This window comes from Sinohyriopsis cumingii, chromosome 1 (genome assembly GCF_028554795.1).
Source record: "Sinohyriopsis cumingii isolate HCF-2022 chromosome 1, ASM2855479v2, whole genome shotgun sequence".
NCBI classification, from domain to species: Eukaryota; Metazoa; Mollusca; class Bivalvia; order Unionida; family Unionidae; genus Sinohyriopsis; species Sinohyriopsis cumingii.
Genome location: NC_142961.1, coordinates 4,460,137 through 4,521,084, shown reverse-complemented (window position 1 = coordinate 4,521,084; position 60,948 = coordinate 4,460,137). Strand labels below are relative to the sequence as shown.

The 60,948-nt window shown below is 37.2% G+C and overlaps 1 protein-coding gene across 1 annotated transcript; it reads right to left on the bottom strand.

Moving 5' to 3' along the window:
* Positions 1-244: 244 nt before the first annotated feature.
* LOC149806336 (uncharacterized) lies at positions 245-37,756 on the bottom strand. Its single transcript, XM_089951735.1, has 4 exons — positions 37,116-37,756; positions 35,956-36,073; positions 11,700-11,864; positions 245-4,457 (listed from the first exon to the last, which is right to left on the bottom strand). Exons 1-4 carry the CDS (start codon positions 37,194-37,196, stop codon positions 4,294-4,296), a joined length of 528 nt encoding a protein of 175 aa, XP_089807861.1. The 5' UTR covers positions 37,197-37,756; the 3' UTR covers positions 245-4,293.
* Between the last annotated feature and the right edge of the window lie 23,192 nt (positions 37,757-60,948).

Here is a 60,948-nt window from a genome sequence, read left to right as displayed (position 1 = left end):
TTGTGTTTACCCAGAAACCTTCAATTTGTACATAAAAGATAACCAAAAAAAATTGTTTAAATTCATTATTATCCCTACAAAATTATGCGCACATGCATTAAAAGAAGCTGTTTTAATCGATGGCTGGATTAGAGAGAGAGAGAGAGTCAGCCTCCAAATTCTGCTAGAATGGTACCAATATACGATAAATATCTACACGTTGGTCAGATACAAAAAAATGTAGCCGTTAATATGTAAATCATCGTAAGATTTTCAGTTCTTTTTATTAAAATTTTCTTGCGTAAAGGCAACTCAATATTCTAACATGGAAAAACGTTTACAAATGAGCCCATTCTGTGATTTGAATGTACATAACCGATGAAATTGCTTACAAGTATAACATATAGCAAACGCCGATTTACCCTTTTAAATTTAATTATTCAACACGAAAAACGGCAAATAAGAGCATCCTTTTAAAGACCAATACTCCATTATATATGTTGTTTAAATATGACTATTGAGAAAATACAATGCGTATGGATCCGGCTACTCAGGACGCTGACTGTGTAATACATTGTTTACTTGCGGTAAATCGCCATTTGGCAGCATCGTGAAAAAAAAAGAATTGCCATATCCGACGCTAGAGTAAGATCAGAAAATATATTAGTCGATGTACTGTTTTGTTGGATTTAAAAGGTTACATGTTAAAGAGGGTAGAAATTCTGAAAATACAACAGCATAGTACAGTTAAAATGCAAACAGTTTTGTTCGTACATGTATGAGCAAGCAGTATATATTACTGTTATCGTCAGATAATTAATGAAAAGCATTCACACAAACTCAACAATTTAAATATCAATAAATAAACATCCCAAACAAAACAAAACACAAGAGATCCTATGGACACAATGTTATTCACCTGGCTTACCTAACAGTTGTTGTTAATTTGGGGTTTAAGGTAATTTCTAAGCGCAAAATAGGCTTTACATAGCGGACGGTATAATTGGTTAAGGCAGAACCCGGAAAAAACCCTGATAAGAACTATCCAACCCACGGGAAGCTACTGGCAACTTTCTCACAAACCCACATTATCCGAGCCCAAGATTCGAACCCACGTGGACAGAGGTGACAATGGTAGTGATCGGCAAAGACGAGCGCTTACATAACAGTCTTGGGTTGTATTGTAAGAACACAATCTACGTAAACTATCTCCAAAACTTTACATTACGTCAATTTTGCCTATTTCATTATATCCTGATAGAAATTCTTTCCAAAGATAAGGCACAATTAATATGAACAATCGTTTGCCCATAATCGAAATCATCCAAGATATTTAGGTGTTAATTTTACAAAGTATTATTTTAATTCTTGCAGTCAAACGTCTTGCACACGACATAAAATTACAATTTAATGATTGTTGCTTTTTTAGGGTCGTGTGGCCCCTTATCATTTGTAATTACATTTGAACGTGTTTCATGTGAAAATCAAAGTATAGTATTGTTTTGAACAACAAAAAGCTAGAAACAAAAACTATATAATTCGTGTGTGAAATGTCATAAAACAATGCATAATACATGTGATAACATATGTGACGATCGTTTCAAGCATTTTAACTTAACAATACTAGTAACTCCTATCAAACTCAAGTTTACCAAACTTGCTTTCAGACATTTAAGATTTCAAATATAAGCGTTTAGAAATAGTTGTCTGCAAGAAATGTATATATATATATATATATATATATATATATATATATATATATATATATATATATATATATATATATATATATATATATATATATATATATATATACACACGTGTTCGTATAAAGCACTTTGATATATCAACAGTATTGGTATATCAAATTGTGATCCGCCTATGGCGCATTAATACGCATATATAAACATGGTTTCAACAATATGCTGTCGAGTTCATAGATCAAAGATGAATTTCCACTGATTAATAATTAGGTACGTAAGAAAATAGCGATCAAAATTAATAATCCCCGGTTCTAAATGAATTTAACATGGTACACGATTTCATTGCAAACGTTGCTACTTTTCTTCCCCCCCCCCCCCCGCCATGTATAAGGGACAAAATACACAGCTATATGTAGTGAATGAGAAAAAAGAAATTGGGCTTGATGAAACCCTTGAAACTGAACTTACACGAAAAAACCTACAAGAAACTAGTTTGTACTAACGGTAAGTATACACTTTCCTTGCGATTTACATGCAGTGTTCATAATTCATAATATCAGTGAGTCCCAGTAACCTATCGACACTATACGGGAAATTTCTAGGTTACGAGGCACATGAATACTTTAAGTTATTTAATGCTTTGTTTGTTGTTGTTTTTTTTATTTCTTCAAACCTATAATAAGGTTCTAAAACCCGATTATTACTTAAATATGAAAATATTGGTTTCACTGCGTTGGGTAGTAAGGTAGCACACTAATCGACCAACAGCGAAATATAGAGATTGACAATAACAAAAATTCCCAAATGGTAATTCTCCCTTAACCCCCAAACAGCTCTCTCTCTCTCTCTCTCTCTCTCTCTCTCTCGATCCATGGATCGACCATCGAAGCAAGTAACTGTAAATATATTGAAATGTTTGAATTTCTTGTTGATTCGTCATTTCGCTTAGTTTATATTTCAAACTCATTTCCATGCATTAGATGGTACGCGACTGGCTGAGCGTTCAGTGTTCAAGTAGCTAACCATGCGTTTGTAGTGTTCTACTTTCCTCATCAAAATCATCTTTTATGTTTAAATCATATGTGTGCCTTATATTTATTTAATCAATGTGAATGAAAATAGAAGTTCAGTAAATAAGAACATGCAATTTATCAATTTGCAAAGAGGATTGTGAATAGCCACAAAAGGCACAAAACTAGATTTTGTAGCGGACACACTCGGCAGGAAAGTGAGGAGTTCATTCCCTCGGTCAATACACAGTTGCCTCTTGTCATTCTCAACTCCGCTCAAAGGCAAGTGTATGAATTTGTATGTGATAAAATAAAGTCTATGTCTAGTATGTACGCTGTATCTTTGATATACCACTCGTATACAATTTTCAATAAAACGAAGCTCGGCAAACTTCGTTTCCTTTTAATGAAAAATGTATACATCTCCTGGCATACCAATGATACAGAGTCTGTCACGTTCAAGATAGTCAGATCGCACAAAGCATGTACATCGATTAAACTGAATTGTTTCTAAATGCCATTTAAGAACATTACTGCATATGATATTTGTGAAAATTTAACTGTAAAGTTTTTTGCGTCTTGATGTTAATTAAATTGAGAGGGACACGAATGCAGCTGTGTTTCATCAACCATTTTTGCAGAGACTTTAATGTAATTTTATGTCGGGACAAAGTTACATTTATTAGAAAGACCATACGACTCGTACACCATGATAATTAAGGCCAATATCTCTCTTGGGCTATCGATACTGAATTTTCATTTAGCATTGCTTGTTTTCAGTTGTGCAACTATTGGCTTTAAACTAACTGTTAATACGGTGGGATTTGACGCTTGAGTAAATAATATATTTCTATGAAGTTTCCAACTAATGGATTTAAACTGACTGACAATGCATTCGGATTTGACCTTTGATTAAATAATGCATTCAAATACATTTTTCAGTTTTAATAAATGTAATTTCTTCAATGTCTTATCCTAGTGTTATATTACCTATATGAATTTCTGTCATGGTTGATATTGTTCTATATTTGTCCTTGTACTTTATTATTGTGTTTTTGACTGTAATAGTAACTGCATTGGTAAATGATACTAACGTTTTCATCTAACGTGTTGCGTTGACACATAACTGAGACAATGGGTGGGTTCCCTTTGACCAGGAAATGACCAGGCAATGGCTAGTATGAGGCAATGACCTGGCTCCGTATTCTGGAAACATTTTCAATACGATGATCAAACTTAAAAAAAGCCAACAGATTCATAAGAATTAATGTTTAAAATGACTCTTTCAGACTTAAATGTGCATGCTATAAGATGAGACAATATTTTGAAGATGTTCAAAGTTCGATAACTCTGCTTAAGTTCTAATTAAAGTTATTGACTGCTAGATTTCGGGGCCTTCGAGTTTGAGTTTTGTTGTTGTTGTTTAATTTTTATTTTTTTGGTTTTGTTGTTGTTGTTGTTTATATCAAAAGCAGTTTTCGGCAATGTGGGACCAGGTGTTTCCTATAAATCTATTTTTCTTCAATATATGATTGATATATCAATAAGAACAATGATGCGGGAGGTGGCGGGGAATGGTAGGGATTAGCAACAAAACTGTTTTAACTGTATTTCACCCCACAACATATTATGCATATACATAATGCAAGGACGGTCAGGATGATACAAATCAAAGCTGCGCCAGGTAGGGAGAACACAATCGAGGACCATCCAACAGATGTATAGTTGCCAACAGTAACGAAGAATCCAATCCCGGCCAAAAGTTCTGAAAAATAATTAGAAAAAAAAAGAAATATAAAAGTTTAAAGACCGAGTTTGTCAGTATAATATAAACGAGCAAAAATATTGAACATAAAAATCCTGCTTGGTTGATCTTCGACATAAGATTCAGATTTTATAACAAATTTATAAATCAGAGAATCTTTTAGTAGCAATAAATTCACACACAAACACATACATGTACAGACAAGCTTTTATACATACCATTTTATATATTTCTATATCAATTATTTTATGAAAATTTTGATGCAAATTTTTACAATCCTTAGTATTAAGACCATTTTGGATAAAAAGTATGTAACCGATAAATCTAGTAATTTTTTTTAATCGGTTTTTTCATGTCTCCATGCACAGTATCGACTGGCATGAACGAAAAAGTAAAGAGTGATTATTTGTATGAATATACTGAAACAATTTAATGAACTCCCCAAGCCTCTGTTAAACACTCTAATTTTGACTTTAACTGAACGAAAACATTTTGTGCATTATTTCTAGGAAAAGGTTTTAAATTTTCAGGATCATTGCTGTAGACCTGAACATTTATAATGAGATTCAAATGAATAAAACCAACACGAATTTGCACAATTTTTTAGAGAAAAAATGTGCATTTAAACCTTTTGAGAAAACTATGTATTTATACTTTTTCGACAAATATATATGCCATACCTTGTGACAACTAAAAGCATAATTGAAAGGGAAAAAAAACATAATAATAATTAAGGAAAATAAAGCAAACAATGCAAATTTAAATATACATACAGAGAATAAAATGTACAAAATATGTCTATATTTTGTAACCCCAAAAGGGAAAAAGATCATAATAATATTCATGAAGGCAATCAAAATAACTGATATAAAACGATATATTTTATATGTGATTATTTTCCTTTAACACTGAAATAATTTAACTACAGCATGAAAACAACCACATATTTTATTTTTGTGAAACATTTCAACATAGCATAATTCAGCGTCCTATTGAGTCTTTCTGTGGAAAAGTCCCAGGATCATATACCACACCTGCCAAGGTGTACAAAACTGGGTGCTCTGTATTGCTACAGAAGTTCCCAGACCTCTTCCAAATAATATGGTATTAAGGAGTCGTCCCACATGAATTTAATAAAGAACCCAATGTCCACCTATACAAACGAAAAGGGCAACCTTCAATAATGCGACAACCACAGAGAAACCATCCTCCTGTCAATCGCTGGCAAGATATTTTCGCGTGTCCTGTTCAATCGACTCATTCACACCATGAGCAGTGTCTGCTCCTAAAAGGCCGGTGTGGTTTTCGCGCAGGGCGAGAAAGAGTCGACATGATATTCGCTGCATAACAACTCTACAAATGTCCGAAACAACATAACTCTTCACAAACATTATTTACCTGACAAAGTCATTTAACAGAGTCCGAAAAGATAGATTTTTGAACATCATGGCAAAGTTCGACTGCCCGAATAAGTTCATCGTAGTCGTTCGCTAATTCCACGACGACATGATGGCCAACGTAATGGATGACGGTGAACCCTCGGATGCCTTCCCTGTCACAAATGGCATCAAACATGGCTGCATTCTGGCGCGCACACTCTTCAGCATGACTTTCACTGCCACTCTCACATATGCGTTACAAAACAGTGATGAGGGAAACCATGTCAGATACCGGACTAAAGGGAAGCTGTTCAACTCCAGACGACCGCAGGCAGTCAGAAAAGTGAAGAACATTCATTAGGGGCTTCCTTTTTGCTGACGACTGCACCCTAAATGCCAGCTCAGAAGAAAACTTGCAAACCAGCATGGACAGGTTTGCTAAGGCATGCGAAAACCACGGCCTCACGAGCAGCAGCAGAAACACCGAAGTCATGCATCAACATGCGAATGAGAAGCCATACTGCGAACCGAGCATCACAGGACAGGGTCAGAAATCCAGACTGTCGACAACTTCACGTGTCTGGCCATCAACCTCTCAAAAAAAACAGTCACCATTTACGTTGAAGTCAACAGCAGAATTGCCATAGCAAGCTAAGCCTTCGGGAGACTACCTAGGAATGTGTGGAATCGCAGAGGAATCAGCCTTACCACCAAGCTGAAAGTGCACCGTGCTGCAGTGATTACCGCCCTCCTGTATGTCAGCTAGACGTGGAATAGCAGACATCCCAGGCAATTCATTCAATTTCACATAAGCTGTCTCCGCTGGGTATGCGGATACGGTGGCAAGACGAAATTAGTGACATCCCATTCGTCTTCACGTTGCTGCAGAGAGTCCAAGTGAAATGGATAGGACACATCGTCGATCTGTCCGAGGAACGGATTCCAAAACAGCCTCTATGGCGAACTCTGCGAGGTAATGCGAACTGTTGGATGACAAAAGAAGCGTTTCATTGACTCACCAAAGGTGTCCTTGAAAAATCTGCATATCAACTATGCCTAACTGGAGACCCTTGCACAAAGCCGTCCCTGCTGGCGTAGCAAGATCACATCTGGCACCCGAACAGAACAGCAGAGAATTGCTGAGGTATAGCGAAAACGTGCCACTCGTTAGGCCAGAGCTACTAGCATCGTTACTCCCATACCAACTCTTGTGTTCTCCACATGCGGGAGAGAATTCCGTACCCTGATTGGCCTTATAAGTCATCTCCGGACGCACCAGTTGACAACAGAGCTATAGTAATATTCACCACCGATGGACGAATACTATTAAATCTGTTAAAAGTATAGTACATTTTTATTCTGTTTTCCTCAAGCCACGTTTCATCTGTATTGTTATTACATTTGCCGCTTTGATCGACACAGAGCTTTGCTGATCAACATATGAAATATGCTAAGACATCTAGGATGGTGATGTCTGTTTAATATTTTAGTGGCAATCTTCACGCATACTTACCGAAGACGTCAATAATATTTAACAAGTATTTGACACATTTAGTCTCTCTGGAATATTTTTTCATGGCGATCAAATCTGCAATCTAAATATCATCAACACCATTATGATCAACTATACGCCTAGGTAAATGGCGTCTTGCTGCCACATGTAGATTTTTTTGCAAGCATGTCACTTATTTTTGTCTGGCCGACAGAATGGAAGGCATTTTTTAATTATTTCCTAGCCTTTAGTTTTCTTGGCTTTAGTTTTATCGGTTTTACTTTTCCTAAGCCAACCTTATATTTAAGTTCGACAGAGCCTCAGAAAAAATTTTGTTCTTGGCGCCCTCTCATTCCAGTTGTGACTTTATTTCAGCTAGTTTATTAGGTATAGTTTTATCCTTTTGTTTCTTTTTTAATTTAGGCGTATCAGTAAGTCTTGTTACAGCTTTGTTCATTTGATGCAAGTCAATGTCGAAGTGCTCCTGGTATTCGTATTCTATAGTCGACAACAGACATCAATAGGAGACTCCAAAGAGCTTAAAATATTTGAGGTATAAATCTAGACAGCGTGATTATACTCCTTTATTACACAACAACTCTGTTCAGACCAGGCCCAGGAATTTGACGCGGATGATATATGCCTTAGTATTCGCGCGTACAGCTCGTTCATAATTTATTGGCCACGCTTAGATAATATTTATTTGTTGTGGTTGTCATCACGCGTTAGGCTTCTTCCGTCAGTGCATTGTTTTTAGAGCTTGTTTGACTTCTGTTAGCGTTGGAGAAATTTTCTCTACGAACTCTTGACATGCTGCACTTCTTGTTGCTGATGCAGAGCCCTTTTTAAAATTTGAAACAGAAGGACCACTTTGTCTTTGCTATACCAGGCAACAAAGCACATATCCTACCAAAATAGCGACCGTAAAATCATCCTATAATCTATTTGTGCTTAATTCATGTTGGTTTTATTATACATGACAATTACATTGTTACATCTTCTTGTCGCAAATACAAGTAAAATGCTACGCGCTCGTTATTTAAGGGCACGCTGTTTCCTGATTGGTCTGTGAGTGACATTGCAACTTCTGGTATTCTGTAGACATTATTTACTGGATAATAAATTAGCGCTGAAGGCTTGACTGTCGTAAGTGATCCTGGTGGCGCATTATGAAGACTTGACTGTCGTACGTGATCCTGGTGGCGCATTATGAAGGCTTGACCGTCGTAAGTGATCCTGCTGGTGCATTATGACTGAAACTATAAATAGCGTGGCTAAGGCATATGATCCTTCGGCTGCATAACAATAGGACAACAACCTCTTTTTTTCTCGCTAATGTTGGCTGGAAAATCACCATTGGGCACACCGTACCCTTGCAGAATGTGTGAGCTAAATCAAAGCAGATGTCGCAGACTGGTTTTGAAAGGAAAATGAATTCTTGAGCGTTATTCTTGTCTTGAGTGTAAACATAATTTGGTTTGATAAGTATGTTGTCACCAAGGTGACCCTGTTCTCTTTTGATTTCTTTTCTCGATGTCGAAAACATTTGACGCGCCTGGAATGCTAGACAACAATGTTCCTGCATCTTGTGAATGAATAAGATTCCTGAATTTGTTGTCGCTTTGTTGTTGCTCTCTGGAACATTGTGACACGACTATCAAATTTTACTAGAAATTATAAACTGGTGCAATTTCATAGCGCGTGTCCTCTATGGGCGTGCGGTATCGGATAGAAAAATTGTTACTGCTGTTTAGTCCATCAAGCTACGAGTCGAAGAGAAGAGTGTTCGACATGGCTATATTAAAGCATTGCACACAACTTTGTATTCGATATTACTAAGAAAGATTTGCCGAAGTATTTACCATGCAACTAGTATTTCAGTGATTTCGTTGTCAACTTCTACGCCTACGTTCCTAGCTTGTTTACCTGCTGCCTGCAAGCTTAGTCAAGCGATACATTCATATGGACCGCTGTAGGAAATTATGTTCACAGTACGTATCTTAGGTCTAACTTTCAGTTTGGTACATGGCTTTTGGTCCAGGTTTATCTAGGATATTTTAGAGGTTAGTCCTAACATTCTTGCCTTCATCAACGAGCTTTCTTAAAGCCAGGAGACCTTTTCCCGCTTTTCTGCTAATGTGTGTTTTTGCGTCTGCATGGTCTTGCCTTAAAGATAACACACCTTCGTACTCCTTTTCTAGTAATGATCTCTTGTCTTTATCTTTATTTGTATCAGACACTGGCACCGGTGTTTTTCTACATGCATTTCTTCTGATTATATATATCGTCTGATCGCAGCACGGTCTGCTTTCAGAAAAGTGGAGCCATATCTTCAAAACAAAAAGGCTATGTGCAAGTATGCTTACATTAAGCACACGAAACAATTAAAACAAATTAGGACTTACTTGCCTGACTCCGCATTAAGTATAGTATGGCAGATCTCGCTGAAGATTTCAGAATAGTAGACAACATTGTGGTCGAACTAAGCCCAATGTGTGATAGCAAATAGGAAAAAAATCAATACAAAAGATATCTGCACCACAACTTTCAAAATAAAAGCGTTAGAACTGAAGATGCTGGCGTTTTTCTAGACGACGGCGAGAAAATAAATACTGATCAAATTAAACTTTGGTACCGTCAATACCGGTCTTGACAAAATCACTTCTTGCTGACACGTTTATTATATTCTTCTCTTAGTACACGTCTGAATTTTTCCAGCTTGGAAGGTATCTCATTGTAAAAATCAAAGTTGTCCAGATGCTCTTTCCACGCCTGATAAATTATTCTGAGAGCGCCCTTGCCAAATGTGTACGCACTATTTAACATTCTGATATCATATTTCATCCCACTGACATCTTCTGTATTCAAGCTTATGAGAAATGTTACTTTAGCATTATGTATGCGTTCGTAGGCGGCCATTATTCTGCTTAAGTCAAATTGGTACATTACACCAATTTTGCAAGGATTTCTCCGAGGTTCTTCTGAACACATAGTTATGCAAACCAAATTTGTTTCCCAGCAGAGTCTATAAACACGAGAAAAAGTGAGGAGAGTCATTGAAACAGAACAACGTGTTGGTGAGCTCAAAGTAGTATTTTACTATAATACTATGATAGTCATACTTATCTTTCACAACCATTCTTATTTTCTTTGCAATAAAAACATTGTAAATAAATGTGATAATTTTCAAACCATGTCATACTTGAAGTCCAATAAATAAATAAAAACATGTGATCCACCCTTTTTCAACTTCCCGTTTATCCGATGATGTCCAATGAGCTTTTATAATTTCTATAATGTTAAGATAAAACGACAGGTACCGGTATTCCGAAATTTATTATAGTTCTATAATTGTATGTTTAAAGTATAGTTATTCCAAAATTTACTGTAAGATTCAACGTTAAAAATAGAGGTATTCATTATTTATGATTGGATTTAACGGTACAATCAGAGTATATCGAAAATGCATGATAGAACAAAACGATATCATCAGAGGATATCAGAAATATATTATATAACTTTAAGATAAAAATAAAGATATTCCGTAACTTTTGTTTGGGACTAACGGTAACATCCGAGGATATCTGAAATAGCCACTATCTTGGAATTTAGGCTGCTGGCATTTGCCGCCATCTTAGATTATAGACTTCCCTAGCAACCATGTTAAGCGAACAGGCTCACAGGGCACTCTGCACGTGCCAATTTCTATAGGTAATACATGGCGACTTAATTAAATATTATTACCTAGCAAACATGTTAAGTGAACGGACTCCCAAGACGCTTTTATTCATCACATTTAGATGTGTGTGTGTGTGTGAGATTTGGATTTTTAACGTAGCTTAAACAATTTTTCAGTCATATCGCTACGATGTCTGCAGTGTGGCAGTCTGTAGTGATGTCTAGCACTGGGGCATCATGCCACAGACATGTAGCATGATGTCACACCCAGTCACATTATCCTGACACCAGGCCGACCAGTCCTAACACTAACCTCTTAATACTGAGCGCCAAGCGAGACAGCTGTTAGTGCTGTATTTTAGATGTCTTTGGTATGACTCGGCCTGGGTTCAAACCGTCGACCTCCCGCATCAGAGGCGAACTCTCTAGGCATTAGGCCACCGGAGCGGTCACATTTGGATGTAATCGGAAAAAGTTTTATTCCTCGCATACTCAGTGTTTATGTGACACAAGATACTGGAAAAGTATTTATTACACTAACTACTGATGTTACCTTTCTGACATGCCGAATAAAATACACAACTAATCTGGAAGGGCTCTATACCTCGCACACTCCGTATTTATGTTACGCACACACACACACACACACACACACACACACACACACACAAATGCGCTATTGGTACCACTTACGACTGATAATATAGACCGCAGACAGTGCTCTCTTCGAGTGTTTATTGTGCCAAATCCAGGCTATGCTGTCTCCATTAATTAACATTCTATAGCAGATGTACCCGCCTATCCCCAGGTCAAGGACGAAGGCGATAAAAGCCAAGCCGAAGATTCCATCATTGATGACTGCAAAATACATGTTAAACTGTATGTCGAAATGGTATGGTGGGATGAATGGATAGACGCTAACGTCCTATGACTTAATTTAGGTCACATATATTCAAAACTACTGAATATGCTCATATCAACGCGGATCCAAACTCATTACAAGTTTATTTGATTACGAGAATCAATAAACAGTTTATACATTATAAATGCTAAATCGGAAGAGAGTTGAGTGAAGGGAAAAAAATCTGTAGATCAAGAATCAAAATGAATCGGAACGGATTCCGATTTAACTCTCGAAGACAGCTATATTGTATAACTGTATAATAAATACTATGGTGATATATGGTTAGAGATGTGATTTTTATTCATTGTGGCACTCTGTGAAGTTAAGACTGTATTTTGTTGGAAATTAGATAGTTTGTGAAGTAGGTTCTTTGGAGTTTTGATATCGAGAGTATAAAAATTTACCCCCGATAAAAACTAAAATATTAAAAAGGTACATTATAGATCTTTGTTTTTTGGTTTGTTTGAATAAATACTTATACTAAGATAGTCCCATAATCTGAATATTTAAAACCTCACTCAGAGCGAAGTTAGTGAAGATTGAAATTTGTTAAATTTGCGTTTACTTTATTTCAGTGTTGACTTATATTTTAACTATGAGAAGTTTATAAGGCTCGTTCAAATTCAAAGAATTTGTTGCTTTGATGGACATACAACTGACTTGGATTTGGTGCTATCATAGAAGAGTTCAATGTGATTTGGCCTATTCATTATTGCCTAGACTTGTTATTAACCAATTTTCATTTTTTAAATCCATTCATGTTCATTAAAAGGTTAGGCTACATATCAGGGGCTAATTGTAAACGGAATTAAGACTATCGGTAAATGATTATAGTAATGAGGTTCCAAGAGTCAAACGATGGAAGACCTCAACATTGATAGTTACGATGGTAGATGGGCACCCCACAACCCACCCCCATCCCACACACACATATCCGGGTTGGCGTCTTACATTGTAGGACTATGGATCCTACTGTTGTGTTGTTAGTCTTTGAAACCCATTTGTCTATAGTTTTATTTTCATTTATAACAACTGCCGTGAAAGACCAAAAACTAGCATACATGCAACGTTAGTTTTCTCCAGATTTAGATCAAATCAAGCCAAAAAAAAGAATGATTTATTTTCAGGGAAAAAAAAGGTCTGATTTTGTCAAAGTTAATTTATTCAATTTATTCACTTTTTAGAATGAGATATAAAAAATACTAATTGTGTTTGAAGGCGTGCAATGTATATGCCCTTCGTTTTGTGTTCACATTAGTAACTGTGCCCGTGACTGTATTCATAGAAGTTGGTATAGTGTTCTCCGTACCGTGTATACAGAAATAAACGCAGCTCGTCCTGATCACATGGTCATGTTCTGACCAATGAAAATATGTGCTTCATTTACCAACTAATGCAGCTGCAATTATTACGAATTACACGCTAAAGTATCTTAAATTTTTTTCTATATAATTTTCTACAAGTTAAATGAAAGTAACTTTGTCAAGGAAATAGTATATAAATGTCTTGCTAAATATCAAGTGTTGTAATTTTTAAAAAATTACGTCATATATAACATTAAACTAATTTTATTTGCAAGTGAAAGCTAAGTTTAGTTTAAGTTCATTCACGTCATGCTTTTATACTCAAATGATACGACTAAATGAAGCGTCTTTCAGTTTATATGGGGTTCATGTTGACCTAAGTTAAAGGAAAGTCTTAACGATGGTAAATGGTTACCCAGGTTCCTTAATATCACAGACTGGCATGTGGCTATTAAGTTATTTTTGGTTGCATATACAATGCTTGTTGTGAGAACATTCCAGGACCAAGACATAACTATCTCAATGTTGTCTACTTCTAATTTTTGTATTTACCATTACATCCCTCATTTGATGGTATAATTCCAGACATTTTGTGTAAATTTGTGTGTCCCAGTCCTGATAGTCCAAATTATTAATATATTAATTGTTGCAAATCGATAAATAATCGATTGCGAAAGACACACATAGATCCAAAACATATTAAAACCAATCCCATATATCCAGACCTTTGCCAAGATAATGATATCCCCATTTAAGTGGTAAAAGTCCTATTAAGTTGTATAAGTGTTGTGGGGGGGTGGGGTGCGTGTCTGTTTATGTGTGCCCGTGTCTTATGATCATGGACTCTCATTTTTCAAAACTGGGTCTAGAACACCTTGTATAATGACTAATTGATTTTATATGAATCTGGACATCCTTGTCCTAATTCATACAGGTAGACTACAGTCTTCTAATATCTATCATTATAATATTGACAAATTTTATAATTTCAAAAATTAAATTGTCCGGTTTCTTGAAAATAAGGAAACAAATGTTACCACACCAAAATATATATAAAAAGACGAAAATACTTGTAAAGTTAGTGTGATGTACGAATTGCTTGACTTTATTTGACCTCTATTTCATCGATTATGCCGTTTATACAAAGATATTCACGGAAGGGATCATTTCTTTCGTAAAACTATATGCTAAATTGACAGTATTGTTTTTCGACTTTTGCTTCTTGGTTTGGATACAGATATATTAAAATACATGCGTGGCCTACTCGCTTTTGTAGCGCTATTTCTTAGCAATAATTAGCGATACGAATTTTGTATTTGTTACAAAAAGCAAAAGCGATACAATTAACAAATAGTCGTTTTTCCGACAAATTTGCAATGACGTTTGTATCAATGATGTATTTACTATTTATGCATGCTTAGAGGTCAAATAACAAGATAAAATGTTTGACCTCAGATATTACATATAAGTACACATTCACTGAGATCAGCCATAGTATTCAAGTTGCCGACTAGCATCAATGCAAAAGACTTCGTTGAACTAACAAGAATAGACTGGACATAACACCAGATAAACAGAGACGGAGATTTATAACGGAAAGAAAGGGAGGACAGTACTTGCATGTTAGCGACAGACTGGTAGGTTGTTTCAACGGTTGTACAATAAGTAGGTACCGATAATCATAACAGTAATTAATACTTAAGAAGTTTTGGTTTTAATTTTTTATCCTAGATACAGCAGTAAAATTGCTCGTAATAATCCTAACCAGAAAATCAACATCTTCGTGTTGATTGTATTACACTGCTTCGGACCTATCTGTTACACCCTAACCTGTGGGAGGATTCAAGCTAAGTGTGTACAAGTACAGCAAAGTAATTCAGCAATTGCATAATAATTAAAATATGAATATATACCTATGAAATAACCATGTTGCTTTTTGTTGGTTTACATGTATTATTTTTTTTAAAAATAATTAAGTAATTAAAAGGGTTAGAATACCACTGAGGTTGACCCTGCCCTGTTTGGGCAGGATTCGAAACCGCACACTTTTGTTTCCGAGTCCGGCACGCATATGTTAAGTAAATAAAATAGCCTGGCGTAATCAATGGAAAATAAAGCCATAAAACGAGACAGATAGGGATAAAGAAGGAATGCATTTAGATAGGCATTAGGCAGTGTTGGCTTATATAAATAGGTCTGATGAAATATGAAAAACGATGATAACTTCATAATAAATAAGCGCATTGCCATTAACTTTCTTATATAGATGCAGAAAATGCTTCTCTAAAGACCGAGGTGCCTACATAAACTGGATCAACAACTGTCATATGTGGAGGCAAATAAAATACATATCTGTCTACATATTATTGTATTCAGTCTAGGCCGAAAATTTGATTGCTTTGCAATTAATCTAGTATTTAAAAAATGGTATCTGTTGTTTTGTGGCTTTTACGTGCACCTGTAGCACACTATCAGATATGATGCCGAGGAAACTGGAGCTAAGTGCCGTTGCCAAGGACACACTCAGGCAGCCGACCAGACGGGTATCTATCCACTACATTTGGAATACGAGTTCGACACGCGGTTCCCCAAAAGATGTGGATGGATGTCAGAGCATTACCTTATGCTTCTTCCGCAAAATATGACAGAATCTTTGTGGCACTTCCTAATAGTTTTTCAGATAATTTCTACTTGTAAATATATGTTACGAAGTACACATACTTCCACATTGAACTTTACCTTAGCAACAGGGAGGGAGAATCCTACAAGTGGTATAGAAGCCCCAAAAACGCGAAATAACCCCTTTAACACTGCATGCTGTTGTCGTCGCTGTCATCAGGGACACCCGTTACAACTTCCAAACACCGAAATGAAACCGCGTTGACGCTTCGTTGTAAACGTAATTGTCGCCGTTGCTGCTGCGTGCTGTTCTCGTCGCCCTTCCTGCTGCTCTCTATCTGAAAAACGTATCTAACCCAACTCGATACCGTGTTCGAGGATCATGTAAGTTTATCGTTACAAACCCATGTGGTTTTGCCTGAGCACGACTAAAGAAATGTTTAAAAAGTTTATAATCCATATCGCCACTGCACCAGGTCTGATGTATATTTCGTAACGTGTGTGCGTCAACTCCGTTAAACATCGCAAGAATGTTACAGTTGTCCCTGATCACTTTCGGGATTTGTGTATATCGTTGAGTTACATAAATTACATCCACGTTTTTATGTCTGCCGCGTGAGAATATCCTGGCATGATTTGATTGTTTATCCAACATCACATCGTCGTACACAACTAAATTATTAATACTCCCATCGATATCATCGATACTTGGTGATTCATCAATACTAGTAATAAATTCAACAACATCATCACCGTCGTTTAGCGACTTTGCACGATCATTAAAATCTTTTAACACGCTGTAGCATCGCTGATCGTCCACAGATGGAGCTACCAAATACAACTTATCCCACTTCATCCACTTCATTATTAAATTAAGTAACAACTGCGTCTTACCACTCCCAGATGGACCTATAATTATCATTCGAATTGAATTTGGTAGGACTGAGTTATGCTTAACTGGTTCTCGTTTCCTTGTAGCAGAAAAGTCAGTGATCTCCATTAGATATATTATAAAAGAACATGGATTTATATTGTGTGAAATGTAGAGTACGTACCCCAACTGCAGACATAACAACCACTACAACAAAAAATAATCGACAAGCGCTTACAGGCAAGTGTGAACGATGCGGCACAAAAAAGTTTAAATTTATTCCGTCAGGTGGAGCGCCGAAACCAAAGTCAGCGCCAAAACCAAAGCCAAAATTAAAGTCAAGTAAAAAAAAAAAAGGAGGTGATATCGCAGCCAAGTTAGGAAAATTACCAGGAACTCCGTGGGCTAAATACCCAGGAGAAAAACATCTCCCATGATATAATTACTGTGGTCCTGGAACCCGACTTGATATCATACTTGATGACCAGAATCAACCAAACCCCGGAGAAGAACCAGTAAATGCCATCGATAGCGCATGCCATGTCCATGATGTAACTTACCGAAGTAAGGATCTACAGCATAGACATCTCGCAGATGTGAAATTAATTTACGCGTTAAATGCCATCACTGATAAATCTTTCAAAGAAAGTTAGCTAGCTGGTTAATAAAATCTGCGATGAAATCTAAGCATGTATTAGGCGCTGGTAATTAATTATAATGGAGTCAATTTATTATTCCCCAAGAGGATACTGGAGAGGTAGCGCAGCAATCGGCAAGCTCGCCAGTGCAGCAGCGGTTACACGTGATACTGCAGCAGATTGGTTATCCAAACAAGCAATATGGCAAATTTATCTACCGCGTCCTACAAAAATTAATTTTGCACATTTTGATGTTAGTATACCAAATGAAGTTCATCAAGCTGATATATCATTTCTGCCACATGATACCATTCGTCGCCGAATATACAAGTACGCGTTAACTGTAGTTGATGTTGCAAGTAGATACAAAGATGCGGAACCGTTAACGACTAAAACAGCATCTGAGGTTGCTTCTGCGTTTGAACGAATTTATCAACGAGGACCTCTACGATGGCCACAGCCGCTACAAGTTGATCCCGGCAAAGAATTTCAAGGCGCAGTATCGTCGTTGATGAAGCAACATAGCGTCGCCATCAGACGAGGGCATACTGCAATTCACCGTGATCAGGCAATTGTTGAGCGATTTAATCGAACACTTGCTGAGCGATTATTTGGATATCAATGCGCGAAGGAATTCATTCAAGAAAAGAGATCGCGCGAATGGGTTGCAAGATTACCAAGCGTAATAACTGCGCTAAATAATGAGGTTACTCGAGTAATCAACATGAAACCTGCCATCGCGGTCGCAAAAAAATATATAAACTTACCACGACGTGATTCTTCAGTACAACCAATACTGGGTGATGTCACTGTGAGATATTTGTATGAACCAGGTGAACTTGAAAATGGTAGCGCGAGAGCAACTGATCCTATTTGGAATATTACCACACACAAGATATCTAACATAACTAGATCCACTGGTAGGCCGGCAATCTACAGGCTGGATTCGACTGCTCCCCAACGTGGATTCACACGTGAAAAATTACAAGTAATTCCCGAGGACACACAATTACCACCCCGATCACTTAACTAGCACCCAAAGGTGCCAGCACCACGACTTCGATTACATTTAAGATAGGTCAGCATCACATTATCGCGTGTATGACCAGCGCTGTTATCTTTTCTGTCTACGGTAAATTGTTTTAGGTGTTTATCCGAATACTGCCATAACATTATACAATTACAGCTCGCACAGTGATTATTCTGTTGTTGTTTTAGCACGTTAATAAATTCAACATCAAGGTCAAATTCTCGATTACTTTTTTTGTCGCTGTATTTGTAACCGGCTAATTTTTTTCTTATTATGTCACTGTTGTTCTCACTGTTATCAGCGTTTGACTCATCCAAGACAATTCTTCGCAATTGAGATATTCTTCTCACTCTGGACACAGCTAAGTAAACTAAGTTTGACCATTCGATGCGATCATCAACAATCCAGACAGTTGTATCACTGATAGTTAGTCCTTGAGAAGAATGTATCGTCGCTGCGTATCCTAGCGTCCACGGGGATTTACTCATGGGCAGTGCGTCTTTAGCGGCATCAATGTCAACTAGCACAATATCATTCAATACTAAATTCTGCTTTTCTGTTTTTCCAGGAATATCAACGTCGATATTTTGTAATCGCGTGTCAACTGGTCTGTAACATAACGGCGTTGGCAACATTGGAAATTTTTCTTGATGTAATTGAAATAACCGCTGCTGAAGTGTGTCTCTATCTTTCTACTTGCCACTATTAAATCGTCCGGTTTCCACTGTTGTAAAAAGTCGCTCTCGGAAATTTCGGGAATTATCTCGCGCATAATTTCACATTGAATTTTATTTGGTTGCAGTCTGATTAATTTCTTAAATCCCTTCAACGTTGCATCAAGAGCTCTAAAATCATCAGATATTTCTTCGTAGTAATCTACAAAATCTTTTAACCAATCATGTGGAGATTCTCCAATAAATGGCGGTGGTTGGCCATGATCGCCACACGCTATCACAGTTGTATTTTTTGTCAGCAACCAATCTAAAAGTGTTTTTAATATCTCGAGTTCCACTGTGTCTATTTCATCCCAAATTATTTTCTCGGGAATATATTTTTGTCCCATTCGCGCTGAAGTCCACGTGCCGCCGCTGTATTTAAAAAAGCCGTGCCAAGTACAAGCTTTTACTTTTCGTTGTTTCATCTCTCTGGCAAGTCTACGTGTAGGTGTTAGCACAATTAAATCACAGTTTCGAAATAACTCAATTGCTCGCGTTGTTTTACCAGAGCTTCCGGGACCATTCAAATAAACAGCCTTGTATCTGGTGATTGGATCCTCCACAGATGGCATCATCGAAAACGCGTTTATGTCAGAGTCGCAACGATAATTATCGCTGATCGCATCATCAGCGGATTCACAATAATCATGTACCGCTCGTCTTTTATTCTCCATGTCCCCCATGCACTTCCAGTGTAATATTCTACCCTCGATAAGTATTTACTGTTAATATAAAATGAATCCGTGGCAACTCTGACTGCGGTGTCAGGAAATCTATTTATCATTGATAGCAAATTTATAGAAACATAGGCCAACATTGAAGATCTTAAATGCGTGTACTGAGCTGATTCTCCCTCGATATAACTAACAACTGTGCCCAACCTTTTTCCAGACAGCAGCACATCATCGCGGTCACAAAATGTATTTTTCGCGATAGTGTCCGCGATTATAAAATCTAATTCAGCGTCATCGATAATCAATCGTTGATGACGTCGTTGTCCACCTCCTTGAGTAAATTTGCCAATGATTTTTCTACCAAGATCTTTTGCTGTTTTTTCCTGGTTGCGGATTTTAATCTCAAGAATTTTAGGAACTTCGCTGACGGGGGTATCCGGAGACTCTTGTGCAAGTTCGCTAATCTGAATTTGCTGGATAATATTGCACAACACGATCTCGCGGAAATATCATCACCGCGGGTATCCATGCGTGAGAATTATGATCGATAATATTTATTGGAGCTCCATTTCGATTATATTTTGGCGCGTGTAATACTTCGTTGGGTATTGTTGATACAGTTATGGGAAATCTTAACAAGCGCTCCAAATCAGCAACGTCGTCTATTGATGCTCCTGTGTGTTTGACTCGCTCTGCCCACGCTGTTATTTTGGAACGTCTTAGATCAGTTAAGCCATTTCCTCGCATCGCATTTTTAAAATGTTCAATAACTCGTTCAGCTACACAGTTTAGCGCCAACGACGAAGTCGTCTTCATTGGGGTAAGTTTGCCGACTTTTGTTTTTTTTATCACGTAAATTCCATAAATAACCACAGTTACAGGATATGCTCGAACGTAATAAAATTTATCAATCCCGGTCAGCATTCCGGGTCTGGATTCGCGGCTCAATATTGCACTTTTTCCATCCACCAGAACAGGTTCACGTTTGTTACGAATATTCCACGAGTTTTCATCGCGTGTAATAAATTTTATTTTCAGGTGATATTTTTTGTGATCAAGGTAGTCAATAATTGTCTTCGCGCGCGTATCATTCATGGTTGCATCAACGCTGACGGCTTCGCCATTCACGCTAAATGTCGACCACACATGAGATGCGCCATCATCGCGAAATTCTTTTATTACCTGTATGATTAACGTAAATACCTCAGCGAGGCCTCGTCGGGGTATTCTAGTCAATCTATCAAGGTCAAATTGTGATTTTGATGGCTTGATCAGTGATAATTTTTCCATGTATTAATTAACCCAAGTATTTAATAAATAAAAAAATATATAATGGCAAACAATTGTAAATGGCTTAAAATTTCCCACACAACCCCATGCGGGAAGCCGTGTCGTGGTGAGTTTTGCGGGCGTCATATGATACGAGTCCGCGGCGGAAGCACTGGCCCAACCCCGTGTATTCGATGTGGCGTTGGCGTGCGAGGCGCAGTGCAATTATGTGTAACTTGTGGAGGCCATAAATGCAGAGAGTTAATCAGGTATTATAACAAAAAATACAGCAACGTCATTGATAGAAGTGTTCAATCTGCGGCCGATTATGTAGCGCGCTCATGCGATTTTCAAAATCCCAAAATTTCAAATTAAAGAAAGTAAAATATATATAATGAACATTAACCCAAATGACCGACGACAACAACTCATCAACGCGTGGATTAAAATCCGAAAACGATTAATCATCGAGGCGATTATCGACGATCAGCCAGTTTATTTAATCATACGCGCGTTGAAACTTACGCGTCCAGCAATCAAGAAATTTTTCACAGATATGTATTTGTCACCGGATATCCGGGAATTTATTTCCACGCACACGGATTTCAACGATGTGGAATTCATTGCGACGAAGTTAGAAGACCGCCGCGACATCATCAGATTTATCCATTCCGCGATGAGCAACGAATAATTCATCACCGGTGATGTTGTCACTGACAATGACAAAGTCATCAACGATTAAGTCAACGATGATATTTTCTCCAATGACACTGAAATTATCTCTCAAGATCGGCAACGTCTCCGCGATAAATTCATCGACAACTGGGAAGAAAATCCACCGCCGAATTTTCTGCACGAACCAGAATACACGACGATAAATACTCGCGCCGTTGACACAATATTATCCCGAAACCTTAGCGTGATTATATCCAAAATTAAAAAATGAGCACCCAGCATTCCAGCGCTAAGTTCATGTTTGTACGCGTATAGCAAGATCACGCGTAACGATACTGTGCAAAAAAGGAAATTAATAAAATACGTAAAATCTGTCATCGAGTGTACTTGGTGGGAGGTTCTCAGCTGAGTAAAATTTGCTCGCTGAAATACGCGGTTGATCAGGTTAAGCGAGATTCATGCCACGGTGAGGGTGCAATTCACAGATGCGATTTGCGAAAATTATATTTAACTACGCCTGATCGTGATATCTCGCATGTATATGATATATACGATGAAATAGTTCTCGTCGACACTTACGGCGGCCTCCACGATGCGGCGGCGGATGCCGAAAGAGTGAGAATTATGCATAATATTGCATTTCAACGACGATTTGAAAGGGAATTTTTCAATTAGATAATGTAAAAATATATATGTGAATACCGAAATATAAATATTGTATTTTCCGAAATTGAAAAACTTCAAATGATAAATCTTCAAAAAATCATTTGATGAATTTAATCACATCATCGCGCGAAAGCGATATGGCGGTTACACACTTTCAAAAAAATGGAGATTGATGAAACAAATACAATCCGAAATGAATAAGTGCCTTGGAGATCCTTCGATTGATCTAACAAAGTTTATCCCGCTGCGACGCTTCCTTGATCAAATACGACGAGGATTATCCGCGGAATACGAAACAAGAAAAACAATAAACGCTCGTGCGAAACATTTACGAAAACTCGCCGCGGACGACAACGTCGTCAATGACGAAGTCATCAATGACAACGTCAACGACGTGTTGGCAAATTTAGCCGCAAATTCCTAAGAGTGCTTGTCATGGACAGAGTCACCGACGCGGAAATAACTTTGACATTTCCTTGTCACATTCAAGTGTATTTTTTGCCTTCGTCAAAGCTTTATTTTCATGGTAAAGTTTCGAAAATTCCTTCTTGAGGTCCTCGTTGACTTGCTTTAGCCGCTGAAAATCTGGCTGGAATCGGTCGATTGATTGTTTAACTGCTCTACATTCAGATTCCATAAGCGTATACTGTTGCTGTAGTTCATCACGATTTTTTTTTCTTTTGCTCATTTTTTTTTCAACGCCGCGATATCATCGTGTAGTTTTCGCTTGCTGGCCTTATATTCTTGCCAAGCTTTTTTAAATTCTTCAGCGTTGCCTTGTGTGACCGCAGTCAGAGGTTGGCGTGCCCATATTTTTTAAAGTCGTGATAACCCAATCTTGTATTCGGCGGCAACTTCGCAGGGTCTTCTAACGCCGCGGCATTCAATTATTTTTTTTTCGTCGTCGGGGGACAAGTAGGTTGGGGTTCTCATTATATTATGGCGAAAAAAAACCATGGTTGAAAACCACAGTTGAAAATCACGGTTGAAAACCACGGTTGAAAAATTACAGTGGAAACTTGCGGGAATTCTGACAAAATTATCGACGATTTCTAAGGATCTTCAGCAAGAATCTCACGTAGATCTTCAACGTCCAGGCACGAGTGCGCGTAGTTTAAAATCTCGTCACGGGTCAGTTGCACTCGGATAACCTGCTCGAGTTCAAGTTGCTGCTGCTGCGTCGGCGTCAACAGAAAATCCTCGTCGCCGAATTTATCTGAGTAAATTCACTGCTGGCAATCCCAAATCAGTTGGGGTTGAAAATGCATTTCTGATTGCGAGTTCGAGTGCCAATTTATTATACACGAAAACCTTTACATGGGTGTACATATATTTGAGCGTTCATTTAAATATGCGTGCGCGCGTACTCGAGGATTTGATGTACTTGACAATGCGCGATCACAATATGATCTTTTGTTAGTTGCTGTAGTTGCGTATCAGTAAGTGGAAAATAATCATCGCCGTACTCTTCAATGATTATTTTTACCGGGGTAGCGACACCGCGAATGTTATTGACGGCGTCAGCAAGAAGTTTTTTGTCATGTATGAAACATTTCACATGGTGGTACATTATATAAATTGGAAGTTGTAGACTTTTTATTGAAAATTGTTTTACGTTTTCACTAGCAAAATAATATGTAGTGTTTCACCTCGAAAATCAAGAAGGTGACCACGCTGGTCTGTCAGCGCGAAATTTATTCTGGTCAGCCACGGATTATGACATCGTAGATAGACCGGATTCTTCGGCTCTTGCACAATCAGAAATCCAGGTGGTACATCCTTCGGAGTAAACGAATAAAGAATAAATCCTTGCTGGGCTTGATTTGACACTGTCGTGTCCGTGCTGTAACTGCCATCAATGACACCACACAAGATTGACCGCGACCACTTCGGTTATATTTACGATGCCCGGGGATACATGCCTGCCTTCTCCGGTCGGGCTATTGTTATGTCTGAGGATAGTTGGCACGGGCAGTGATCGCCTGTGTTGTGCAAGTATGTCATCAAAGGACTCATTGATGAGGTCGGTGACTGATTTTCTTAACGCGGGCGCGTTATATCCGGGAAATTTAAAATTTGGCAACGTGGCTTCTGTCAGTGAATATGCAGCTAGAAATATTTGCTTAAGGTGAATGAGGTCGCCAGTGTAATTGATTGTTGCCTGAATTACTCGCTGGTTAATATATTCCATGTCGGCTGCAAGTTGATTTAATATTTCAATCCGCATGATGATTTCACTGCGTGAACTTGTTATATTAAAAAGGTGTTCTTGGAAGAGCTGCCGTAGTTGCTCTAGTTGTGTTTTATGTAACTCATTAATTTCTCTAAAAAAGTGAATAATATCTGGCAGATCAAGAGTAAAAGCGCCACTTCCTTCGGGATCTTGTTCATAAATAAATGACCACCGAATTTCATCGCCACAGTAACCATAACCAATCCTACTACCCAACGTTGCACTTTTTATGTTATCCAGACGCAGTTGATATGCTGAGATAATTCCGTGATATGATTGTTTGTCAGTGACATAATCAGACTTCACTGGCGTTGGTGATGTTGATTGCGTTGGCGGAACGACTGCAGGCCATCCTAACACTGTTCTGATTGAACTATTGTATATATCCACGGCGTAGTCTGGGGTGTTTATTTCGATGGCAGAAGACAGTGTTGGCTCATGAACAGTTATTGCTATCTTAGATTCCTTTGTTGTGATATTTTTTATTCGACGTTGTAATTCCTCATTGATTTCTTCGATTTGATAGGACCCGGTTGGTAACCCAATGACGTTCCAGTTTGGCGTGCCATCGGGTTTATTTTTATATGCAAACACAAACGAATTATTTGCTGGTAATCCACCAAACGATTTTGATCTGATATTGGGCCAACTGTGATATACTCGTAATTGTGCTAACGCGATCTCGCTTACTGGAATCGCAGTTGGAAAATTAATATTGAATTCTGGCTTAGTTGAGGTTACTATTATTAAAGAAGTTCACGCTGGGTTTGTATTTGCGACTATCTGTTGAAGTAATTCCGTCATTATTTATCTTTTGTTGTTTCAAATCGAAGTGCTTTGTACTTTGAGTGTAGTCTTCATACATCTTTGCCATTTGCGCAATTCGAAATCTGATATTGTTGTATCGTCAAGACTGGATGATATCAACGACGACAATTTCGAGTAGGTGCTCGTGGCCGCGCTGTTTAACTTTTCATATTCGTGCAATTTTATTAGCGCACACGAGGATATTTTTTTCGTGATAATATTAGCAACTCCTGCAATTGTCGTTGATGTTGAAACTGTAATTGTGACCGCGATTGCAGTTGTCACTGGTGTTAACGCTGATAATAATACTCCCGTAGATGCAACTAACGCTGACACTGAATACACTATTGTGTCTAACATGGTTACACGCCGCTTGTATTTTTTTTACCTTTGCTGTGCATTCGTTGATGGTATTTTTTTAAACTCTGATTGCCATTTGCGTACTTGATCATATCTGTATTGTTGCGCATCCGGTGCCATTTTATTATTTTACGCAGTAACCAATTGAGGCGTTTCAGCTACAAATTCCAAACACCACCAGTAAGATGTTGCGGTTAATTTCTTGTCGGCGGATTCCAGTATAAATGTTTCTTCGGTTCCCTTGTTTAATATGATAGTTACAACCCCGGAAAACTTGTCAGTGGAATATCTCCAGGGATACGTTGTGAAGATTTCAAATTTAGCGGCACTGAACACAGACAGTCTGTACACTCCAGTGACTGTTGCTGTATATTTGATAGTATTATTTTGTTTAGACCATGTTGCAAATCCAGACGATATCGTGTATACTATGTTGGCAATATGCCCGGGAGTAACTCCAGTGGGGACTTTAATCAAACTGGTTTTGTTAACGATCTCAAGAACCCCCGCTACGATATCCTGCTGTGTTTGTTTGATCGTGTCAATCTTGGTCTTGATATCAGAAAGCTTCATATCGATGACGGGAGGAGTTCCAAAGAACTCATCCGTGGTCTCATTGGTTTTTTGAAAGTTTCTACGAAGTTTTGTAAACGCTTCTATGTGCTTGTCATACGCACCCCGCAACGTGGATAGTTTACCGTCAATGGCGTCAACATAATTTTTTGTCGCGGCATCTTCCGGGAATGTTGGATCCGCTAACACGGTTATTTTATTTTTGTTCATGTTGAGTTCACCTGTCATTGTGTCGCCCTTCCAGGGATGTTGGATCTCTCAACACGGTTATTTTGTTGCCGTTCATGCTGAGTTCACCTGTCTTTGTATCACCGGTCTTTTTTACTGCAACTTTCTGCATATCACCTCTCAGCGCCGCAATTGATATCAGCGAATCTCTGATTTTTCCGCTATCAGTGAACACAGGGATGTTACCGGAGTAGCTCCAATAACCCTACGAATTATTTGCCATTTGATATCACTGGTTTTTAGTTTTCCTTGTCGGTTCTGAAAAATAACAACCTCATCTGGGTCCATCCCGGTCAGACTTAAAAGATTATCGATTTCATCTTTCGTCGCATATTTTGATAAATCCACGTCGGTGCGCTTTACTTTTCTGTTGAGAAGAGATCTTCCGTAAATATCAACCATTATTTGATAGGAAATTGTTTAAATCGACCCGTGGTATACTCGTGCACGACTTTGTGAGGTGGATTGGTTGACGCTGATATCGCATCAAGAACATTTAATACTTGCTGGCCACATATCGGAAGATCGGTCAGTGTTTGTGTTGGCAGTGTTGAGTACCAAACTTTCGCGGGGGCCTTTTTTGTGCATTCGAGAAATTCAACTGGCGGCGCTAACCCATACTAATCAAAATAGATAATTCCACGTGGATCGATCGCGTAAGCAACCCAGTGAGTTCCTGGATTATTCGGTTGTTGTGGTAATTGATCTCGCATAAAGACGCCTCTGAAATTTTTTATATTTAATTGTTTAACAGCATCGAGCAAATCAAAATTGGACATCGGTGTGGTTTTCAAAACCGTTTTGGGTACCATGAAGGCGGAGTTCCTGGAAGTCTTAGCCCGCGTCCCTTTTTCTTTTTGTATCCTTTCCCTGTGGCCTTTTTCAGTGCCATTCCAGCAACGGTTCCAACAGCTCCTAACGCGGCTGCTTTAGCAACAGCTGGGGCAGCAGAGGCTATCAACGCTGGTATTGCCGCGAGAAGAGGAAATATACCGCCAGTTAACCATATTTTTGACAGCTGCAGGAGAGAAATCAAGCTGAGTCCCAGTTTTCGCTTGCTTCGTTTTATTGAAATGATTAAGTTGTGGTTTAGTTAATGACAGTTTGTTTGGGCCACCATTAGCGATTTGATCGTGTTTTAGTGTTATTTTTGTCCCACATGTGCTCGCGTTCTTTGATTGTAATTTCTTGGCCTGACCAGGAGTCAGAGTGACATTAACGTGACTGTATGACATTTTTATAATTAACGTAATCGATCTAATTGTTACATATTTTCCACTGGTGCATCAACGAATCTCATTCGGCCGCCAGCACCTTCAAGTAACATTGTTTTATCAGAAAGTATAACAGCGATTGCTCTGTAATTAGCTACTTCAGCCACATTTCTATTCACGGTAGCCCGAAAGTGTATATCAACGACAGACTGTCTAGTTAAATGAAGATGCTCTAGTGAGAAGTAATAGATTGGATAATGAGATATAAAATCCAATTGTGATACTTGCAAACCAGTATCGATATTTAGATCACGCGCTAGATATTTCGCCAATCGTTGATATACACGTGCAACATGATTATTACCAAAATTTAACAGTATGTTCTCAGACGGTTCTTGATGTCCGTTTATTCTCAGAGAAACGTCAGTGATACCAAGTTGATCAAATATCATATGCGAACGCATTTCACTACCTACTCGTGCAGCATCCTGAAGAGCAATGAAAATATGTCGCGGTGCAGAAACTCCCTGCTGTGATGCTATATGCCATGTAAATAAACCGTTATTGGTACCCTGAATACTATCTGTGGTTGTTGTAAGCCACGATAACAACACTTTACCACCTTGATCCATAAAAGAAAGCAGTCGCTGTTCTTCAGTAATTGCAGGAGTCATTACCGGCATCCACAGTGATAGTTTTGTTATTTCTACCTTACCAGGGTCACCCATAGGTCGCCATAAAGCATCATTATCGTTATTTTTTCTAACAAGCACGACCGTATGTTTTGCTCCAAAAATTACCTTTCTGACATCTCTGCAAAATCCAAAGATGTGCGACAGCGGAATGGCACATGAAAAATTTCTACGATTACCTTTCAACATTTGTCTGCGTGCAGCGAAACCTAAATTAAATTCTGTATTAGCGTTAATAATCATGTTTTCGACGTCAATATCAGCAGGAACAGGAGCAACACGGTTTGTTGGTCGTCTAATAATAAACTGATCACTGTTAGGAAATTTAGAAGTGTCCTTGGCAAACATCATTGATGGACCAGCTGATCTTGTATAATCATCAGAATATCTTGCTAGACCAATTATTGCTGTAGCAACATCGACATCCTTCTGAATCGATTCGATATTTTTTCCATCAATCATGTAGATAGCATTATCAAACAAGGCCATAATTCCGTTATTGACAAAACCGATTTTAACACCAGGTCCGTATTCTGTGTCATCTGTTCTTATAATTTCACCTTCTACTTCAATAAATGCTTCAACGGGCAGAAAATATCTACTTGTATCCTGAACCTGTAATTCAATTCGTACTCGTTTATTTGGTTCTCGTGCGTCATAAGAATAATACTGATAATCACGCACTGATTCATTTTTAAGAACCGGTTCGTCTACGTCGAATGCTGTGTCGGAGTCCCGTTTAAACATTTTATTATAAAAGATATCGTCTAAAACGAAGACCACTTCCCGCCACCAAACTTGTGTTTATTGTTTCAGGATATATTAGCGCTGCCAGTTTTTGATTTGCGGCTTCGTTTATTACTTTACTAACATCTGCAGGCATGTCTACGGTGGCTGGAAATTTTACTGGTGGCGAACCCCTTTGAGGTGGACCCCCTTGGGGTCTACGTATTAATCGTGCTAGTCTGTCCTTGATTGCCAAGAATGCTTTACTGGCAGCGCTACCAACAGCGCCAGTACCTTTATCTTTAATAACGTCAATAGCTTTCATTGATAATTGTTTTGCGATTGGTATTGCTTTAGGTGCCATCCTCGCGAACAAACCCCGAACAACATCACCAAGTCCATTTCCATAAGTCATCCTGTATACGGGTACTCGTGAGTTTGCAACCCTGACCATAACTGGTCTGCGATGAGAATTGTGTACGATCATTTTTTTTTAATTAGTTATTTATCTAACTAATCGCTGTCAACAAGTTCATCAATAAGTTCTCGGTAGATGTGAACATCCATGATACCACCTTGAAATAATCGCTGACAGATATCAGCTGCTTCATTAATTATTTCTGGCGAGTTATTTCCAGCCCGCGCTCCTCCTATGAGAACTTCTAACCGTGGTACATCATTGATGATATTATCAGGACAAGTAATTCCCAAACCACTGCCAGTTGCTCCTTCTGTTGTGCTTTTCTTAGATAAGGATCTTGATTTTTAAGAAACTCCTCTTTTCTAAGTTCCGGCGAAGAAGACTGTTGTTGTTCTATCTGTTGCAGAGGTAGCTGGGGTTCTAGTTGTTCTATTTTCTCTTTATAAAGTTTTTTTTACTTCTTCATCAATAATTCTGTAATTTAAATCATCTCTGGCCTCTTTTTTGTTTTCATATATGCGATATATCCACTTAATAAGTTTATCATCAGTTACATTTTCAGAACCAGATTTTAAGATATTAGGTTTATCAAATATACTAATTAATATTTTTTCAGGCAATTCTTCTCTTTTAGTATTTCTAATATCTTCAATAAAATCCCCCCTAAATTTTGCAGTCAGTCCAATATTTTCCTTTACTGGTTTAGACGCGAGTTCAGTACGAATTTGTTCAATACCTTCAAGTATTTCTTCACCGGCTTGAGCTGCAGCTATGTCAATTGGAAGATCTTGCAAAAGTTTTTTTGTTTGTTTGGTTCTTCGCGCAATTTTTTCAGCCTGCGCGGCGGTTTGTTTTAGCACTGGAAGAATACCCTTTCTTCGTTCCTCTTCCTCCTTAATATCATCCTTAGGATCTCCCAGTAAAGCTCTTTCAGTGACCACAGCAGCTTTTTCAATAGCTGTCGTAACAGGTCTAAATAATTGTTCTGTACCTGTCGCAAATTCAACTTGTGCCTCTTGCCGCGCTTGTAATTTTTGTCTTACAGAATCTCTCACAGGAAGAAATGTTTTTATTGTTTCTAGTCACTCTCGAGCTAGTCTAGCGGAATATGCTTTTCCAATGTTGGCCATTATTGTTAACTTAAATTTTTAATTCAGAGCAGCAGGGAGGGCGACGACAACAGTACGCAGCAGCAACGGCGACAATTACGTTTACAACGAAGCGTCAACGCGGTTTCATTTCGGTGTTTGGAAGTTGTAACGGGTGTCCCTGTTGACAGCGACGACAACAGCACGCAGTGTTACGCGAACATCGCGTCAACGCGTTTTTTAAAAGGGTTATTTCGCGCTTTTGGGGCTTCTATACCCGTTGTAGGATTCTCCCTCCCTGCTGCTACCTTCCCAATTGCAATTATATTAACAACGATAAATTGCATCACGCGCAAATAAATTAAATTCGACTAACATGATCAACAATCCTAAATTGGCTAAAAAATATAAAGTCTATTGACGATGGGCACTATAGTAAATAATACTGACAGTGCAAACGTATGCATTTCTTTGTGTATTTTCAGCTGTACTTCCACTGAACTGTATCTAAGTCAAAGGTCACTTAATTCGTGGAAAATATATGCTATAGTTCATGATAAGTAGCCAAATAAGGTTCCAGGCATAGACATGTAAATTTTAAGCGTCATTATGATGACGATATTATTACGTAAATTTTAAGCATTTTATCAGGTTGTTTAACTGAATTTGCATCGTCGGTTCCTTAAAGAAACTGACAGACATTTTTAGGCATTACCCGAAGGACATAACTCTCTCTCTCTCTCTCTCTCTCTCTCTCTGTAAAAGCTGTCAGTTTTATTGAAGTTATTTTAGCCCTTCTGGTCATAGGCCAGATGAGCGTATAGTAGGGCCAGTTGTCCGTCATCCGACGATCAAAGTCCGTCCGTTAGCACAAGTTTGCTACTCCTCCTGAGCTGCTTGGAGCACTGCCATAAAACGCTACACACACACACACACACACACACACACACACACCAAGGTTAAGTTGGTCCTAAATGAAAATGTTACTACTCAGACGTGAAATATAGCCACAACAAAAACTATGCGGAACACATTTTTCTTGCTACACCTCCTGAAAGAATGGTCATAGAAAGATGGACTTTTCACTGAAAGACCTTTACGGGTTGGCCCTACATGAAAATGGTGCGTATCTTCTGTTCAATGTAGCCGTCACGGCAGCCATCTTGAAAAACTTGCCATCGCCAATCCTTCTGAACGGAACGTAATATCGGCATGGTGTTTTTGCCAGAAGACTTCTTATGTCTAGTAGGTACAAAATGAAAATAGTTCCGTTCAAGCATCAAATATGGCCATCACAGAGAACATAATTTTGTTACCGTTGCTCCTCCTGAATGGATGGCCTTATAAATGCAGGGTTTTTAGTAAAAGACTTTTTACGTCCACTTGATTCTAAATACAAATGGCATGAATCTGACATATAATAAGGGCTACAAAGCTGATATCTTGAAAATATTGTTACCTGTAAGGCTTCTGAATGGAATATCGTATTTACCTGGGGTTTTGTGAGAGACGTTTTCATGTCTAGCTGGTCCTAAATGAAAATACTGCTGACCGGATATCCAATATGGCCACCAAAGCGAACATTGTTATTGGTATTTGCTGTCATATCAGCATTGAGTATTCGCCTAAAGACTGTTATTGTGGCAATCTGCTTTTAAATACAATTGTGTCGTTCTGATATCCAGCATGGCCATCACAAAATTACAACACTAATCATTTATTGAAAGTCGTATCAACATTGAGTTTGACCAGAAAACTTCGTATGATGTCAAAGTTTGTCTTAAATACAAATGGGGCCAATCTGACATTAAGCATGGTCACTATAGCAACAATCTTTAAAATCTTATTATGGATTAAACAGAAAGTCATATCGACGTGAGACTTTCACCAGAAGACTATTTATGATACCTAGTTGGACCTAAATGAAAATAGTGCTGATCTGACCTCAGATATGGCTACAATAAGGAACATTTAAAAAATCTTATCACTTACACTTCTGAATGGATGGTCATATCATGATGGGTTTTCAACAAAAGTAGTCTAATAATGGTGTGATGTGTATCTTAAATGAAAATAGTGTCGAGCTCACACCCTTTGATCTTAGAGTTATGGTCACTATCCGAGAAAATTGCCTTAATGTATGTTTGTTATTCGTTCATTCACTTACATTTCTTTGATACATGGTTGGGTTTTCTTCATGCTTTTAGAGAATCATTAGGAAGATGGGATCAGTCTGCGACAAGCACTGTAGTCCCGCTGTTCTTTGGGTTACGGTAACATATAATGTTTACATAAAAAATATTTTGGTTAATTTTTTTCTTCTCATTTGCCTATATTTTCTAAAGGCCTTGATGGATTTGTTATACATGGGATAAATCATTATGAGGGTAAAACTATTAATCCTGCAATATGTTCACTTGACCTTTTAACCTTGAGATCAAGGTCACACCTCTTATATTACTGTGTTGATTTTGGCCTCACAATGCAGGCCGTGGCGTTCATGTGTCTAGTTCAGTTTGTCAGGGATAATTTATATTATAAGCATTCTACTTTATGTATAGACATGTTTTGGTATGTGCAACACACTATTACCAACTATGACATTTTTTTATGGAAGGCTGTCACAAAGTTGTGAATGTGATATACTACAACTGTGCACGAGAAAGGTGCGCAAGAGTGTACAATGAAAGGTACATCTCTGTCTTAGCTGAGTACCTTTTCAGGGACGTTCAAGCCGATCTATGTGATCAATGTAATGGAAACTTTTAAATGAGCGAATGAGCAGAAGTCGCATCTGATTGGTTGCTGTATTTGATGGAACAGCAGCATGAAGCCACAAACATAAAATTGGCTACAGAAGTTAGCAAACATAAAATTGGCTACAGGAGTTAGCAAACATAAAATTGGCTACAGGAGTTAGCAAACATAAGATTAGCTACAGGAGTTAGCAAACATAAGATTAGATCAGGAAATATAAAGTTGTTATCGCCTAAAGAACACTTCAGTTGACTGTAACTCAAGAGCCACAAGAAATACAGGCAAGTGAATAAAACGCTCACAGGTAAGTTGCAGACATGATTGTCTGCATCGATTACGTAATTTAATGACTGGGTGATATCATACCCCAAAACCGTCGATTAGTGTCAGTACAGGTTATGTGTAGGGGTTGGGGTGTGAGCTGATTTATCAGACTGAACTTCAAGTTAGATGGTAGTAGATCTGAAAAGGTTTGCTATCAAGAAATACAAGTCTGTAGTTTTACAATGAGCCTGAAAGGATTCATTTCAATAGGAGAGACAATGGCATACAAATAGATGTTGTACAAGTATGGGTCTTTGGGGGTGGGGTGGAGGGGGTTGTTTTCGGGTGATATATGGCATTGGTTGTCGAGAAGCAGAGGTACATATCTATATTTCTCAGCTCAATAAAACAACGTATTGAGCGGAAGAAAAGACCGTAACTATTTTATTATTTTCAGTCGGCAATCTAAGATTCCACCAATGCAAACACAATATATTGTTTTATTGTTGTGAAATCGACGTGTTAAAACCAATATATTGATTGAGCGCGGATGACCTGTTCAGCCATTCAGATTTAATAATAACTTTTATGAAAGAAATAAATAAATTGACTGAATTCAACAAAAGACCAAAATTGTATAAAAGAAGTCATTCTCGTAATAAGTATTATAAGGTCATCCCTATGCAGCATTGACTGTTAAGTAATTGAATATGCAATTAGTTCACAAAAATCTATAACATCAATTTAGTTCAGTACTACCATAGAGTTTATTATGAATATAGAATGAAATAGTATGTCCTGTTAATTTTATTTCCATGGCTCTCCAAAAGAAGAATAATGAAAAGTACTTTGCAAAAAATTACTTTTGCAGCCGGCATGTTCTCCTTTCAATAATTCTCTAAATTTGCTTATTAGTCGCCCAATAACCTATAATTACAACTATAACAATGAAATATCCGGGATATAATTTGCTCGTACATAAATTTACATAAAATAACAGATGACGCTATGGCTCATCGATTTCTAGGTCAATATAAAACATCTTTCAGCATCCACAACAAGTCATAGTCATGTAAAGTTTTACAAAGACAATGGATTGTCTGTTTTATTTGTTTATTTTGTCTATGTTTTGTATTTGTGCTTGGAAAAGACTCATTAAGAGCCGAAAGCGCTAGGCTAGCTAGATACTAGTCTTGCGCTGTTCGTAGTCAGTTTTATATATATATATATATATATATATATATATATATATATATATATATATATATATATATATATATATATATATATATATATATATATATATATATTTGTGTGTGTGTGTGTGTGTGTGTGTAACTAGTGGTGCTGGGTTCAGTTTTTAATGTATGACATAATATCACACAAATTATAAATTATGATAATGTTCATAATCTTTTGTACTCCTGGTTGTCATGTAAAATACACTGTTTGTTGTTGTTGTTGTTGTTTTTCCTATCATTGTTTTGCTTATTTTATAAAAGATACAACTAATATTTCTACAATCAGTGGCTCTGGGACACTTAGTCGTTGGTGGAACTCACAGATAGGCGATATTGTTTATTGTTTCCATCAAAGTTTTATTGAAAAACAGAGGTTCACTATCTGCAGCATTAACAACAAAAACACGATAATACACGATACCAGGAAGAAGGCTAACCCTATCAAATATCTCTGAGGCCGCAGCATTTTCGCTAGCCAAGGTTCCGATATGTGAATCCTATCTACACCTTGGCAGATCGATCAGATATCTCAGTGCTTTGTCCTAGCGACATCTATTGGATTTCATCGTTGCCTCCCTTGGTATTAATAGTTATAACAGCTGTGCTTCATGTACCGGCCTGACTTACAAAAGATACATTTGAAGTGTTCATCGAACGTATGACTACATACCAGAGAGAAGCTATTATATGTGTCTTTGAGGGAAAGGATGTATTTATACAAGCACGGACCGGCAGTGGAAATTGTTTATTTAGGAGTCCATTCCATTTGTGTGTTCTCCTTCAATCAATCACGTAGGAACAATGTTCACATTTGAACAAGTTTATTTTGATGGGAGGCGGTGACCCGGAAGTATTTAAATGTCTCATCGATCCGACAAGGTGTATATAGAGTTAACATATCGGCATCTTGGCTAGCGAAGATGAGACCACTAATAATAATAATAATTATGGATAGGGGTGAAGGTGGAAGTTATCTTACCTGTTCCATAACACCCTCTGTTTGTACACAGATAGAAAAGACCCTGCATCTCACATTTCTTCGCTCCATTCAATGTCTCTTCTTTGCACGCCCAGGTCCGCGAAAAGAAACCCGTTATCTGAAATTCAAGGAACTTATTGGAAACAAGACGACAAGGTAAAGGAGCACGAAGAGCATCAGAAGAGGAGAGGAGGAGTCGAAGGTGGTGACGGATAAAGGTAGTAATAAAGTATGGCAAGAAAGAACACCCACAAATTTCAAACCTATAAATTACGTGTAGGACGTACACGATAATGACAATTATCTACCCTACCTGCGGTATTGTTTGTATGGACCGTGGTTATTTCCCCAAAATGTTAATCTCCAGTTGAAACAAATATGTTATCCAAACGTCCAGTTTTCATTATATAACCATTGTCTCCCGATGGGTCCGGGTTGTCTCCGATTTACTTTACATAACAACTGTTGTATCAATGTCAACAAGAAAATGGCAGATAACTGAGTCAAGTCATGAATCCAGTGTTGTTGTTTTTTTTTTTGTTTTGTTTTTTTTTTGTTGGGGGGGGTGTTTTTTTTTGGGGGGGGGGGTAAAAAATAAATGCAGTTATTATGTGCGTATTTTCTTATTCAGGTGGTAAAGAAAGAAATATAATTTTGAAAAACTATTTAAATTTCTTTTGATGGCATTGTAGCATTTTTAATCGTTTCTACTAAACCATTTTGCTATTAGAAATTACATTTTCACTGTGCATATCGTCTTTTAGGTAAAATGTAAACTCCAGCGAATATAATGGATGTTGCAATATTTTTGTTCTAAACTAAAACCATCCTACACGACAAACTCTGAATTAGAAGCATGGGATATATTACTCAGTTCGATATCCGAACCTGTCCTGCAATTATTGAATTCTTACTCAAGGACACTTTTACCACCATAATGTCATCAAAATATAAAATAAATAAAAAGTAATTGAGAATTTCTTATAAAACAATGTTTTATCAAAAATATAATTTCTATCAGAAGGTAAAAATGTTAACATATATGTCCCAAAGGTTAAGTAAAATGTATGAAATGTTTAAATGTATTAGTGATTCCTTCTACCACGATTTCTTTCTAAACTACTACCACTACTGTTACTACCACTACTACTGCGACTTACCTGTGCAACTGTTGTCGCTATTATAAGCGCGAAAAGAAGCTTTGCTCTCGTCGGATGCAGATCGACATCACCGTCAGCCATTTTTATTGTTTAACGTTTTATGACGTTTTAAACCGAACTCCCACGAATCCAACTGAAATTTTATTACGTATATTGCAATATTCCACGCAAAGAACATCCAAAACTATCTGATATTTTCAATGATTCACTTCTGCGTTATGCCTCATCACAGTGGAAACCGTGTAGGTTCGTCAAAGTTTGTTGAAAATGCGTTGGTAAGTATGTCTCTTACAAGTGTTGGGTATATCTAAAGTCCGTTTCAGTGTTATATCAACAAATTCTAATCCAGCACTATCGTCTTTCCTAAGTCTGTCTGTATTAACAGTAAATGAATACTATGTGTGACTATATAAACCATTCTTCTCTCACACTATTTCCTGGGCTGATATAAAGCCAAATGTTTTTTTTAAGTATGAACTCTTTCCCCGACTGATATAAATTAAAATATATTTAAGGCGTACAAGATCTTTGTTAGTTAACCCCCTTTTCAAAATTTACCATTGGGGAAAAGAAACACGTGAGCATCTTTTCCAAGACAGCAGATATGGCAGCATTTTTGTGTATTCCACAAAGAAAGCAACTTTGTAAGCCAAATACAACCTGTAAAACAATGTTGCACAACTGATTACGTGTCTGGAAACAAACTATAGCAAGGTTTTCTTGGAACCGAATGGGTATATATTCTTGGAAGACATTAGAATCGCCAATGCCTCCGCATAACTGTTGAATAATTGGTATTATTTAGAAATTTACTTCCTCGTTACCAAGAACACGTGATCCTACTAACTTAGGGTGTAAAACACATTCATTGATATTGTTGGCAGGTCTTTCCAAACGCCAACACGTTCATTTATGTGTCCAACATAACCACACATAACCATACCGTACCAGGCAAATGGAAAGCGCAGCCAATACAAAGGAGAGTCGATTCGTAACCTGCAAAATGCTTGCCTTGTAGAGATAATATTTTAATGCATTGTAGTGATAATTAATCAAAATGAAGAAACAGTGAAAATGCAATACGAAACTGCAGTTTGTTTATACACTTTGTCCAAAATGATGGCCAGTTGGATTTTTAGTCGTTACCTTCAGTGGCGTCACTAGGGTTGGTCTCACCCAGTGCGGTAACTCATGGTGTCACTCCCATGGACCTCCTTCCTGCACAAAAATTGACAAATGTATAGACAGTCATGTGCGGTAACTCATGGTGTCACCCCCATGTACCCCACCCCCGCACAAACATTCATAAATTGTATAGATAGTCATGTGCGGTAACTCACGGTGTCACCCCCATGGACCTCCTTCCTGCACAAAAATTCAAACATTTTATAGGCAGTCCCTCTGGTGTCACCCCCTCTGGTGGTGTCACCCGGTGCGGTGCGCACCCCACCTCCGTAGTGACGCCACTGGTTACCTTGATGATATTAGAATTTTTTTTACACAGAGATAAAACTAGGTATGTAGGGTCAATAGAATAGATACATGTAATATTCCCAGATTGGTCTGGACTGTATGTATGTTTTATTTTCATGGTTCATGCCAAGTTTCATCGTTCCGGTGGCCTAGTGGTTAGAGCGTCCGCCTCGGATGTGGAAGGTCGTGGGTTCGATCCCCGGCCGAGTCATACCAAAGACTTACAAAAAATGGTACTAACAGCTACCTCGCTTGGCGCTCAGCATTAAGAGGTTAGTGTTAGGACTGGTCGGCCTGGTGTCAGGATAATGTGACTGGGTGGGACATCATACTGCATGTCTGCGGCATGATGTCCCAGTGCTAGACATCACTTTAAACTGTCACACTACAGACATCGTAGCGATATGACTGAAAAATTGTTAAAGCTACTTTAAAAATCCAAATCACACACACACACACACACATGCCATGTTTCGTTTCGTGTGTTTGTACATCGTGTGCCTGTGTGTGTGAACTGTTTTTGTGCGTAGTGGATTTTGATAGGTCTGCGCAGTTTTGTGATCTACTAAAGCACTTTTGGGTCCATGTTATTGCTGTTTGTAAATATGTACACCGTACTTATCAAATGACGTCTCTTGTGTTGGTAAATATACTGAGGCGTACACGGCAGATTTATTCATTTCAAATGCATAGCTAGTATAAATAAATAAAGTAATAAATAGTTGCCAACTCCTGTGACAGTAAAATTAACCCCCAAAGCCGAACAATTGAATCTAAAATTGTAATTCAAACGTGGTAAACCGGGACCAGCAACCTACGTTACAATCCGCAGTGAACACACACACACACACACACACACACACACCTGCGTATATTAAGTAGTCAATGTTTGAATTTTTCAGTTAAGACTATGCCCAAAGAATGCAGCACGTGGCAGGGAGTCTGGGGTGGGGGTGGGGTTCAAAGGGTTATAATCCCTATTAGTAGTATAGTGGGGCGCTTTAGGGGGTAGGGCCATCCTATGTCAAACAAAGTGAAACATTTTTTTAAATGATAATATCTTCCATGGATCCCTACCAACCAATAATCCCCATTAAAAACAAAGGTAAACTCCTCTGACCCAATAACTTCCCTACATCATTTTGAAGGGACCAGCACCCACTCATTTACCTACCACACAGGGTAATATGTAAAAGAGGGGGTATAAAATAGAATCTAAATCCCTTATTAACCAAACTAACTTCTATATCTCCCTATGATACATCTTAAAAATAAAGTAATGCCCCTACCCTCCTATGGTAAACAAAACTAATATCTCATTCACACAGGGTAGGGTCTAACAGAGGGTTATTACAAATAGAATTGACATCACTTATAAATAAAAGACCTTTCTAAACCCCTTAACACCCAATGATGTTTTATAATTACTACAGCATGCTGAAAGGGCGAGGAGTTATAAATGTTAGCAATCGTAAAATTTACAATTCGCAGAGGCAACTAGTAATATTTTTCTTTCTTTGGTTCTCAGAGAGAGAGAGAGAGAGATAGTCCACAGACTACAGGCCATATACAAATTATTATTATTATTATTATTATTATTATTATTACACTGATCTACAGCCAATGCGCTTCCGAAATAAATGTAGTCAAAGTTTACTAATTTTGGGTCACTGAGAACGAAAATGATACTTTCAATTGTTGATTAGCTCTAGTTTTACAGATATGATAATGGGTCAGTATATACTGCCCTTAACTTGGGAATGGCGGATGATTAATGAGTTATAAATGGAAGGGATTTCAATTTAAACTAGAGATGACTAAAATACATCTTTGACTGGATCTATGAATAAATCTGGGTTTGGACAGTACTTGCATTTTAGGCACAACAATTATATGATGCAACCTTAAGCTGGTATTGTGTCACACATGATATGCAACCTTAAGATGGTATTATCTCACACATGATGTGTAACCTTAAGCTGGTATTGTGTCACACATGATATGCAACCTTAAGATGGTATTGTCTCACACATGATATGTAACCTTAAGCTGGTATTATGTCACACATGATATGCAACCTTAAGATGGTATTGTCTCACACATGATATGCAACCTTAAGATGGTATTGTGTCACACATGATATGCAACCTTAAGATGGTATGGTCTCACACATGATATGTATGATATGCAACCTTAAGCTGGTATTGTGTCACACATGATATGCAACCTTAAGCTGGTATTGTGTCACACATGATATGCAACCTTAAGATGGTATTGTGTCACACATGATATGCAACCTTAAGCTGGTATTGTGTCACACATGATATGAATTGGATCATGTTATTCCTAGAAGTCATGGATGATGCAATCATAAATAAGCTTACATCATTCTACTGAACAAATTGCCCTATATCAGCTCTAGAAATCAAACAGTGTCGTGCTGTCTTATCTGTCAGTGTTTGATTTTCCAAAGGGACACATTTCTGTGTAGCCAGAGTGAGCAGAGATCCCTCGTACTTGCGTGAACAATGCAAATAACTTCTGCTATGTTTGTGTGATGTGACTTTTGCATCACAAATGCGCAGTATAAACCACTATGGTTAAGAAATACTATCACCGTTATTTTAGCTGCAAAATTGGAGATCAGGACAAGAGGTGGGACACACACGTATGTTGCAACACTTGTGCAACAAATCTTCGCCAGCGGTTGAACAGGAAGAGGAAATATATGCATTTTGCCCCTGGGAGGAAGTGGTCAGCGTCCACCACTTGTTGAATAAAGGAAGATTTTTTTTTACTACCCTTGCACATCAAGCTGGGTCTGATGAAAATGTTGTAGTCATGGACAAAACACAAGCAGCTTTCAAGAACTTCCGTGGAAAATTTAAAAGGTTAAGTGAAGCTAAGATAGGGGAAGGTTTCTATTTGTCTTCAGATTCGTGAACTTGCGATGATGCAATTGACCGTGCACCGCGTGCGAAACAACAAAGCAGACAACTACAAGGAGTGGAAAACCTCCTTAAGACGTACAAAAGCCTTGGTTGCCACATGTCACTAAAGATACATTTTTTGCACTCTCATCTAGATTTTTATCAGCCAAACTGCAGAGCAGTGAGCAACGAGCTCGGCGAACGATTTCACCTGGACATAACAATGGAGAAACTCTATCAGGACAAATGGAGCCCATCCATGATTGCAGACTTTTGCTGGACAGTGAAAAGAGATGATCCATTTAATGAATATAAGAGACAAGCCAAGAAGCTGCTTTTTAAAGTGTTACATGAACAGGACATGTGAAATATTATCATGTAAAGCAATCACAAACACACGAAAAGAGCTAGGTTCACAATTTATGATTAAAACTCTACCATCTACACAATATACATAGACGTAAAATGTAAAAACTTTAATATCTTGGAAACAGCAGCCAATCAATTGTTTTAATTGTCATATTTGAATTTAGCACATCAAAGTCAGTGATAAATAGTACCTTTTATCTCAGAAGCAGACGACCTCTAAAAAATTGCAGACCAGTGTTGTTGTTGTTATTATTATTATTATTATTATTATTATTATTATTCATGATTGGTGGGAGACTGATTGTAAAATGTGTCTATATCTGTAACGGTGTGTGTGTGTGTGTGTGTGTGTGTGTGTGTGTGAAGCACTGAATTCGTTATAAAATGAAGGGCATGTATAAATACACACTTTAAAAAAATAAAACCAAGACATAAATACCTGTTTTCGTCCAGATTTACAATAAAATTTCAACTAGAAACTTTTGTAATCCGTCATCCAGCTGGAAGGAAATTAAAAGATTGAACAAGAATATAAATATGATATCAACGGGAAGCATTAAACGAGAACAGTTATGGGTGGGGGTGACAGTATTTTAATTACTTGTTCCAAGACGTCGAAGAATGCAATAAGTAGGAAAAGAAGAGATTTTGGCTTTGCATAGTTCCAGATAGATTTAGTAACAACAATGCTGATGAGAACGGGCGACATAGAAGATTAAGGTAATGTTATCACACAACAAAAGTTTAAAACATCTTAATCAGAAATGAAATGGACTATTTGAAGTACTAGACACAAAATTAGATCAGCAAATATTTCCAGAAACATATTTTCTTTTTAGTAGTATCGACCATCAACAATGCACGCAGACAGATAACATGTAGGGTGAGGAAGATGAGACACGGAATGAACAAAATGGGTTTAAGACATATGCCCGTATTAGCGTACAAAATGGGTTTAAGACATATGCCCGTATTAGCGTACAACATGGGTTTAAGACATATGCCCGTATTAGCGTACAAAATGGGTTTAAGACAAATGCCCGTATTAGCGTACAAAATGGGTTTAAGACATATGCCCGTATTAGCATACAAAATGGGTTTAAAACATATGCTCGTATTAGCGTACAAAATGAAATACCAGCAGTGGAGTATATGCCACACCCACCAGATGATCAACTATACAGACCATCAGATTCTAACCATCACAGATACGACTGGTTTCGAAGATGTTCTATTAGAATAGGCAGTATATATGAATTTGAATAATGAATTCAACGAATGCATGCAACATGTGGACAGAATAATAAAACTAGTTTGGGTGAAAGAAATAGTAAGAAGCAGTCGTGTGGATTTGTTAATTGTATTTTCAATGATAAAAGATCACGATTCTATAAAACAAAATGCCCTAACATTATCCAGATCCAGAAGTAACAATGTATCAAATGATGACGAATAATATATTTCATGTAGTAATAACGTGATACTTTATAGATTTGAAAAATGTTAAAGAGGTTGAACTAGAACAGTCATGTATCTACAGAGTTTACAGTTCATTAAACAACACTTTTCCAACTTGAAATTTAAAAAAAAAGTGAAACCAAAGTATTGAAACCATTATCTATTTGAGAACAGTTATTTGATCGTACGAGTACATGGATAATATTAAAACGTTTAAACAAACTAAATTACCAGCAATCTACAGACCTTTCTCAGGAAGCCGAATTTGGGTTTTTCCACTCCAATATTTAACTCATGCGCAATCAACGTAGGGCAACTTTTAAGCGATTGTCATTAACATAGTGTATGTTCGTGAAGAAAGTTTCAAACAAATTTATAAAGGTTTGACATCTGTACACCCTTCACAGAAATAGTGTGTTTAAAAATCATGACTGAATAGCTCAGTAATCTGCCTAAAACAGAAAAGTAGATATGAGCACAAAAAATATCAGAGAAGACCAGAACAGCAGACAGGATGTGTGAGCCCTAGGAAAAATTATCCAGTAGGCCCCAACGAATCACAAATTGAAACAACGGTGGACCCCCTACCGTTGTGGTCCCCCGGAATTTGTCACCAGAATTACAAATTGTACAAATCGACGTGTATGTAGATGACTCTTCAAGACTATATACTAACAATAACACGAGGACTTGCAAATCTCTTTGTTGCATATAATTAATTTCATAGTGGATGGATCCATACAGGTGAACACAGCATTATCAATGCCAACGTAATCAGATCCCAAGCCCAATCCGAGAAGCCACACGAGTTACACATAGCTGATAGTACTGTAGCAACTGGCCGTTGCCAGTGTATAGCAGGATGAGTTAACTCATCATTATTATCCATATTTGTTCAAGGCGTTAGCAAACTAAGGAGAGAGAGAGAGAGAGAGACAGACAGACAGACAGAGAGACAGAGAGAGAGAGAGAGAGTAAATTCCTTAGCCAATCCAATGTATCATAAGCTGGTTTTGGATTCACATTCATTCCCATTAATTTATTAACTAAATGGCAAATCTTTGAGGAATCTGCTTAATTCGTGACTATGTGATGTGCCACCTTTGGTGTGCATTGTTTACTGCTAATTAGGCAATTTAACTTGTTTATTTTCGGATTATTGATTACCATGCAGTCATAAGGGTGGGGTGGGTGGGTTAAGCTGAGAGTCACGATGCTGTAACATAAAGCAATAGATCCTCATTTATTGTTAAAAGTACTTGTTAACAACGTACAGTTCAACTCTTCTACTTGTGAGCTGCCATATTATTGCGGCGATCTAAAATGACAAATGTTATATTCATGTAAGAAGTGTAGGTCACTTGAGTTGCCCTACATCAAATGTGCATCATCGTACCGGATGAGGCTATGGGATAGGTTTGGCCAGCTAAAAATAGTATCTGAAAATGATCTATAACATTTTATACCATTCTTTGATCGTCAACGATAACACACTTAGATTACTAGTGTGTATAATACGTATTGCAAACTTTATAATTAGAATCTCTAAGATCTAACACATTATTGAAGTGCACTAGATTTAGATCGTAATGATAATAAGTATAATTATAATCTCTAGCAAATTTGTAATGTCCTTGATGAAGGTAACCTGAGAATTGACGGAGATTGCGATAGGTCAAGGTGGAAGTCATTCATTTTTAGGTACTTGTGTGGCGGGCCATGAGTCGAATGATGCCAGTTAAACATTTATTAGACAACCAAGCAACTACTTATTAAGTATAACAATAATGAATGTAATGTCTGGGAAAGAAAACGAAAGCTTTGTTAGTCTTTTATAATTAGATTGAATGATACTAGCATTGTTATTTTAAAGATTACACGTGAGTGCCATACAAAATGAATCACACAAGAATGAGATTCATCAACAAGTCAGTCAGAATTTAAAAGGAGAAAAGGACAAAGCCGTTAGTACCTAAGGACAAAACCGTTTGTACCTAAGGACAAAACCTTTTGTACCTAAGGACAAAACCGTTAGTGCCTAAAGGAGAAAAGGGTATATATAAAAAAAACGTTAGTACCTAAAGGAGAAAAGGGTACAAAATCGTTAGTACCAAAAGCAGTGTGTATGCTAAACAACATAGATATGTTATCCACTATCATAATTAAATTTGTACGTTAAGTTTGAAACTATAAAAAAAGATTTATTGTTTGAAACTAAAGAATAGCGTTGTTGTTGTTGTTGTTGTAGGGTTTAACGCCATTTTTCAGCACACGATAGGCTGTGTACTAATGGTGGAGGAAGAACCCGGGGAAAACCCAAAAGAACCACTGACTCACGAGAAGCTACTGGCAAGCTTTCTCACATATCCACATTGGCTGAATCCGAGACTCGAACCCAAGCAGACAGATGTGAGATGGCAGGGATCCGTAACGGACAGCGCTTTAGACCACTCGGCCACTCGGGGCCCCGAACTAAAGAATATACAAAGATTTTTGTTATTGAAAAACCAAGGTGAAAAAATTACATCGAACTGAATGTTAATTTCTGGATAAAAAGCAATCAGAGTGTTCATGAAACCTAAGGAAAGCTACACAAGAAACCTAGTGTGCAAATATGAGCTAATAAAAAAGATGTCTTTGCAACAACATAAAAACAGAAAGTTCTAAACAAAAATTGACTTGCTGTTAGCTTAAAGAACAAGAAAACGAAATTAACAAAAGTCATACATATTGTTTGTGCAATTAGATTAATTGATGAAATGAGATTGGTTATCATGTCGAAACAGAAACGTTTAGAAAGAATTAAAGGGTAACAGAGTAAGTTTAGACAGAAGTAAAGGGTAACAGAGTAAGTTTAGACAGAAGTAAAGGCTAACATAGTAAGTTTAGACAGAAGTAATGGGTAACAGAGTAAGTTTGGAAAGAAGTAAAGGGTAACAGAGTAAGTTTAGACAGAAGTAAAGGGTAACAGAGTAAGTTTAGAAAGAAGTAAAGGCTAACCTATTAAATTTAGAAAGAAGTAAAGGGTAACAGAGTAAGTTTAGAAAGAAATAAAGGGTAACAGAGTAAGTTTAGAAAGAAGTAAAGGCTAACAGAGTAGCTTTAGAAAGAAGTAAAGGGTAACAGAGTAGGTTTAGAAAGAAGTAAAGGGTAACAGAGTAAGTTTAAAAATAAGTAATGGGTAACATAGTAAGTTTAGAAAGAAGTAAAGGGTAACAGAGTAAGTTTAGAAAGATGTAATGGGTAACAGAGTAAGTTTAGAAAAAAGTAATGGGTAACAGTAAGTTTAGAAATAAGTAATGGGTAACAGAGTAAGTTTAGAAAGAAGTAAAGGGTAACAGAGTTTTGTGGCACAAGTGAAGGAAAAATAACTAATATATTCTATGTTTCTCAAATGAACATGGGGATTGTATGACTTTTCAAATATGAATTTTCTCGTGTGCCTAGATAAGAATTGTGTGGCCGTAGAAATAAGCTCTATTTCTTCAGAACTGATAAAAATGAAAAGAACGTCTGCAAAGTGATAATGAAATGTGTAATAAAAAATTAAAACTTCATCATCTACAAAGATTGTCGGGGGTGGAGTGCATAGCATTCTCGTTGTCTCAACTTTCTAAAAATACCTTACATTACACTTTGCACGATTATGTTTGTTCGTGCAACCACTATTAACAACCAACCAGTGTACGTTATGAGAATATTGTAGTCATTGAACTTAAAAAGAGTATCTCTACCACGTGAAAATCTTCTGTCGTTAAAAAGCATGTTTCATAATTGTTTAAGACTGTGTTCTCTGCATCATCTTTCACCTTTACATCGGATAATATAATTTAATCCAGGTACAAGTCAAGGCATTGTCCTCAGCTTAAGTATTACCAACTGCTAATGTTTCATTGTTAATATTACTCAGAGCATGTTCATTAATTGATGTGTTGGATTAAGCGTTTCATTGTTAATATTACTCAGAGTGTGTTCATTAATTGATGTGTTGGATTGAGCGTTTCATTGTTAATATTACTCAGAGTGTGTTCATTAATTGATGTGTTGGATTGAGCGTTTCATTGTTAATATTACTCAGAGTGTGTTCATTAATTGATGTGTTGGATTAAGCGTTTCATTGTTAATGTTACTCTGAGTGTGTTCATTAATTGATGTGTTGGATTAAGCGTTTCATTGTTAATATTACTCAGAGTGTGTTCATTAATTGATGTGTTGGATTAAACTGTATAATCCCCTCTGGAATGGTTTTTTTTTTTTATTTGTGGGGAGTCAGGTATTTGTACAATACATTTCGTGCTATTTAATAGCTACAAAACAGAGCGAAGCTTCAAATAAATTTTAACCAAAATAAATGCAGTATATGCATACTCATATTTTGCGTACAATCTAAAGGCTGGTGAAAGTAAAAAAGTTTAGGTTGTCATGTTTTCTCGGGATGACTAATAGAAATGAGTGCAAAATCATCATTTTCAATTCTTATATGCCTTATTTCGACTAATACTCTTTTCATTTGCAGCATTGGTTTCAAAGACTTGAAACAGACAATTGCTTCCTATGAATACAAGACTGTTGGCTATTGTACCTCCACTGATGTTGTGGCTATTTGACGGTCAGTGATTAACCATGACCTATTTTAATCCTGATTCTGATGCTGTGTTCGAATAAAAGTTGATCACTTTTCGTGTTTTCTTAATCTCTGTTTTGTCTGTTATACATCCCGCAAATCATTCCAAAATGTCTTCTATGTACAAAATTCCATCGAACCGTTTTCTTTGTTAAATTTGTCTTCTCAGGCGATTTGACAGACTTGCTCTTGTTATATATGTTTTAGTCTTTAATAGTGAATGTAACGCGATGCACAAAATACAAAATGGGAAACATAACTCGGTTTAGTACAGGTCATATTTACTGCCAACACGTATGTACGAATAATTGCAATGGAACGAAATAAAGACTATTTCCAAAATTAGAGAAAAGATCGTAGGGACTGCAGTAGTTTATACAGTGATGAATACAAAGTATGAAAACTTCAAGATGAATCGAAGAAAAAATCAGAACTTGTAAGCATTGAAAAGGTTGAGAAGACTCGATCTTAAAATCTATTAAATTGTTATCATTGAAGTTAAATCTTTAAAAACTGGAAGGTGTTAATAATAATTTAGATGTAGATCGTGTGTGGTCCGTGTTTGTTTTTCACTTATCTGAACAGCAAAGAACATATTTTCACAGGTCAAATACAAGATATATATAAATATATGGTAGCATGTCCAGACGAGCAGCAGAGAGGGTGAACAGACCATAGAATTCCGACAAAACAAATAAAACAAACAAATAAAATCATCTCGTAGAAAGGTCAAGATTTTTACAAATGAACTTTTCCTTGAGATGTTTTATTTCTGTAATGACCGATTGTACTAATAAAACCTCAGTTCGAAATAGTAGCTGAAAAAATAAAGTACTCTACGTGTTTATTTATTTCTTGTTTATTTTTTTGACGACCAACGTTGGTAGGTACCCTCTCTGCTGCTCCCCTTCTGCTGATATTAATTAAATTATTATGTTATAATAAAATGATACATCCAGAATCTCATACTGCAAGAACAGCTCGAGAACGATTAGAAGCAATTAAAAAATTTCTTCCTGTCAAAGACTCATTTAGAAAAAATCTACAAGCGCAGCAAGAAGCACAAGTTGAGTATGAAGAAGAAACTAAAAAAACTATTTAAACCCGTCACTGCAGCTACTGAGAAAGTTACAACTGTCATCAAAGAAGATCTTCTTCCGGTATCAGAAAAAATAGCAAGAAGAACTAAACAGGCAAAGAAGATTTTACGAGACCTTCCAACTGACATAGCTGCAGCTCAACCTCCACCTGTTGGTGAGGAAATACTTGAAGGTATTGGAGAACTTCGTACTGAAGTCGCCGATGTGAGAAAAAAACTTGCATCTAAATCCAAATCAGCAGGAGAAAGCTTAAAATTAATTGCAAGATTTAACGAAGGAGTTGTTGAAGATATTAGAAATACTGAAAGAGAGAAATTACCTGAGATGATATTAGATAATATATCTGATAAATCTAATATTTTAAAACCCTTTTATGGAAAAACAGGTGATGATGATTTCATTAAATGGATATATCGCGTATATTACAACAAAAAACAAGCTAGAGGTCAAGAATTTAAAAGACTTAATGAAGAAGTAAAAAGACTTTACAGAGAGAGACCGAAACAACCAGAACAGGGAGGGCTCTCCCAGTATCAGCTTCCTCCACCTCTGCAACAAATAGAACAACAGCAATCTTCTTCGCCGCAGCAAAGGTTGAAGTCGGAAATTAAAAGGACTAAAGAGTCACTTAAATCACCCCAGCGGAAACTTCCTTCACCTTTACGTAAAATTTCTGCACCGGATATAACATTTGCACCGATAGATTCACCACATGGATTTCGAGAAGGTGACTCACCCCCGGCCACCACTGAAGTACTTACTCCGGTAATGCAACCACCAGTATTTAAAACACCTCAAGATGAACCTAAAACAGGATCTGGTTTATGTCCTGATAATATCATCAATGACGTGTCACGGTTAGAAGTTCTCATAGGAGGAAAACGTGCCGGAAATAATTCACCAGAAATAACCAATGAAGCAGCTGATATTTGTCGGCGACTATTTCAAGGTGGTATCATGGATATCGGCGTTTACCGAGAACTTATTGATGAGCTCGTTGATGATTAGTCACCGCGATTAGATAAATGGTAAATAAAATAAGATGATTGTGCATGATAATCATCGCAAACCCGCACAGGTCAGAGCGGTAAACTCACGATTACCAATCTATAGTGTTATTTACGGAAATGGACTTGGTGATGTTATTCAGGGATTATTTACAAGGACAGCTCCAAAAGTAGCACCTGTAGCAAAACAATTATCGATGAAGGCTATTGATATTGTTCGTGATAAAGCTCCTGGTGCAATTGTCAATGTTGCTGGTAAGGCGTTCTCGGCGATCAAAGAAAGACTAGCACGATTATTGCGACGAAAACAACAACCACCGGTGAAACTGGCAAGTACTGAGGTGATGCCCGCAGACGTAAGTAAAATAATAAATCAAGCTGCAAATCAAAAACTAGCGGCGATATCTGAAGAAGCAGAAAAAAATATAACAGCAAATTTAATAGCAGGAAGCGGTCTTCGTCGACGATGATCATCATTTGGAAAAATGATAATTATAATAAAAATGTTCAGGCGCGAATCAGACCCAGCATTTGATATGGAGGCACCTGTCCTTAAGTATGAATCTATACGTGATTATCAATTTTATTCTTATGACGCAAGACTACCAAATCAGCGAGGGAGAATCGAATTACAGGTTCATGATACAAGTAGATATTTCTTGCCCGCTGAGGCGTTTATTGAAGTAGAAGGTAGACTTGTAAAGGGGGATGATACGGCATATGGTGCCAATTTGCGTGTTGGTTTTGTCAACAACGGAATTATGGCACTGTTTGATAGCGCCACATACATGATTGATGGAAAAAATATTGAATCAATTCAACAATAATTGGTCTGGCGAGATATTCTGACGACTTTACAAGATCAGCTGGTCCAACAATGATGTTCGCTAAAGATATCACCGACAACGCTAACCATAATCAGTATATCAAGGTACTTACACCACGGGATACTTCTGTTGCTAATCAGGCAGAAGCTGCCAACCCAGACCGTGAAGGTAGACCAGCAGGCGAATTTGAAATCATAAAAGATATTGCCCCGACTTACAACTTAGGGTTTGCAGCACGCCGAGCGGCGCTGTCGGGAGATAATAGAAATTTTTCGTGTGCAATTCCATTATCTCACGTCTTTGGATTTTGCAGAAATGTTAGAAAGGTAATATTTTGAGCTAAACACACAATTGTGCTCGTAAGAAAAGGAGATGATAATGATGCAATCTGGCGAGGTGCTGGTGTTGCTGATGCTGGTAAAGTAGATATAACAAAACTTTCATTGTGGATGCCAGTAATGACACCATCTATTACTGAAGAACAAAAATTACTATCTTTTATGGATCAAGGTGGTAAATCATTGCTATCATGGTTAACAGTAACCACAGATGCTGCTCAAAGCAATATTAATGGTTTATTTACATGGCATATAGCATCACAACAGGGTGTTTCTGCACCACGACATATTTTTATTGCACTGCAAAATATTGACCGGATAAATGATCAACAACGTTCACATATGATATTTGATAACCTTGGAGTTAATGAAGTTTCCTTACGGATAAATGGACATCAAGAACCAACAGAAAATATACAACTAAATTATGCACAAAATCATGTAGCGCGCGCATATCATCGTTTAATGTCATTCATGGGACGTGATCAAAATATAGATACCGGTTTGCAAATATCACAATTAGATTTTACAGGTCTATATTCGATTTATTATTTTTCACTAGAACATCTTGATTTATCCAAACAATCTGTCGTTGATATACACTTTCGAGCTCATGTTACTAACCCGCCAGGTGCTGGTGCTTTCTACAGAGCGATCGCGGTCATGCTTAGCGACAAAGCCATGTTACTTGAAGGTGGTAGTGGTCGAATGAGAGTTGTTGATGCACCAGTGGAAAATCTTTAATTATTCAGAAAAAATATTATTTATATAAAAAATGTCGTATAGTCATGTTAATGTTACTCTGACTCCCGGTCAGGTAAAAAAGCTTCAGTCAAAAACCGCCAACAAATGCGGAACTAAAATATCACTAAAACGAGATCAGATTAGTGGTGGTCCAAACAAATTATCGTTGACAAATAATCAGATTAAACATTTCAATAAAGCTCTGGAATCAAAAACTGGAGTTCAATTCCATCTCTCCCCGAGCGCCATCAAAGACATGGTTAAAACCGGTGGTATATTTCCACTTCTTGCGGCCATTCCGGCATTAATAGCTGCTGCTGCTCCAGCCGTAGCAAAAGCGGCCGCGTTAGGTGCTGCTGGAGCGGCGGGTAAAAAAATTTTTGATAAAATTACTGGTGGACGATATAGCAAAAAAAAGGGACGCGGTCTAAGATTGCCAGGATCTCGTTGGGGGAGAGGCCTAAGGCTTCCAGGGTCACTTCGTTAGACGTTCCAGCATCAAATTTTGATTTACTTGATGCTGCTAAAAAATTAAAAATATCTGCCTTTAGAGGTGTTTTTATGCGAGATCAATTACCGAAACAACCAAACAAACTAGAAACAGGTATTATTAATCTCGATGAACGTTCTGGACCTGGTACTCATTGGGTATCGTACGCGGTTGATCCACGTGGAATCATTTATTTTGATTCATACGGGTTAGCTCCACCTGTTGAATTTATCAAGTATGTCGCACCACTTCACGCAACAACCAGAGTTTGGTATTCAACGCTACCCACACAAACAATGACAGATCCGCCAATATGCGGCCGTGAAGTAATTAATGTACTCGACGCTATATCAAAATCATCCAGGCTGCCACATAAAGTCGTGCACGATTATACAAGCAACCGATTTGTTGCGCGTAAGGCGTTTTAAACAACGGGTCTTATTATAATGGTTGACATTTACGGAAGATCTTCACGCGTTAAGAAAAAGCCCGGCGACGTTGATCTGTCGAAGTATGCGACTAAGGATGACCTTGCTGATATCATGAACCTGGCTGGAGTTGACCCAGATGAAGTTGTTATTTTTCAAGATCGATATGGTAAACTAAAAACCAGCAACATCAGATGGAATGATATAATTCGACGAGTACTCGGTGCAGTTACGGATAATATTCCCGTGTTTACTGACGGTGGTAGAATCAGAGATTCAAGTATGTCACTTAAAACCATCAGAGATGAAATTGCAAAAAGTGTTGCTAATCGCGTGAGAAACACCGGTGACACAATGACAGGTGAACTTAGCATGAACGGGAACAAAATAGTAGCTGTAACAGCTCCAAAATCTGACAACGACGTCGCAAACAAACTATACGTCGACGACGTGGATGGAAAACTATGCACGCTGCGGGCCGAATATGATGTTCACGTAACCGGTTTTACAAGACTTCGAAGAAATTTTCAAAAAACCGATGATGCCATAAATAAGTTCTTTGGAACTCCTCCCGTCATTGACATGAAACTCGTTGATATCAAAAGTAACCTAGACACGATCAAACGAACACAGCTAGACATCGTAGCGGGAATTCCTGAGATTATCAATAAAACCAATTTGATTAAAATTCCAGCTGAAATAACTCCCGGGCATATCACAAACATCGTATGCACGGTATCATCGGGATTTGCAACATGGTCAAAACAAAATAATACTATCAAATATACCGCAACAGTCACTGGCGTGTACAGGCTGTCTGTGTTTAGTGCTGCAAAATTTGAAATATTTACAACGTTTCCATGGCGTCATTCCACCGACAGGTTTTCCGGGGTTGTATCTGTTATATTAAATATCGGAACCGAAGAAATATTTATTCTGGAAGCAGCTGATAAGACATCAACCGCAACATCTTACTGGTGGTGTTTGGAATTTGTAGCTGAAGCACATCAGTTGGTTACTGCATAAAAATATATATGGACGGTGCACAATACAGATACAATCAAGCGCGTGAATGGCAGGCGGCGCTAAAAGATCAAGTCGATCAATATACAGTAAAAGTAAAAAAATATCGACGACGATTGGTTATCGTTGATGTGATTGTTTATTCAGTATCCGCTGTTGTTGCTGCAACCGGTGTCATATTATCAGCGTTGACAACGATGGCACCAGTAGCTGTAACTATTTGTATTTCAGCAGCAACAACTATTGCAGGTGTGCTTAATATCATCACAAAAAAAATATGTACTTGCACGAACGAAAAATTATCCGATTACAAAATCGATGGCAGCTATCAAATAGATCTCGGAAGATCAAATCAGGCTCAACAAGGATACATCCTATACACGTTCACACCACAAGTTCCCCCTGGAAGTTTAATCGTGCAAGAACCAACTAATCCTGTGTATTTGCGGTGTCACAATAATATGTTAACACGAATCAATTTTAAACTCACAGACCACCTTAATCGCTTAATTGACATACGTGGAGAAGAACTTGTGATAAATCTGTATGTAAAGTCGTAAGACTTTATCGTAGATCTTTGATTTTAAAGATCCAGTAATGTACCTGCACGTGAGGGTTTTATACACTTGAAAACGCGCGTTTTCACAATTTAGCCATTGATGAACACGGAAACGAGGATTTCTTATTAACACAAGAACAGTTAGATGAACTCCGTCGAGATCATTTGTAACGGAGATCAGGCGCACTCCTGCATCAAAGTCGAATAAATATATCTGATGAGGTAATTCATCTTTTTTAAAATGTTTTATTTTTTTTCTGAAAATTTGATCATTTTCACATAAATCTGAGTACCAACTCACCCATCAGAGTTATAAATAAATAATAATTCAGAAATAAAATAATAATTCAGAAATAAAAAATTTGTAAAATTAAGAAATTTGTACAATTTTATGCTTTTGATGGGGTAAATGGTAGTCAAAATTAAGAAATTTGTACAATTTTATGCTTTTGATGGGGTAAATGGTACTCAAATTAAGAAATTTGTACAATTTTATGTTTTTGATGGGGTAAATGGTAGTCAAAATTAAGAAATTTGTACAATTTTGTTAAATTTCAGTAAAAAAAAACAAATTAATTCAGTAAATAAATAAATTAATTCAGAAATAAATAATAAATCTGAGTACCAACTCACCCATCAAAATTGCAAATTGCATGAATCTAAGTACCAACTAACCCATCAAATTCAGAATAATATTTCTGATCAAAGATCTCAGTCATCTTCAAAATTACTACTTTGGACGAAGTTACTCTGGATCGTTTCACCAGTAACGAAGTTACTCTGGATCGTTTCACCAGGAACGAAGTTACTTTCTAACATAATTTTTCTTAATTGTCTTATACGGGTACTAATCGTTTTCTTTTCCTCATACTCGTGGGATAATAACGATTTAATTCTTTCTACGGCGGCAGAGAGAGGAACGAACTCCTTCACATGATCATCTTCTACGGTAGCTAGCGACTGAAACATTGCCGCCTGAATCCGTTTCATGAGCCTGTATTCAGATGATAGTGTGTGTGTCCCGTGGGTTTTACGTTCTTGTAAAATCTCAAAGTCAGAAACTATTTTTTCAGGATTAAGTTCATCAGATATATTAATTCCATCTTTTTTCAATTTTTTAATAGCAACAATTACATCATTGATATTTTCATGGTTTATTATATAATATATAAATCTTTAAAATAAAAAAAAATATCCCTAGAACCCCTATCGAGTGTTTAGAGAGTTCGTCGGGATGTTTCAGGGACAGCACAACATATACAATGAATGAAGAGCTCCTATCGAGTGTATTAGCGAGCTCAGATTATGAATGAAAGAGCCCCTATCGAGTGTATTAGCGAGCTCAGATTATGCATTGGACGGCACAAACATATAACTTAACTAAGGAAATGGATATATACAATGAAATGGTTATATACAATGAATGAAGAGCCCCTATCGAGTGTATTAGCGAGCTCAGATTATGCATTGGACGGCACAAACATATAACTTAACTAAAGAAATGGATATATACAATGAAATGGATATATACAATGAAATGGTTATATACAATGAATGAAGAGCCCCTATCGAGTGTATTAGAGAGCTCAGATTATGAATGAAGAGCCCCTATCGAGTGTATTAGCGAGCTCAGATTATGCATGGACGGCACAAACATATAACTTAACTAAGGACAGTACAAACATGTACGCTCAGCAAAAATCCCACCCACAATAATTAATCCAGTGGATGATACGAAAATATGTATCAACCACAAGTCAATATTGTGGTTGAATTTTGCTGAGCGGGGGGTTTTTGCGGTTCCCCCACTATTATAAAAATCGCAATTATGCGCACACCACCGACAAATTGTCAGCCATGGGGGTTCAATCCTGGACCGCGAGCGTCACAGCCCAATACCATACTGATTGAGCTATCAAACCTTGTTACGAACATATGTTTCGGAAGTTAACATATAGTTAAGCTATATAGCTAAGGAACCAATATTTACACTAAAACAGCGGTTTCTGAATAATAACAGTTTCTGTATTTATAACAACAGTTTCTGAATAATAACAGTTTCTGAATATAAAACAGCGGTTTCTGAATAATAACAGTTTCTGAATATAAAACAGCGGTTTTCCTAAGCAGACTGCGAATCAATAATAACAGTGGCATGAACACACCTGCAGATCGATTACCATGACAACGGTTTCTGTTCTGTACCTACACAGCTTCCTTGCGGATCAATAACATTATCATGATTTCTCGTAATGTTGTATGATGGGAAATATTTAAAAACCATAAATAATACTTCTACGAGTAATTAATTACGATGTAATTAGTTAAACTGACTAATTAAGATCATAAAAAATCAAAAATCTACGAAGAAAACTATATATTACAAAGTAATCTCCCTTTTATATAATCAAAATTCAGTAGTGTATGGAGGACATACTGTGACATAAATTAAAAAAATTAATTCAATGTGGTGATGATAATTATTGATACTGAAAGGTAATTTTCTGTTTATATTTTTTCGAGAAAGTAGATCTGGTTATATTTTCTGCGACGTATTTTACCACACGCGAGTTAATATCAAAATATTTCGCAGCCGCGTTCATAGACTGAAATATAATTACTTTGCCAGTTTCTGAATTGTGGAATTTACCGCCCTTCTAGAAACTGTCTTACATCTTCCTGTATTACCACATGGAGAGTTCACGCTTCGTGTGACAACTCGAAGGTTGGATAAATTATTGTTTTGAGGATTTCCATCAATATGATCAATAACAAGACCGCCATTGATCATCCCATTATGACATTCATACGTAAATCTATGACACAGATAATGTTTCTTCCCAACAGTAAACATTAGATAGCCAGTATTAGAAACAACGCCAACTGGTCTCTTCAACTTGCAGTGTCTGATGATACCATTAATATTTGATTCATAGTTTGTTATGACAGGATGTGGGACAAATATATTTTGCTCCATTATAATAATATTATTTGTTTAAATCATTGTTTGTCTGACACCTTGATATATAATCCTCCACGGATTTTATAGCGTTTTCACCGCTATTATTTTTTTTGTCATAATATCTTTTAAGTTCTCTGAACCGTTTTCCGCCGCACTTTCCACATAATTCTGTTTTTCTTCGCACTCCAATACCACACCGTAGACATGGTATTGGTCCTAGACTTCCTCGTCGTATGTTTTGTGAGTGCATCCAACAAAATTTCTTTCTGCAGGATTTGTTGCATCGATTTACTGAGCCGATCATCAACCATCTGCATTGAGACATTGTATATATATATATATATATATATATATATATATATATATATATATATATATATATATATATATATATATATATATATATATATATATATATATATATATATATATATATATATATATATATATATATATATATATATATATATATATATATATATATATATATATATATATATATATATATATATATATATATATATATATATATATATATATATATATATATATATATATATATATATATATATATAATTTTCTTTATTTAAATATTTGTTTTAATTATATGAACGAGTTTGAGAGAGATTATCCCAAACTAGGCCTGTTAAATATAAATTCAACCTTGACAGATTATCTTCTTGCTTGCCAGTACGAGATTTGGTTGATCCGAAAAATAAAAGTTTGATCTCGAAAATTCACGACGCCAAGAAAGAATTTTACACGGATGGTGCATCTCACACATGGTCAACGTTCAAGATCATACGCCTTGACGGAGTCAAGAAAGCTGACAAAGTCAGTGTCGACAAAGTCACGGACGCCACAATGAACGACAAGCGAGCGCAACTATCATTAACTACATCGCTGAATACGAGGGCAATCAAAAATATTTCTTCAGAGTAAAATTTATTGTATTAACAGAAACAGGTAGTTGGATTATCCGTGACAAATACGATCCTGTCCTTGGCAATAATAAAACTGTCATATTAAGTAAAAATTCCAGACCGGGTCTACTGACGGGTATTGACAAATCGTATTATGAGCGAGCATATCCTGTAACAGCGGTTATTTATGGAATCTATGAGATAAATAAAAAACCCAACGTTGATAAACTAGCGCCGATGAAATTTTCAAGGTTAAATTGTGTAGCCGAACGAGTAATAGAACACTTTACAAACGCGATGCGTGGAAATGGATTAACTGATTTAAGGCGTGAAAAAATAAACTCGTGGGCTGATTCAGTTAAGGATACCGGTGCTACAATAAAAGATGTTGCTGAGTTAGGAAAAATATTAAAATTTCCAATAACCGTAGCGACAATAACGGGAGAAGTACTGTACCAATCGAAATATAAATCGAAAGGAGCTCCAATAAATATTATCGATCATAACGCGCACGCATGGACTAACGCAGTAACAATATTTCCACGTGATCGAACTGTTAGATTTTACTCCCCAGATAATTCTGGGGCAGATAATTCTGATGGAGGCATGTTTGATTTTATCAACGAAATAAGTAAAACCGATCCTGTATCGGTATGGTTATTTAAAAGTAATGAAGAAGGTGAATTTGATCAGTTTGTCAAACCAAACGGTGAAATATATCGCACAGAATCCCTCCATGACGAGATGAAAAATCTCGCGACGTCTTTACAGTGCAAGCACGCGGAAAATACTGAAAAATTACTAACTAATTGTTTTACCGTTCCATCTGTTGCGGCTCATTTCGCCAGAGAGAGAAATTCATGGAAACCAACACGATTTGATTTACTCGAGGACGTACGCGCAAGTTGCGTCGAATATGGACATGGCGGATTATGGAATACCAAATATAATTACAATGATGTTATTTCGGTTGATATGGTTGCATGTTATCCGGGAAGTTTTCTAGGATACGGAGATTGTTCTGTGTACTTTGAAAGATTTGGTCACCCAACAAACGAGATGACGCGAGTGGCAATTAATGGACCATTACCTGATTTTGATCTGACTGGATTCGCCTGTATTGAATCATTCGAGTTTAATGAAAATCTTCACAAGATTTGTTATGTTTGGTTTGGTAGATATTTTTGTGAAAAACGTTCGGCACCTATAGTTTTGTTGCGATATATGCTAGATTGTATGATACTGACATCGTTGGTGGTCAGTGAGGCAATTATATCATATCATGCACAGACCAAAGTTTGGTTGCCCATGTCAGATTCTGAAGTTATTAGCGAGTTTAAGGAAAAATGTCCTGATGTTTCCGAAGATGATATTCCTAATAAACTCAAAACCGCAAAAGATCTCGGTAGAAAAATTATAGGTAAATTTACTCAAGGTGGTGCATATGATTATAAAAGACATCACGCACGATTAATTCTAGATGATGCCGAGTACGATTTTATAATCGCTGATACAACAGCGAAAAATATATTTGTAAATCGAGAAAGTGTTTATTTATCCGACGGAACAAAATTAGGTACGATCGTTAGTTACATAAATGACGTCTCCCCGCAATATACTCATCTAAGATCTTCCATGTTGGCTTATGTTTCTATAAATTTATTATCGATGATTAATAGATTTCCTGAGACCGCAGTCAGAGTCGCAACGGATTCGTTTTATATTTCAAGTAAATATTTAGAACCTGTTATGAAATTTACAAGTAATGATGAACGATGGGGTTCGTGGAGAATAAAAAAGGAACTATTACACAATTATACAGAATCAGCAGATGTTCCAATGAGAGATTTTTATCGTAAGGGTATGAAAATATCAGAAATGTCGAAAGCACCATCGTTGAGTGATCCAATAACCAGATATAAGACAGTATATCTCAATGGACCTGGTGGATGCGGCAAAACAACTCGAACGATTAATGTTTTTAGAAATTCAGATATGATCGTGCTGACACCCACACATAGACTTGCACGTGAGATGAAACAGCGGCAAGTACAATCGTGTACGTATCATAGTTTCTTTCGGTGGCGCGGAGATACATGGACTCCTGAACGGATGGGAGAAAAATATATACCTAAAATAATTATTTGGGATGAGATATGCACGGTCTCATTGGATACATTAAAAAAGTTTCTTGATTGGTTGTTGACGAAAAATACCGCTATAATAATGTGTGGCGATCATGGTCAACCGCCGCCTTTTGTTGGACCATCTCCACATGATTGGTTAAAAAATTTCGTTGATTATTACGAAGAAATAGATGATGATCATAGAGCTCTTGATGCAAATTTGAAGGAATTTAAAAAATTAATCAGATTACAATCAAACAAAATTCAGTGTGAAATAATACGTGGAGTGATCTCAGAGACATCAATGAGTGATTTTTTGAAATTATGGAGACCCACCGATTTGATCGTAGCAAGTAGAAAAATAATCAGAGACGCTTTACAACAACAGTTATTTCAGCTGCATAAAGAAAAACACTCAGAATTACCCGTACCGTTGTGTTATAGACCATCAG

Bases quoted from the DNA above. Each gene is read 5' to 3' on its own strand.
- LOC149806336 (XM_089951735.1), bottom strand. From the start codon at position 37,196: ATGGCTGACGGTGATGTCGATCTGCATCCGACGAGAGCAAAGCTTCTT. The intron at 36,074-37,115 runs GTAAGTCGCAGT...CTTGAATTTCAG, and splicing joins TAGCGACAACAGTTGCACAG to ATAACGGGTTTCTTTTCGCG. The intron at 11,865-35,955 runs GTAAGATAACTT...TGTATTTTGCAG, and splicing joins CAGAGGGTGTTATGGAACAG to TCATCAATGATGGAATCTTC.